We start from the raw sequence: 72,089 nt of genomic DNA on the forward strand, positions 1-72,089 counted from the left end.
TGTTTGTGTCTCCCTCACCATGGTTTTAGAGACAGAAGTCACGTTCTCCTGGAGATTGATGGCAGTTTGATGCAAACAGATACTGACACTCAATGCAACCCAGAAAGAATGTCAGAGTGCAAACTGCAGGAGTCAAATCTTAATATCCTCACGGGACAAACCAGTTTGTCATGGTGACAGCTGTTCAGAATGAAAATGTAAATAACTTTTAGACCGTATTCAATGCAGTTATGGAAACAGTATTCTACAAGTATACCTTACTCTAAGCATGTGACAAAGTGTAGTTGCAAGAGTAAAATATAACTTGTAACTAGTAGGTCTGCAACTAACGATAGTTTTGATTCAGGATTATTTAGCTGATTATCTTCTTTTTTGTTTGGTTAATACATTTTTTGATAAATGTCCACCCGTGTTTATCAGAGTCCAAAGTCACATCTTTTTGCACTTTGTCAAATACTTCGGTTTATGACCAAATACTTGCAAAAATATTGACATTCAATCAGCTTCTGTTGTGTTTTGTGTTTATGTTACGCCAAATGAGGTGGTTAACAGTTTAAACCTAATACCTGCTAAACATCAGCACGCTAGCATTAATTGTTGTAGTAAAATGTCATGAAATCACTTTTTTTAGTGCTCAAGATAACATCTTGTTTAGTTTTGTCCGGCTAACAGTCTAAAACACTAATATATTAAATGTGCAATAAAGCAGCAGCATATCCACATATAACTTCATGTAATTAACAAGTTCACTGCTTGTAATCAGTTTCTAATTGTGCAAAAATACCAATAAAGTCTTCAGCAACCGGACGCTGATTGTCTATTAAAATACAAAATGTTTTAATGCAGAATCTCCCTGAAGCTCAATTTGTAAGCAGGAAGTCCGTGTGAGGGTAATCGTATGAGTAACATCCACGGGAATGTTCCACCTCCCACGGTCACCCACATCTGAAGGCAGCAGTGTGGTTGTCACGGGAACCGCAGATTGTTTTGGTCGGTTTTAGGGTTGGTGAGGCCGGGCCGTTGCTCCTCTCCACTTAGTCATTGAAGATGTCTCTTTTTAGAAGAAATCCCTCTCTGACTTGATGTACACGTAAAGTCTTCAATCATATTTAACAGCCGTTTGGACCATTTGGACCATCAGCATCTTTTGAAATATGTCAGTTTTAAGGAAGGGTATTTATGTGTCGTGTGTCTTTTAGATTTCAGCAGTTGAAACTTTTGAATTTCATATTCAAAACCTTGTGTTCAGACAGTGCTATAAAGCACCTAATGCATTAATAAGACAGCAAACATAAGTGTACTTAGTATTTTGCATTTTTTATATATTGTAACACATTCTCACTTCTATAATGTAGTAAATTGGATCAAAATGAACAGTTGGTGGTAGAAAACAAAATTACAGACTTAAATTTATTTTAGCTCAGTTTTTCTGTTGATCAACTAACAGTTTTATCTTCAGTCTCATGTATAAACATAAATGAATAACTGACACAGAATAGTGACTGACCTTCTATGTTTGCTCTTTCAGTTCAGCCTAAAAGGATCAGTTCTTAACATTAAAAAAAATACATATTTCATCCTTATTTCTTATGAACTCTCTCTTCTGTAAAAGTAAACTGTTTATATGAGGTCAGAGGATCATCAGCATAAGTGTTATATATTCATTGCCTTTGAGTTTTTCTAAATCATTTTCAATGCTTTCAGCATAACAAAAGACAATACTTTTACCTCCACAATACTGGCTGGAGGCAGAAATCTCAGTGACAAATTGCTCAAAAGCTCCACACACACTACTGAACGTATTTGCATGGCTTTCGAAATATTTTTGTTTCATTTGGGTAAACTGGCCCATTAAATATACCCAAGAAACTGAATCCACAATGGAAAACAAACGACTGGGACATGGACTTTATTAAAAGCTGACTTGATCGAATTGATCAAAATGTTTGTTGGCTTCAGTTTTTTATGGTCGATTACCGTGACGAACGCTAGAGAACAAAAGCACACGTTTGGCTTCTGTGATTTTGTAAAACCACATCTCAGTTTTGAAGCCGATTAAGATTTCTTGATCTGAGGTGCAGATCTCCTCCACAAGGACTTTAAACCCAGTAAACTGCTGACTTCATATTTGGAAGAACATCACTCATGAGCAGCAGTAGGACACGGTGGTTTGGGGTTTGCCACAGTCTATGGCATGTTCACGGTTTGTGGTTGACTGCTTTTCCCTCCGTGCAACAAGGCTTGATGTGGCCCTGAGAAATGTTTACATTGGAACGTCGCGGATGTTGATACTTTTAAGGATATGTTCACATCGTTTTAAGTCTATCTTAATACAAAATCTCCTGCCCTCATGTACATTAAACGACTTATTGGATTCTGTAGTCATTCCTCCTGTCAGTACTTCTATGAAGAGATACTTCTCGAATGCATTTACTCCGTACAGCTGTCAGAGCTACATTACCATGGAGCCCACACTGTCACTAACTGCATTCCCTGAATAAATATCTATCTTTTGGAAAATTATAAAAATGGATTTTCGAGAGAATTAGAAAGAAGAGTCTACAATATGTGTTTGAAGGATATATCCAAGATGTCAAACTGATTCAGCAGTGAAAACAGGTGAAATGGATAAAGATGGAAGCTAAAGCCAACAGATCACAGTGTAAAAATTCAAATATGTCAACCTCATGTCGGCGCTGGTGGAAAAGTTGAAGTATCACCAAAGTTAATAGGAACTATCCTCTGGGCTCATCCAATGGTTGTTGATATATTCCAGTTTTCCTATTTCCAGCCTGCATGGCTAAAAATACACACTTTATTAGCATTGGTAATCTTTGGATTGTACTTTTTGTACTGTTTTGTGATATTGTCCCCCATCTCTTACTCTGGAATAGCTTTAGAAAAGGATCTCTTCATTGCCAGGAATGATCGCAGCCACAAATAACTCCAATGGTAAATAAAAAATGTTTACTTTATTATCGTTCTAAATGACAGCAGTTTGATATTAGCTGGGTTTTTTTAAGATTTTGATTACATTCCATTTGCTTTCCAGTAATTAATCCGATTAATGGACACCTGGAACAGTGCTGTTTAACTTAACGTAGACATGTTTATCCAGTAGTTTGATCTGAACTAACATTCCCAGTATCTTGATAAGAATGACATCACCACTCCTCTTCTGTTATTTGGATCACAAAGCAGCTGCTGGACCCCTAGATCTCTCTGTTTGAGATGACATGTCAACAAAAAATGATCATCTTAACTCAGATTTCTCGCTACAATGGTTGATGATAGTCTACTGGAAATTATTAGAAGTGCCTGTTGGGTATTTGTTATGAAGTACACAAAACCGCTCTTCAATGGAGAGATCGCTTCAGAAAATAGAAAAATGAACAAACTGACATCTTAAAGCTGTTTGAAACAAGAACACTGAAGTATATTGTCTAGTTTCCAGATTTAGAATTACTTAGAAGACTAAAGTTATTGTTTATGAATTCAGTGGTTTTGCTACTTTTTCTGGACCTCGCCAAATTCTTCCTACAAATAATGGTGACTAAGCAGTACTGAAGTTATAAACCTTTGGGGAAAAGTACTTGTTTTTGCATAAGGTTGTCATGGAAATACCCTCTGCGGATGTGATTGGCACCTTGTTTTCTTTTTCTCCCGTTTCTAAATTCGTCTGCGACACTGTTGTTAATTACATGACCTCATGTGGTAAATATTTGGTTGTGCCATGTGTTCATTTGTTAATGTCTCCTACCACTTTTTATACAACTAGAATCATGAACAAAAAATGTTTGTTCTGGTTTTCACGCATTTAGGGTGCTGAAGTTTCCTCCTAAAGTGGCTTTGGCTCATTCGGACTGCAGCCTTTACTTTAAAACCTTTTTATTCTGTTAAGATCCTGTAAGAAGCTAATATATTGATATCATTCAGTCATTTCAACTAGATGCTGTGTTTGTCTATTGTTTCAGAATAGATGAAGCTGAATGTCTTCTCTTCTGTTGTTTATTATTAGAAGTTGGGGAAAAATTAATTTAAATAAGAATCAATAAGTTCACCCAACGTGATTCTGGATGGCAAGAGCTCTGTGCAGCACCTGGAAGAGTTAAAGCTTGCAGACAATAGAGTTTTTATGTAGTTAATCTTTAAAAAGGCTGGAGTTTTGGAGCTTTTTCTTGAGGGGAAAAAAACAGTGGATAAACTCCTGGTCCCTGTCATATGATGTGCATGTCAACTTCGAATATGGCAAATTTCAATGGCTTCAACTAAATAAATTAAACTATAACAATATTATCATATTTTCATCACTTAGTTAATCTGGATTACTCATCCAAAATGTTATCAGAAACTGAGGGTAAAAGTGTGTTAATGTCCCAGCCAAACTGTATTTTGTAGAAACATACAAGTCACGTACATGTGAAGTACCATATTGGAATCAGGCTCTGAACGTTTCCACAACGTGATCCTGCAAATGTTTCACAATAATAGTTTTTTTTAGGAAATTAGGTATTCTAAAGGGGTTTTAATTAGAAACAAATTGATAATTGTTGAGTTTTTGATAAAGGCACAATTAGCACGATTTGACATAACCATCAGTTGGCCCTTCCTCCCTTGCTCCACAAGGTTCAAGGTTCTTACCAATGGGTGAAAGCAAGCATTTTAGTTTTGGAACGACCTTTGCTAGCTTGGCATTTCGCCTCGCTATAGTTGAGGTTTTTCTGGGCTGTGTTCGCCATCTTCATAGCCTCCTCTTGGAAGCATGCTAACGATCAGGTTGTGGTCGCTAAATTTTTCTTGAGAGTTTGTCGCCCAGAAACGTCCTGAACACAGAAAAACCCCCAATATCAAGGCAGAGGGTAGGATCAGATACCGACACAGCCACAAACTTCGAATGGGTCATAAGTGATGATTGAGAGGAATTATTCATGTATGAGCCTACACATTGCTTTTTAGTAAAATCCGACTCTTTGTATATTTAACAACGTAATGCAGTAACTTAAAGTTCCTGGTACTTGTTTCAGAGGTACTAAAGTAGATTTAAGTATGGAAGTCACAAATGCAAAGTGTGATATTTCATCTAAAAGATTTTATTATGTCCCATTTAAAATCTTTCCCCCCAAAAAACGTTTAAAGTAACCAGATCCTGTAAAAAGCATTAAATTCTGCGTCACTTGGAAGCCATGATTGATTTGGCTGAGACCAGAAGTACATATTGCAGTGAAAATCAAGGCCACGGAGAGGAAAATATGACAGGAGTGAAAAAAACGCCCCGAAACTGCTTGGGGTTCATCGGGTTAAATATGATGCTGAGTTTAACTTAAGCGGTGTATTTGTACAGTAAATTAGTAATTGTGTGCGTGGCAGGTGATGGTGGTGCAGACGATGTTTGAAGTTGATGCATTTCCTGCAAAATATCATCTCAATGAATAATATAATGTTTGCCACGTTGGACACATGCTCTGTTTCCATTGTTCATCACACACAGATGAACCAAATTTAATTCATTTCAGCTAACGGAACATCTCATTTATGTATCGCCAACCTTCTTTTATCCAACATAAACGGTTATGATCAGTTGCAGACACCCCTGTCCTTCCTGTCTTCTGCAGAGGAAACGTGGTGCACAGGGCTGCCTCAAAGCTGCCTGACGTCTAGTTTGAAATGTACTGTATTTAATCTACATGGTATATTTAATTCACGCTGGGTGTTAGCTTTATGCCCTCTATGCAGCAGAGCCCGTGTTGACCGTTATTGATGGCCAGCCGGCTCATCTGCAGAGGAAATAATTTACCTCTGGTCTGTTCCCAGTTGAATGTGGTGCAGTTGGTGTACGTTGGCGCTGCCATATTTCACTCCACTGAGCTATATTTACTCCTGAAATTAGCCTTATGTAAGGAAAAGGGTTTCACTTCAACTTTTTCTTTTTTTTAACAATCATTTAACATTTCCTAATAGACTGACCAGAGGTTTTTATTACTGTTTCTTGGTGAAAACCTACGTCACAGCAGTGAGAACGATCCCCTTCATGCTCCCACACATTTTCCATCTGTGCTCGTCCAAGTTGAGACCGCCGAGTTCCTGCAACTGTGTGCATGAAAGCGCTGAGTAGCTGCTAACTAAGGCCAGACTTAGTTGCCTCTGTGAAGACCAGCCATCTCCCACAGTGGGACGAAATGTCAGCTGGATGGAATGAGGCAGGCCTAGAAAAAACCCTGCAGCTCAGCAGACAGTACCAGTGATACTTGGACTTATCCGGGACAGTTTTCTAGCTGTAGTTTATAGCTTTTATAGCCACAAATTACATGTTTGGAGCCACAATATTAAGCTCTGTCATGGCAGAATCAACAGTGCATTAAGAAACTAGAGAGAAGGATTTCTCTTGACCACCAGAAAAGATGTCCACCCTGTAATTTACGTAATTCTTGTTTATAAGATACAAAAGATGGTGTATCTAAGATGCTGAATTGGGGCTGATATTGCTATCGATATTTGGATGTTCCAAAAATCTGATATACTATCAGCTGATAGTATTTTTTGATCTTGATACAGATTTTTTTAAATTTGTATTTATTTTTTAAATTGTGTCTAAAATACCTATCAACAAAGATAAGACACTATGTAATAGAGACTCTGTTTTTACATGAGTTTAAACCTTGTTTGGCATTTCTTCGCTGCAATTTGTGCTCCAAATATTTGGAAACCCAAACTCCAGAGCATGTTAAATTCACAATAGTCAAAATGTATTGGAAAAAAAGATACATGTAATAATTTTCCAAAATTCACAACATGTTTTAATCTAACAAATCTTTCTGCTTCAATCCTTAATTTTTAGAGTTTAGCCAGATACATCTGAGAGATACAGAGAAGATTAATCTTTCTAGAAAAAAGATTTAAAACAATTATGCTACACACCACTTTAATTCAATAATTTTTTATTGAAATTGAATATATATTAAACATCTGGCAGACAACTCAAAGATATATATAGAGCCTGCAACAGTGGTAGCCAATGCTTTGCTTTAAATGGTCGCAAGCCCAAAAAAACGAAACACTAGTTTAAATGCATTGGGGGATATTCTAAAATTGCCCAAGTTATTTAAAAGTTAGAAGCTGATTTGTTCCATGGCAATTTCCCCAAACAGTAACAGAGTACCAGCAGGATTGCAGTTGGCATGAATGTCATCAACACCCTGGAGAGGATTACAGTCTAATGCAGTGTTGTAAACACCAGAGACACGTTGGCATAAACGTTCAACATGATATCTGAGTCGACACATTCACAGCTCCGTTCTGCTTTTCCTGATGTATTATGGGAAAATGTGTATTGCTTGTTCTGAACGCTTAAGAAGATTTGTTTAGGGGGGAAATGCATGTTTCCATTGGTTTCTTGAGTTGGCAAGCTTCAGTGTTATGTGACGATAATATTGAGCTCACAGAATTGAGCTATGAAATTCTCTGCTTTATCATTGTTTGAAGTGAAAATTACAAAGTTATTTCTAGTCAAGTAATCATAGGAAGTGCAGCCAAAGGTAATGACTTTATTTTAAACTTCTGTCTGAGCCAGATTTGATCTACTATAGAATTTTCTCTCTTTATTTAAGGACTCTCTTTTTGTGGTTAATTACCCCCAAACATCTTCACTTTACAACACTGAGTTCAGTGGAGCATGCAGCACTGACAAAAGACTTCCTAATGCAGTTGATGCATGTCTTTTATATTCCTTTGTCTGTTTTAATTGACAATGATAATTTGTCCTCCAATTCAATAAAACCATTAACTCAACAAATTGGATTGTGTCGACGACAATGCCAGACATGCGTTCCTTTTGTAGTTTTGAAGCTGGGGCTGTGTTTTCAATCTGTTCAGGGTTATCTGAACAATTTAATGTTGAATAACGAATATAATATGAATTAAGATAATATATTTATTTATCTGGATGGCATTGTCGGTTGGTTGGTTGGTTGGTTGGTATCAAATATCAGAAAATAGTGAAAAATGTCGAGATAACTGTTTCACGTTTCTTCTTTTGTTTTAATTCCGTCCACCACCTAAAGCTGATCAATTTATTGTCAAAAAAAATAAAATAAGTGGGTTATACTCCCAATTAAGAAGCTTGAACAAGGGAATTATTTGTCAATCTGGCTCAAACCAGTTATTGATTTTTCAAATGGATCAAACAATGACCAAATCCCAGTCCAATGGTGATATTGATATTCTCATATCATATGACAATATACACATTTGAGACGATTGGGCCTGTGAAGTTTGGATATTTGGCTGTAGTCTCTTCAGCCTCTGATGAACAATGTCACTTTAAACTTTAATTTACAAATATATGTTCTCCGCAAAAGTGTGTTCATGTTAGTTTGGTCCAGTCGAGTCCAGCCCCACTAAATGATGCAAACTGCTGGATTTATGTAATACATTTATGATGTAAATTAAATGTGCCATGCTGCATGATAGACAGAAGCAGTCCTGTAATCCTTCTCATCACCGCGACATTAACTGCAGTGACAAACGACTGATCACCGATCTCATTAAGGATATCGCGCCCTGTGCTTGATTAAGCTCCACCTCAACCCATCCAAACACAGCTGGTAACAAATTGTCACATTCAGTACGGATCATTCACCAGTGTCAATATAATCCTTCAGCTAAAGCCTGGAAGTGCACATCCTCTAATCTGTAAAGCGCACAAGCTCATTAGAGCTACCGCACCGAGACAACAAAAGGATCTCCGTGCACAGTTTGCCGTCTGTGGGTTTTCTGGGTTGAAGCCGCTCTGCAGTCGTAGCTGCAATCAAGAGGCTCTCTCCAGGCATCCTCCAGAGCGGCCAGAGAGGGATTTGTGAGGCCTTCAAAGCCATATTAGTTCATGTTTGTGCTAGCTGTGACATCTCTGGTCTGCTCAGTGTCTGCACATGGCTCGTAGCCGACTCAGAGTTGGACTGATGAGGATGCATGGCTTTAAATCTCACTTTGTGTCTCTAGTGCAGCCGAGTCTCACTGTCACTATTTTGTCTTTTGGAAGTATTTAATTGGTTCTGTAGTTTAAAAAATGTCTTTTCAACAACAGCTTGCTGCCGTTATTCCACATTACATAACCCGAGCAGCTGAAATCCTGAAAAAAAACCCAGTTTGTAGGCAGATGACGTTTCATGCAAGTGTCTTGACTTTTACAGCAGGGTTAAAGTGTTATAGTAGGTCATTAAAACTAATGATGTCATCTAAGAAGTAGCTTCTTGCTGTGTTGCTGTGTTTATGGGTTACTGACAGTTTGTTGATAATAAATCTTGTGACCCGTGCTGGGAAAAAAAGCCTCACAATGTAAAAGTCTAGAGAAACAGATATGGTAGAACGTCATTCTGTTTATCTAAGATTTAGTCTTAGTAGTCTTTAAGTATTCACCGCCCTTGGAAGGTTTTGTGTTTTATCGTTTTACAACATTGAGTATAATTATTGTCATTATTTAAAAAAGACTCGAATGTCAAAAGTGTAAACAGATCTCTACAAACTTACAATAAAATGCAAAACTCACCCCCTGTAATAGGATATACAGTACCAGTCAAAAGTTTGGACGCACCTTCTCATTCAACTACTTTGAAGAATCTAAAATATAAAACATATTCTGGTTTGTTGAGCATTTGTTTGTTTACCACATAATTCCATATGTGTTCCTTCATAGTTTGGATGTCTTCAATATAAATCTACAATGTAGAAAAAAAATAACAATAAAGAAAAACCATTGAATGAGAAGGTGTGTCCAAACTTTTGACTGGTACTGTACCTAAATCATCTTTAGTGGAACCAATTGGTTTTAGAAGTCACATAGATTGTTCAGTGAAAATCAACACAATGCAGTTTTAAAATGATTGCAGTATATGGAAGATCCACATTTTGCTGACTTGGCATTGTGGCAAAACTTCCAACATGGAGACGAAGGAACTCCCCAAACAACTCTGAAAGAAGCTGATTGAAAAGCACAAGTCAGAAGATGATACAAGACATTCCCAGAAGTACAATTAAATAAATTATAAGGAAATGAAAGAGTAAATCTAAACCATGCAGGGAGACTGGAAGTTCTTGGTGGCCTCCTTTTACTAGGAGGGAACTGCATGTGCAATTCTATCGATTTATTTTCAAATACAACAAAAACCTTCACCACTTAACAAAATTATCACTATTTAAAAGTTATTTTCAGGTATTTTACAACACAAAACATCTAAACTTTATTTCACTATTCTTTCTTCCCCTTAGTTTTGTACTGTTTACCTAAAAAAAGGTCAAACGGTACATTTACCTCCTACATTAAAGCCTCTTGCAAAGAACACCCAGTAATTATAGAGCTTCATAATTAAACATTTAGTAAGTAACAATGTAAATATGTCACTGTAATCCATGTCTACATGAAAAAACGACCCTTTCATTGGCATTTTCCATGTTGTTACATATAAACGGCATTTTGTACATACAAACAACATATAAAGATTTATTTTTTTTGGCACATATTTTGTCCATAAATGGAAAAAAACCCACAAGTCAAGACATTTTTTTGTTTGAAAAAAATAAACCATTTGCCGACCTCATGATTCATTTTAGGTGAGCAGTTGAGCCCAAACTACCCATGACCCATTGCGGTCATGGGTATATATAACCCTGTCCAAAGGTCAGACTGGAGACTCTTTGCTTTTTCTTTATGCCAGTTTCAGCCTGTTGAGATTATAGAGGACTGGACCAAGTAGCACGTCAGCACAACTGTATGGATCAGCCATCATTTCTAGGAAAGAATGCCATTGTATAAACTACCAATAAATGTTTATGCTTTGGAGACAAAAATTATTATTGTGCACTAAAAAGAGGAAAAAAGTCATCTTTGAGTCTGTTGAGGAAGAAACTGAGTGTCTCAAAAACAGTTGAATTGAATAACGTGTGAATTGAGTGAAAGCCAATTCTTTGTATTCATTATCGAATTAATCTGCTGATTATTTTCTCCATTAATAAATTAATTGGTCAATAAAACCATTGGAAGATACTGAAAAATGGCAAAAATTACATCTTTATGATGAACCTAAAGATAATCAATTTATTGTTAAAAAATGAAAAATTGAGTTTTCCTTCCAATCAGGAAGTTTGGATGGGGGAATTATTAGATTTTTTGCTTGAAAAAACATTAGTTATATAAAAAAAAAGATCTTGAACTGTCAAAACCCCAGTTGGCATTTTTTCGTTTTAAAGATGAAACAAAGACTAATTGATTATCAAAATTGTAGACCAGGTAATTGATTTTGCTCTACTTTAACCACGAAATTACCAGTTTCCTATAATTTTACAGTCTTGGATGGCTTTCTGTTTATTTAAGGTATCTTTGAATCACTTCTCTCTGCAATGTTGAAGCTAAAAACTTCTTCTTACTGTAGACCACATTAATATTTCACCAGACTCATATTTCTCTTATGAATCATAGCTCAATAAAAGGAACTGGACCCTATTTAAGTTGAAGACAAACTGTGTCTGTTACGCCTACTTTGTTAAAGCAACACAGGTGCTCTTGTGTTTGAGGATGGTTTCGTTCTGAGTGTCCTCACAGAACCATCTGCTAGGCAGATTTACTCGAGAAGGTGTTTGACTTTTATACTTTCGTTTTCACCACCATTAGCTGATCCTCTGTTTATTCCTGGTATCAATGAGTTTAATTCAGAGGTGCTAATAGTCTTTGATGGATGCTAGATTTATACATTTTTGCTTTGCTAGTGGTGTGGCTCTAAAGATTCATATGTTGGCTTGTCGGGTTCAGCCATTTGGTCAAGACTGAAATACTATAACTGTTAGATTGGTAGAACTTTTATAGCAAAATGTTCCACAAAGGATGAATCCTAGGGACAACGTTTATATGCACACTAATATTCAATTATTGTTCTCATTAGGACAACTAATTCAATATTTCATGTGGTTATTTATGAAACCTAATTACGATTTCCCAATGCAGCATTTTGACGATTGAGACGTGGAGGATATGGTAAATGGTAAATGGACTGTACTTGTATAGCGCTTTTCTAGTCTTCCGACCACTCAAAGCGCTTTTACATTACTAATCATTCACCCATTCACACCCATTCATACACTGATGACAGGAGCTACCATGCAAGGTGCCACCTGCCCATCAGGCACCCTAACTAACATTCATACACATACATACAGGAGCGATTTGGGGTTAAGTGTCTTGCCCAAGGACACATCGACATGGACTGCCGGAGCCAGGGATCGAACCGCCGATCCTCTGATTGGAGGACGACCCTGCTCTCCACTGAGCCACAGCCGCCCCTCAATATGAGGATAATTACCGGGATATGTGCAAATATTGCATTGCTAACCTTTTCAAGAAGGTGTTTGGGGGATAAAAGAGGGAGGCTTTGTTAATGGAAGTATGCAGTATGCACTAGTGGAATATTCAGTTTCATTAGCAAACAGCTAAACCGCTAATGAAACTATAAAACCGCTTAGTAAGAATATTGTCTTTTCGGAATAAGGGCATAAACTGGAATATTTTGTGCACGTTGACGTAGTCATTGGTAATCCAAAGACTGGTCCTCTAGTTCCCCCAGGTAGGTTGATATATTTGCTTTTGTTTTTAATAAAAGATCAACAATGTTTGAATGTATTGCCAGGAAATTTGGTTCAGATATTCATTGTCCTCAGAGAATGAATTGTAACGACACCAGTGATCCCTTCACTTCACTTTTAGCGCCACCATGAGGTCGGTATTTGTGGTTTTGAGTAAAATATCTTGGCATGGACTGCCATGAAATTTGGTTTAGATATTCATGCTCCCCACAGGATGAATTGCAATTTAGCATTTTTTTTGATGACCCCCTATGTTTATGTTCATGACCCAATACCTGAGAGGCTAATGAAATTCTCATCAACCGCAGATTAACTTTGTGTTTAGAGCTATTTAGTCAATCTCAGCATGCTAAAATGCTAAGATAAGATTGTGACCATAGTAAACATTTTACCTGCTAAACATCAGCGTGTTAGCATTGTCATTGTGCAGTGTTTTTGTTCCAGCGGTGTCAGACATTCTTCAGATTGTGTTCATATAATCATAGCTTCTACATGAACAATGTTCCATGTGTTTCTGCCTGAGCCACATGGGTTATATTGCAGTGTAGTGCATATGAAACACATGTGAAGCCTTACATTTAAAAGGGGGCAACAGTGTGAACTATTCCCTTGGTTCCACACACAGTTCCTCATTATTTAGGGTCCTCCTTCAGACCAGATCCCTGGGGTCTTCTGAAGCTGAGGAGAGGATTTGATTTAACGAACGGTGACAGATTTTTACGAGTTTATCCTCCTTCTTCTGTGAGTGGACCCTCTTCATCACATACTTGAACTCAGACATGCATATACCTCCTGTGTCGCAGTAAAGAAAGCAGAGACCCTTGTTGTCTTTGTATCTCGTGGCTTCGTTTACCTGAAACGACCGTCCTGCAATGAAAAGTGACAAATCTACTTAGCTCTGTTGTGCCGTTAGATTAGTCAGGATTTATTGTTTTAGTTTGATGCTCATTCTTCTTGTTTATAAAAACAAGGTGTTCTTTCTTCAAGAATGCATAAGTGGGGGTCAAATATTTTGATACATATTTAAGATTTTGTTAAGAGCCATAATTACATTACATTCGTAAAATTAGGAAAAAGTCAATGGCAAAACAAATCAATAGTTATCTATTATCAAACAATTACTTTCAATAGTGCTAAAATTATTAGGCAATTAAGGCTATTTTGATCATTTAATTATTATCATTTCTTTCAAGGAAAAAATACCAAGCTTTGTGAGGATTTGCTACTTGTTTTTGTCTTATCTGATAGTAAAACGAATATATGTGGGATTTTGAGTCTTGGTTGCGGGGGGAAGACAATTTGAAGAAGTTATCTTGGCTTTTAATGTTTTTGGCGCTGGTGTTTTCTGGCATTTTAAAGATGAAATGATTTATCGAAATAATACAGCGAATCATCGTCAGCATACTCTCTAATGAAAACGATTGTTCATTTCAGCTCTGACTTTTGATATGATGGATATTGGTCATCATTGGCCCACTTTAAACTTATTGTATTTCTGTTTATTTAACATATTTTACAGGTTTATTTCCACGCCTGTTTTGTGCACCATGCTGAAGGCAGTCCCTCCAGTCTTGTAGTCGTATGACACAATGTAAATATAAGGTAACCTCATGGTTTGGTTGTACACAATGACATCATTTTGGATCCTTGAAATCTCAAAAAATGCATGAAAGTTGGATGGAAGATTCACAGCTAAGAACTGATGCTGCAAAAGTCATCGGGTAACAGTCGATTGATTAATCAATTAAGCAAAAACCTTTGACATTTTGAGGATTTCTTACTTATCTTCATTTTATGTGATAACAAACAAATTATGGTTGGGTTTGGGACTGTTGGTCAGTCAAAACAATCAACTTAAAAACAACACCTTGGGATTTTGGAATTTCATATATTCCTTTACAAGTTTCTAGCATTTTATAAACCAAATGAATTATCGATTACACATATAAGCACATAAATCAATGATGGAAATAGAGTTTGTTATCCAATCTGAATTGTTGACTCAATCTAAAGGATTTGTGAACGTCCAAACCAGTCTCACAGAAGATTTAATCCTCATGTAATCATATTAACTCTAAACTGTGTGTAAACTGCGTCCGTATGGTGCCTGTTTCCCAAACTGAGCTCCAGGTTTTCTTGCAGGTTTACGCTCCGGTTTGGGAATAACTGCTTTCATTTTAATCCAAGATGGCTGGATGAGAATGTGTCTGTTTCCTGCTCATCCCATCTGTTAAATGTCTGAGAATGTTACCGTGTCTGAGCAAGGAAACATTTCCTCCAGGAATCAAGAAAATTGGCTTCACTCTTAAACGTCCACTCCTACACTTTTTTCATCGCTTTTCATTAATGCATCACCAACTGGATAATCACTGGAACTCTTCAATCAGGGAATGGGCCGAAGATTTATTCAATTAAGAATGCTTTCATGTATAATAATGAAATGTGGTTTCAGCTGCTGTGGATATCCATCACTGTGACAGAGCTGGGGAAGGAGTAGTGTGAAGTATGGAAATAAGGAGTAGTTGCTTGCAGGGATTTCCCTCAAATATAATATATTTGAGTGAAGTTAACCGTGATTGTTCTTTATTCGTGCAGGAGACGAGCGTAAATCGTTATTGCAAAGTCATTGAAGGGAAACGTCTGTCTGCTGTCTACATTCAGACTTAACTTTCCTCTCATTCTCCCTGACTTCCCCCTCTAATTTTTTTCCTGCACAACCACAAGAAGTGCTCGCTCTGTCATGACTCCCAGTAACACTGGCATCTCATTTAAAAGGCAGCAGCAGCCTGGATTAGTTGCAGCAGAGGGAGGGAAGAGGAGAAGCTGCAAAGGGAGGGAAAATTATGGCTATTTAAGGGTTGGAGCTTAAGCAATAGGGGTCTGACCTAAACTACTCCTCACACTTTAAAAGAAATTTACTCTCTCACTCTCCCTCTTTCCTTGGATTTTGACTCTCTCACTCTCTCTCTCTCTGTCAGTAAAAAGGCTGAACTCCAGTCTGAGCTGTGGAGGGAAGATAAGGAAGCTGGCTGAGGGAGGACTGACTGACAGAGCTGCCACCTTGCTGGAGCAAAGCATCACTTTTTGGGGGGGCTTTCAATGAATGTGTGAAGACTCGGAGGAGTCTGCAAGTGCTCGTGACAGGTAGGAATATGTATTTATGTGTATATGTATAGAAATTGCCCTGGATTTCATGTGACAAAAAAAATCTATTTTCATGACTTTTCCTGTGCATTTTTCTTGAATTATTACTTTTTTAATAGAGGTGTATACAATAGTATTTCTCTAGCAGTCTAGTGCAGGTTACTACTACCATTACTACACCAGAAAGCATCGATTATAGTTTATTGGAAGTACATTCTTGGTGTATACTGCAACTTCTTCCTCAGTCAGACTCCCACACAGGCAGCCAATGCAGGATCAGAGACGATGACCGACTGCTGAGGGAGTAGAACATGTGGAAGCTTTGATCAGCGGCCAGGACTGCTTCGTGCCAAAAGAATCTCTCAAATTCTTGTCGGGTTATAGATCAATACTCTAAAAATAAGAAATAAAACCGTCCATCCGTGTATGGAGGCAAATATTGTGTGCAAGTATCTGCTGTCTCTGGATAAGTTTTGCAGCCTGATGATTCATCACCTTACCTTCTGCAATGCATTTCGGTTTTCATTGTGTCATTTTTCCATCATGGTGATTAAATTAAAGGGAAAAGTGCATGGCAGCGTCTGCCAGTGTGGGCAAGGAGAAGAAAAAAAAAAATACTTCATCCATTCAGTCCATTAGCTCTGCTTAATTGACTGGCTCACGGTGGTTTTAGCGTCTGAATGTTACAGCTGAGGAGGATTATAATCATTTAGTTCCTTGTTTGTTTTATCCCACAACTTGTATTTATGTGCGCATCATCTCCCGTCTGCAGCTTTACAGTAGGGGGTTGTTTTATAGCCTCTTTCTGCTATGTTCTGGGCGTCCTGGGATGTGTGTGCAGCAGAGCGAGAAAGGTGTCTCCGTGAAACAAACCTCTGCTGGAGGGACAGCTGGTTTAATAGCTAGATCCCCCCAGGGCTCATCCCCTCTGCGTGACCTCTGTTCACTCAAAGAGCCAGGGGGTTGGTCATAACTCAGCATCACTCGTAGGAAAATGTGTTGGAATTCAGGGTCAGTTGAGCGACCGAGGTGCAGCTTTTGTGGCCAGAGGGAGAGTTAATGAACGTGTTGTGATGGGTTTATAGGTCGAATAATCCATCTCGCTCTTTGTCTTCATTCAGACAATCTGAATTTAGATTAGATATAATTTTTACAGTGCAGAATACTTGAATAAGTATATTTGAGGATGAGGCAACTGTGCAGGTCCTGTGTCAGTGTCAGACCATATTGTCTTGAATCAAGTGTGTTGATTACGAGGTCGACTGTGCACAGAAGGCTGTTTTGTAAGTAGTTCAATTTCTGGCTAATTTAAATCTGCTTTTATTTTCTTGGTTGTTAACCAGTGCAGGAGTATTTTCTGGGGGAATGTTTTGGAAAGAAATGTCAGATTGGGATTATTTTGACTGCATATTGCAATTGCAATGTATATAATATTAAAGGGAATGTTCATTTAATATTGTTTTTCTCATTTTATACATGAAGATATTCTATATTTTATTGTCAACATAGGAATATTTGTGATTTGGACTCAAATGCTGAACAAGTTATATGGCATACGGTCGTCTTTTCGTTGTTCATTTTTGCGTGAATCTGTACAAGATGTTTTCTCAAGTGTGTAGAATATGATGTGTAGGCCATTACATCTCTGCAGCATGACTGCCAACAGAGGCAGGGACAAAGAAGACTGCACGCTAATAAACATGGATGTAAACAGAATCAAAAGTACTTTAGAAATATGTGATGAGGAAGAAAATTTAAAAACTCTACAGGGCACCTTAAATCGATCGGTTTGTCAATAAAATGTGAGAAAACTGTAAAATGCGCACCATAATTTCCCAGGGGCTAAGGTGACATATTAAAATAGTTTGATTTGTCCAACCCACTTTCCAAAATCCAAAGATATTCTGTTGACTAACATGTATGCCCAAGAAAAGAAGCAAATCATCCCATTTGTGAAGCTGAAACCAGCAGATGTTTGGGATTTTTTTGCTTGAAAAATGACTGCAACAAATAGCCCACTTTCAAAATAGTAAAATTTTCCATTTACCCATAATCATTTCTGATCCCAAAGAAAGACAAACAAGTCTCCTTTTACAAATCTTTAAGCCTTTTCTCCTTGATTGAGTAGAGACCCCATGATTGCAGATTGAAAGTGAAGTCTGCATCCTGTTAAGGCTCACATGGAAACACATAAAGCTCAGGTTTATTATTCTTTAAGGAACACTTCAGTTCAGCAGTGGGGGGAAATGTGCAATCTGCTAATGCATCTGCTAGTAACTAGTCAAATTAACTTTTTTAATTAGAAGATTTCCAGCTGTTCCAGATGCAATGAGAATCAGACAAATAAGAAACAAATGCTAAATATATAACGGATGAAAAAGCAAGCAGATGCCCAGGATTAATGTTCACTGTGCTGACCAGAGTCCTGACACGCCGCCGTCAGACACAAATGTTTTCCATTAGCGTGTCCAGACTCCAGACGTGCTGCACTTGTGTTGCTCTCCTGGATGTGAAAACGAAGATGTGGTCTTCTGTGTCTCGTCACCAGAAGCTGCTCCTCAGCTGGCTGATTGCACAGAGATGATCGGAGACAATGCATGAAGTCACACTTTCAGTTTTTTGTCTGCACTCTGAACAAAAACCTCAGTGCCTTTTTTGTTTTTTTGTTTCTTTGACTAAGCAAAACAGATGTCCTCATTCCAGGGCCAACATTCCCAGTTTTTCCTCTTTTCCACGCGGGAAAGTTCCCTTCTCGCTGCCAGCATGAGGGAAGAGCACTAAAGCTACAGCAATTCTGGATTATAGCTTAGTGAACAGGGTTTTTATTTATTTCAATTTTTCTCCCAAAACTGTCTTCCCATGTCCCGTAGTCGCATGAGATGTCCTCGCTCAACCCTTAGTCCACTTTAAAAGATGTTAACTTGGCTTTTTTTTTTTACTGTAAGCATGATGGCTACAGTATGACATTGTGTATAAAAATCCTATTTGAGGTGTTTTAAAAATATAGAATTGCTAAGTCGAGACACTTTTGTAGCTCTTAAGAGGATCTTCAGTTTAAACATGTGTTGAGGACTTTTTATAGGATTTATTTTTTTACCTCGAAAAGACTTGCAAATGATTGAGTCTCTGTGTCTTGTAAAGTGCTCCAGAGGGAGTTGAGAAACATATTGACAACTTTTCTGATTTACAACACAACCTACCTTTCATCCCACCTACCGCCAGATGTGCGCGGCCTTGTGAAGCTCAGGTTAACATCTGGTGTCTTAGGTGAAGTGTGAAAATACTGGTGAGCAGAGAGAAAGGTCAGGCAGAGAAAAGGAGAGGGAGGAGGCAAGGTAATGGAAAGTATTTGTCAATTGATTTAAGGAATTAATCATGTAGCCTGTCATCCAAATATGACCAAATTAAAAAAAACTCAGAAAAAGGAAGAAGGAATAGAAAGTCAAGGTCATCGGTGAACTCCCCTTTTCTGCCTAAAACCACAAAATGACCCGTCAGCTTGTCGACTGTTGGCCAACATCCTGCAACTTGTCACATTGAGGTCCTTTGATTCCTGCTTCTTAATCTGTTTTAGTGCTTTTCCCCAAATATAAATCTTTAGCAGGAAAAATTCATCACAGCCTTTGACGAGCTCCTTCATATTTTGGAACAAAAAATGAATACACACAGGAGCAATCCGCCTATAACCTTTCTGTCAATAAACTTCAAACAAGTGGCTGTAGTTTGTTTCTTTAAAAGTCTATATAGGTTCTGATATTCAAGAAGATATTCAGAGTTCTGGTTATAGTTTTGCTACGTTCAGCTGAAATGCATTAGAGATTCCTAGGGTTGTCTGTTTCAGCTTTAAGTCAGATTTAAGTGGACGTTATAACAAGCTCAGAAACCTGTTATTCAGATAACTCTATGTCATGAACGCAGCATTGACTCTGTGGTTTGGGGGTCAAAGGTAGACGAGCGATGGGTTTAGTATTGGAGAATGTTGTGGGAGGCAAAGCTGTGTTTATATTTTGAGGATTTTGGGCCTGTTTTCAATCATTTTTGCAAGATTTTCAGATGAAAAGATTTGTCTAAATGATGGATGATGGTTGGCTGAATGAGATTTTGTTCCAGGATAAAGAATTGTTTTCCCTACATGAGCAACTTAATGTATTTTTTTCCTCCCATGTTTCTAGTTTCTTGTCCTGCTCGGGAACTCATATTTTTAAGCTTCTTTGTGTGTCAAACTTTTGCTGCATTGTGCATTTTTGATAGGTGCGAATCGGTTTGGAGGTTTTGATTCATTTGCAGGTTGGCATGATCTGTTTTGATTTATTGAGATGCAAACAGAGATAAAAACTCATTGTTGAATTTCTACTTTTACGTCACCTGATAGCAGAGTATCAGCATTGTCTCGACAAATAGTTTCCAGAAGTCTTCATGAGAACCTAAATCCAAGGTTACCACATGTCTTTTCATAGCTATCACCTCATGAACAATTCCCTTCTGGAAGTCATTTGTCTGCATGTGTGAGCTCCTGTCAGATACCAGATGCTACCAAAATCATGCATCGCTGACAGAGATGCAACCTTTTTTATAGACGTAGAGTTTGCTGCCTCCCAGACATGCATGAGAACCTGAGGTTACACATCCTGCAGTGCACAGACATACAGTATGTCAGTTCGTCTGTGCGATCACTGTGGGCCTATTCTATCGATTTTCAGCATGCTTACTCAGATTCTTTGGAAACTCAACACAGAGTAATCCAGGGAGGCTTTCCCACGCTGAGAAAGAAGCTTGTCATTAGTTCTCCTTCGGCTCCCACAAATTATAGAGCTCTTGGTGTCCAGCTGATGAGGTCATCGTGGGCGACAAGGAGTCCTGTGTGTGGGATATACTCTGGTTTATGCGTACTATGAAGGATTTCATGCAAAACAGCTGAGACATTTCTTATATGTGTACTATGAAAGAGCTTTGACGTGCCAGCACAACTGTGGATTCCTTGGTTTTAATACATTTTTACATACATCTGCACCCACGGTGGCTTGTGGTATTCTGTTGTCAGTTAGAAATGTAGACCAAACTGTAAATAATAATCAGACTGACTCACAAAAGAAAAATACTTGGGAGGGCCACAGAAAAGCCTGGGGTTAGTTTGAATAGTGTGAAGGGCTCCTGGTACATCTGACTGACCTCTGCTGTTTGTTCCACTGAACACGTTTGAAAGCATTTGTTGCAGCAGTGCAGTGGGAATTGGGAAAAGGCAGTAAAAAAAACATTGCTCGTTGTTTAGCAACTGCAGGTAAATAATTCTCACATGTGGGTTTCTTCTCACACTAAAAGACTCAGTTTTAAACCCAATGGTTTGGTGGAGTGTGAATATCCCAAAATGGTATCAAATGATGACCATATTTACTTTAACTGTATATTGTAAAATAAAAATGTAATCTTCAGCTGAAGGTGAAACACTTTAGTTATCCGTAACAGTGTTTTTTGGCTTGTGACCCATAAAATCAAAGCAATATCTGTTCCAAACTATATAAAATGATTGCTTCCCCCAAAACCATGCAGGATGTAAACATCAGGTAGCAATTGACGTATTGTTCCTGTGTATAAAAATCCTCTGTATGTTTTCTGACGTTCCCTGTGTTATAATAGATATTTTAGTTTTGAACACGCTGGCATCAGTATTAGGAGGGAAAAAATGGTATTAGAATATTTCTGATTTCATCTTACACCTTTCTTCAAGGAGTTGGTTAGTTGTTGGATGTGACGATTGGTTTTGCCAATTATTTATTGAATAATTGACAAATCGTTGCAGCTTGTGTGATGAAATACTTTCTTTCTCTTTTTCCAGAACCCTCACCTTTTAAGGAGGATTGGCCTTCAGTGAAGGATATTTATTCCACTAAATCCACCTCCCACATCTACTATGGGTACACGAGGCGTTCTGAGCTGCCTCATCCTGACCGCTTTGCTCAGCTTATCAAACGCCGGGCTTGTGAAGAAAATCCTACGGCATCGACGACAGACTCTGGAACCCCCTAATGAACACAACATCACGCTGCCGAGCGCGGACCATCCCGTGGTGTTCAACCACGTCTACAACATCAATGTTCCCGCCAGTTCCCTGTGCTCGGTGGACCTGGACGCTCCAGGGAGCACGCAGATCCGTCCTGCAGACACAGCGGTCTCCTCGGGCGATCACATCGTCGAGCACACCGTCGATGGGGAGAACCAGATCGTCTTCACCCACCGCATCAACATCCCTCGACGGGCCTGCGGTTGCGACAAAGACCTACCTGGCCTGAAAGACCTCATGAGCCGACTGGAGATGCTTGAAGGAGAAGTTTCAGCACTGAGAGATCAGTGCAACGGTGACACGGCCTGCTGCAGCGCACAGGTCACAGGTAGGTGTCATGTGTCTGTCGGGCTTTGTCTGGTATGTAGCTTACAGAAAGAACGGTAAAATAATCCTTTGTTTCTCAAAGAGCGCTGTTGGAAAGTGCTAGGCTAAGAATACCACACAGCACATCTGTTCCATTCATCTGTTGAGGAGTTCAGGAATCCAGTGTGGGAGTTTTAATACTCTCAACAACTCTCTCTGTTTGAAAGGGGCTTTATTGGGCTCAAATGTCATGACCTACAGTTGCTGCATATCAATGAACGTTGCTAAATTGAGCTTTGGGCCGTTTATGAGTGATGCACTTGTTAGACATTAACATTTGGGAGATGAGATATTCACTTTCTTGCTGACAGTTAGAGAAGATTGATACAATAGATATATAAAGTTACAGCCAGCTGCTGATTAGATTAGCTTAGCTTAGCATAACACCTGGCAAAAAAACGACGAAGAAATAGTCCTGCAGGTAACCATTTACCATTACATTTTAATAAGGATGAAACAAACAAGAAATAACATGTTGATTACTAAGCTTTAGATTTGGACAAAGCCAGGACAGGCTAGCCGTTTCATTCTGTTTCTAGTCTTTATGCTACACTAAGTTAACCTAATCATTTGCTGGCTGTTGCTTTGTATAAAAAGAACAGTGTGAAGGATTGAGGTGAATTTTGTTGGCAAAAAATTTAATATGACGTCCATAAGTATGTTTTCTTAACTGTATAATAACCTGAAATTAAGAATTGTTGTGTTTTCATTACCTCAGAATGGGCCGTTTATATCACATATGGAGCAGGTCCACTTCACAGAGTCTGCAATTTTGCGCCGGCATGTGTTTAGCAAAACCCAGAACAGACAAACCAAACACTGGCTCTAGTGAGAGCATTTTACTATTTACGTTACTTGAATGCAAAGGTAGTTCTGCGAAACTCTTGAAAAGGAAAGAGTGAGCAGAAAGGGTTTTCAGTAGGATGCAATATCCATCCTTACCACTAGATGTCACTTCTTCCTTAACACTTGTCCTTTAAGCGTACAGACATAAGTGTGGTATTGATCTTATCTAACGCTCAAGAAAGCAAAAAAGCTATTGTTTCAATGCCAGAAACTCTCAAGCTGATTGCATTTGAAAAAACAAAAGACAGACATTGACAATTAATACAACAGAAGATATTGAAAAAAACTTTCTAATTGAATTGGTAAAAAAATGTCTTTACTTTCTTATCAAAGGTGAGGTGGGAACTAAACCTTACTGCCACGGTCATGGAAACTACAGCGCTGAAACCTGTGGCTGCATATGTGAGCCGGGCTGGACGGGACCCAACTGCACTAAACCCGAGTGTCCCGGTAACTGCCAGAACCAAGGCCGGTGTGTTGACGGAAAATGTGAGTGCTTCAAGGGCTTCAGCGGACCAGACTGCTCCTTTGAGGTCTGCCCTGCGGACTGTGGAGCAAACGGCCAGTGCGTTCGAGGTGTTTGCATCTGCTCGGATGGTTTCTTCGGCGAAGACTGCTCCTTCGAGGTCTGCCCTGTGGACTGTGGAGCAAACGGCCAGTGCGTTCGAGGTGTTTGCATCTGCTCGGATGGTTTCTTCGGCGAAGACTGCTCCTTCGAGGTCTGCCCTGTGGACTGTGGAGCAAACGGCCAGTGCGTTCGAGGTGTTTGCATCTGCTCGGATGGTTTCTTCGGCGAAGACTGCTCCTTCGAGGTCTGCCCTGTGGACTGTGGAGCAAACGGCCAGTGCGTTCGAGGTGTTTGCATCTGCTCGGATGGTTTCTTCGGCGAAGACTGCTCGCAAACCAAGTGCCTCAACAACTGCTTCGGTCGCGGCCACTGTGACGACGGATACTGCGTGTGTGCCGAACCCTGGACCGGCTCCGACTGCTCTGAACTCATCTGCCCCAAAGACTGCTACGACCGAGGACGCTGCAACAACGGCACCTGCTCCTGCGACGAGGGGTTCACCGGGGAGGACTGCGGAGAACGCACCTGCACCAACAACTGCCACGGCAACGGGTTCTGCGTGGACGGCCGCTGCGTCTGCGCCGCCGGCTTCAGCGGAGACGACTGCTCTCGGCTAACCTGCCTCAACGACTGTAACGACAGAGGCACGTGCTTCAACGGGATGTGTATCTGCGACATCGGCTATCAAGGCGCAGACTGCAGCCAGTTGGCGTGTCTGAACAACTGCAACAACAGAGGCCAGTGCATAAACGGACAGTGCGCCTGCGATGTCGGCTTCCAGGGAGACGATTGCGCCGAGCTTTCCTGCCCGAACGACTGCCGCCACAGGGGGCGCTGTGTCAACGGCCAGTGCGTGTGCGAGGAGGGCTTTGTCGGAGAGGACTGCAGCATCAAGACCTGCTATTCCAACTGCTACGGGCGTGGAGAGTGCATTGATGGACTTTGCGTGTGTCATGTAGGCTTCACCGGCGAGGGCTGCGGCGAGCTGAGCTGCCCAAACAACTGCAGAAACCGTGGCCGATGCGTCGACGGGCAGTGTGTCTGCGACGAGGGCTTCTCCGGAGAGGACTGTGGTCAGAAGGCGTGCCCCAATGACTGCTTGGCCCGAGGACGCTGCGTCGACGGCAAATGCGTCTGTCGGGAAGGCTTCTCCGGAGACGACTGCTCGGTGCACGCCTGTCCGGGTAACTGCAACAACAGGGGGCGCTGCGTCGACGGGAAGTGTGAGTGTGAGGGTGGATACGGAGGGGAAAGCTGCGCTGAGCTGAGCTGCCTCAACGACTGCCAGGACAAAGGCCGCTGCGTCGACGGTCGGTGCGTCTGCGAGGAAGGATACATCGGAGACGACTGCTCAGAAGGTAAGAAGCTCCGTTCAGTTCTCTGCACAAACACAAACACTTGAAGAATCTTGCAGCTCACAAATTCAGAAACTTTCCATGTGTTAACTAGATGAACCGTAAAATCAAATCCAGGGTGATGTAATTTCCTCCAATTCTCAATATTCACTCATCTTGAGAGAAACTATTTCAGTGCATATAAAATAGTTTTTTTGGGTTTGTTTATTGCTGTTTTCGCAATTCATTTTGGCAGTTCTTCACACCACATCTGGCTCTGGAGTTCGCATTAGCATCTGTGTGGTGATTGAGGGCACGAGGAACCGTTCCAGAAAAACACCCAATTGCTTATTTATTTATTTTTTCCAAAGTGTCTCCTCCAAAGGACCTGACTGTTGGCGACGTCACCTCTGACACGGTGGACCTGTCCTGGAACAACGAGATGCTGGTGACGGAGTACTTCGTGACGTACGTGCCCACCAGTCCTGGAGGACTTCAAATGGAGTTCACCGTGACTGGAGACAAGACGGCGGCTACCGTCAAAGAGCTCGAACCCGGCCTCGAGTACCTCATCAGTGTATACGCTGTTCTGAGCAACAAGAAGAGCGTCCCCATCAGCGCCAGGGTGGCCACGGGTACGTCACAGTCGTCCTCGTGCTAGTTTAATGTAAATAACTATAGAACAATAAGTACTGATTGTGATTATTTTTGTTTCCGACCCTCCAGAGTTTCCAAAGCCAGAGGGTTTAATATTCAAAGCAGTGAGAGAGACCTCGGTGGAGGTGATGTGGGACCAGCTGGACATCTCCTTTGATGGCTGGGAGATCTATTTCCGCAACATGGTCAGTCTGCCAGTCTCTCCCTTTTGAAGTCTCGCCCAGGAATGTTTTATTAAGCGACAGGGGAAAAAGGGAGAGGTGATAAAGCCATGCCAGCTTATTGGAAGTCTCGGCGTAACATGGTTTTATTTCAGTGCAAACCATTTAAAATTGCTTTGACATGTGGAAATAAAAACCTCAGTGAGGGCGAGGGTCTGGATGTCACCGCGGGTAAATCCGAAGCAGTAAGGCTTTGAAAATAAATTACTGTGCCGGCTGATAAGTCAGAGGTCTTTTTTTTAATTTATTTATTATGCTGCAGAGTTTTCATCCATTTTTTAAATATGCATGTCCTTTTCTTGACCTTTTGTGTTAACTTTGATAACGGGCTGTTTGACGTGGTTTACTTCACAATAGTTCTAGATTTGTCATCTCCCACATTTCTTGTGAACTGACAGCTGCTGCGTCATGCAGAAACAAATGTGTCATCGCATGCGGTGTTGCTCCATTTTCGGTAGTCTGAGTTATGAAGTTTCATGGAAATCTGAAACACTTTTAGATCTGAAACACATCAGCATCAAAAACTGGTTGCCGGCAGTTTAAGACAATAAAGGTAGATGTCTGCTGGAGAAACCTGGTTGTTTATACATTTCCTTGAAAAAGTACGCAATAATAATTATGATTTAATCCAAACTGCAATTTAACAAAAACTTTAATTTATCTGCGTGTTTGTAGCTGAAATGTTCAAAAACAAAAAGAAATAAATTTCACAGGTGAAGAGTGAAAAATGTAAATACATGTATATGCCTGTGGACAGCTAGCCTGGCTCTGTCTTAAGGAAGCCATAACCATAAGACAAGTTTTTGTGCGGATTGAACAAACTAGACAAGGAGAATTTTGGACAGAACTAGGCTAGCTGGTTCCACTTGTTTCCAGTCTTTATGCTAAGCTAAGCTAACAGTCTCGTTGCTCTAGCTTCGAATTTACGGATGGAGTGCTTTTGATCCTTTTACTAACTCTTGACAAGAAAAAAAGTAACCCTCTGTTTTCAATCAAACAATGCCAGAAATCTAGATTATTTAAGGCTGCCGGTGTCAATGTGTGTTGGCTTGATGTCTCTTGTGTGCACGTCCTCAGCAGGATATTTTAAATTATTTTATGTCTCCTTGCAGAAAGAAGAAAATGGAAAAGTCGTCAGCAGCCTTCCACCTTCTCAAAACCATTTTGTCCAGTCCGGCCTCGGACCTGGTCAGGAGTACGAAGTCTCCATTAACATCATCAAGAACAACACCAGAGGACCCCAAACATCCCAAAAAGTCACCACCAGTGAGTCTCACAGCTGTAAACTAACCTTTTATCAGCACTTCAGATTATTTAGACTGAACCGGTGAGATAATAGAATAAAATGATCCAGTTACTACCAAAAAAAAAAGCTCAGATGCTACGATTATGTCATTTTCCTTCTCTGTCTGGCAGCTATTAGCAGTTTGGGAGGATACACAAAAATCCTTTAGTTGAGCAGTAAGCAAAGAAATAATACATTAATGTCAAAGAGTGAAATTCCATAATGAAAAGAAGATTGATAACAGGAAATCCCAGCTGGCCCTCCATGGTTCCATCGAACAAATTTAAACTGAGGAGTAATAACTCAGACACACTGAATGTCACCCGAGCATGACCACATAATAGTTTTTTTTTCACTTTCACTAAATCTTGCTTTTAGCTCTTGTCCTCCGCTCGCTGAAGCTTTTATTGCAGCGCTACTCCATACGTTACGCTGTTGAAATGCCTCCAGTTGCTTATGCAATTGATATGGCAGGCCAGGCCAAACAAGTCTTTGGAAAAGACGTTAAGCCGTTTTCTTTTCTGATGTCATTTATGTGTAGGCTGAAAAACTAGACGTGGCTTCCAGAAATGAATGATAGAAGTAAAGTTAAAACTTTCGTACACTTTTCTTTATCCCCAGAGGTCTCTTTTAACACGGAGAAAAGATGTTCTCCTACACATGTAAACACAGGAGGTTTGTCAAGTAGTGACGTTGGAGTGAAAGGAAACCACAATATGTTTCATTATTGCCTTTTTCCCTTGTTGATCCAAGTTATTGCTTTGTGTTATGAGAAAGAAAAGTTGAGTCTTATGAGGGCTGTTATATGTATTAAGGGTCAAAAATAACATGGCAGGAGTGTTAATGTTTGGTCTCACACCAATGCAGACTCGCACGTTGTCTTGATTTGATTTGTGAACGTCACTTTTAGAAGTTAAATCATTCCTTCCCAGACAAACTATATATATATTTTTATAGTTAGGAAAAGCTTTTCAAACTTTTCTCTGCTGAAGAACCGTCAAGGAACAGTGCAACATTTTGGGAAATACATTTATTTGCTTTCTGAGAATTAGCACAATAGTACTCTTATGTCTGTTTGCTAAATATGAAGCTGGCAGCTGCTTAGCTTAGCTTAGCATTAAGACTGGAAGCAGGTGGAAACAGACAGCTTTTAAGTCCACTAGCACATCTAAAGCTTACAATCTAACATATTAAATGTCTTAATATCTTGTTTGTTTACTCCACACAAAAATTCAAATGTAAAAGCAGTATGCTGTGGCTTAATAGGAGGTTTTATGCCAGACTATTTCAGGAGCAGTAACTTTTTGCTAGCAGAGAAAGCGAATAAGGGTTTTTCCCAAAATGTCAAACTATTAATTTAATCATTAGTATACTTTTTAATTGTGGGCGCACTCAATGCAATTAACTGATTAACATTCAGTTTTTTTAATATATTGTTAATGTTGTTTATCACAGAACAAGACTGAAAGTCTGCAGTCATGCAAGCAACTCTGTGAGGCTGTACTTTAAAAAAAAAAAAGTGAAATGCTGACGTCAGCATGCGAATATGCTCACAATGATAATGCTAACATGACGATTTCTTACCTGGTATAATGCTTATCATGTGCAACATCTTGATTTAGCATGTTAGCATGCAGACTTTTGCTAAACATCAAAAAATAAAAAGCGACTGGGGCTGATGGGAAATGTCATTCATTTTGGAGGTATTTCAACTTAAACCAAAGTATTGGATGAAATAGAAACATTTTGACCTGAAGATGGCGTTATATAAATTGTCAGCAGATTTTCAGGGTTATCACATTCGTCCTCAGGGGCAATAAAGGTACCAAATCACATTGAAAATAGTAATTAGTTATGTCCCTAATGGCTCACATACTTTTATTTCTGTGGCAGTCAAACATATAAGAAACTCTAACCTTTTCTTCATCCACACATCATCACCTTCATGCTGGATATCATTTCCTCTGCACTTCAAAGATGGATGTTTAACATCTTGTAAAGTAAAGTCTCAGTGCTTACATCTCCATCTATTTGTAATATCTCATGCATCGTTTCTCTCCCAGAGATTGACGGCCCCCGGCAGGTGGAGGTGAAGGACATGACGGACTCCACCGCTCTGGTCGGCTGGTCTCAGCCGGTGGCTCCAACGGACAGACTCACCATGTTTTACTGGCCGAGCTCCGACCCCTCTGATGAAACCAGGGTGGAGATTTCCCCTCCGGACAAGCAGCACAACATCGACGGTCTGAGGCCGGACACCGAGTACACGGTGTCGCTCGTCTCCGTGCGTGGAGAGCTCGCCAGTGACCCGGCCACCACCACGTTCACTACAGGTAGGCTTCTGATGGCTTATTTATATTTTCATTTACTTTATAGCTGCAATTATATGGATGGTTTGCATGTCAATATGTTGTGGCAAATACTGAAGTTATGGTGATATTTTATGTTTTTCTCAATTTCAAAAAATAACAGAAAAAGACCAGAACTATATTTGTATACTATCAAGTATTTGTGTATCAAAGCCTGATATATCTTCTCCTTCATTAGCCCTGGACGCCCCCGTGGACCTGCTGGCCGTGTCCGCGACGGACGACAGCATCACTCTGGAGTGGACCAACGGTCAGGCTGATGTTGGTAGCTATCTGGTTAAATACACCCCCATCTCTGGAGCGACTCACGGAGAGGAGCTTATCCCACGAGGACCCGGAGACACCACAAAAACTACCATCACTGGTGAGCCTCAAATATATAATAAGTATGAGCACACATGACTTTTTATTAGTCATACCACAAGTTCATTTTCTTCTTTCCCTCTGTGTTGCAGGGCTAAACCCGGGGACAGAGTATGGGATCGGTGTGACTGCTGTGAAGAACGAGAGAGAGAGCATCCCTGCTACTACAAACGCTGCAACCGGTGAGAGACGATGACCGATCAGCTGTCCGTCACACCCATTTACAAACACACAGGCAGACATGTTTGTTGAGACAAATGGTGTAACAAAATGAAACAGAGGTGAGCCAATTTTACACTCTTAATCTTTTCCTTTTTTTTTTTTATCAGATATCGATCCTCCCAGAGATTTTAAAGAAACCGAGTCCACAGAGACTTCCCTCAGCTTGAGGTGGCAGAAACCTCGGGCCAAGGTCGGCGCCTACAGGCTGGTGTACGTCTCCAAGGACGGCCAGGCCGGGGAGGCGGAGATCCCGCCCGCTGCGACCAGCTACGTCTTGTCCAACCTGACTCCCGGAATGAGCTACAACATCACTTTGACTGCGGAGAGGGGCCTCAAGAGGAGCACACCTGTCATGTTATCTGCATCCACAGGTGGGCGGGGAGATATTTTACCACAATATGATCTAGGAAATAATAGCACATGCCTTCAAAAAGGAGGATGAATCATGCAAAAAATGCTGTTAGAATTTCTTCAAGGCATGAGACAGTTCCTTTTTCTGTTCAATTGTTTTGATTTTAGCGTTCAATAATTTATATTTTAAGTTCTGGATGAACACAAGATATTTGAAGACTTTGCTGCAAGAGAACGCCAAGAAAATGAGATGCACTTTCACCTAAATGATGCTTTCTTGATTTGTTCCTTTTGTTGTTTTTTCCTTGTAGCCTCTTTCACATTTTATTTAGCTGACTCAGACGACCGCGAGCTCACGACTCCCACGGGTTCGGAGGACAATGTCATTAGCTTTGCGTATTTAGACCCCTCCGAGTCCCAGTTCTCAGTCGGGACGGAGCCCGAGGACGAGCTCGGCGAGCTGACAGTCTCGGGCGTCGCGCCTGATGGATTTGACCTCACATGGAGACTAACGGCTCACAGCGTCTATGATAGTTTGACGGTAGAATATAAAGACGCTCAGCGATTATGGGATGTGAGAGAGGCCCAACTTCCCGGAAATGCCACTGGCTCTAGAATCCAGGGCCTGAACGCATCGACAGAATATCAAATAAAACTTTATGGAGTTACCAGTAGCCAGAGATCTGCGCTACTTGAAGCTGTTGCAGTCACAGGTATAAGCTTCTCTTTTAGTTTATTTAGGACACTTTGTCCTGTTTTTTTCTTACATAGAGGACAAATTGTTGTTTTTAGCGGTATGATTTGCATGCTGGTATTTTACTCATTGAGATCATACCGTTTGGCATGAACAGACAAACTCATTTGTCCTCATCCCACCTGTCATCGCTCGAGGCTTCAGTTCTGCAGCAGAATGTTGCTTCCAAAAATTCAAATACAAGAAGAAAATCTGGAGTGGGAATTCAGATACTGTCTGTCCTGATTTCTCCCTGCATTTGAGCTTTTGAATGCAAACATTTTTGCTCTCTGAAAGCCAAAGTCCATCTGCATCATTCATCTTCTCCATTTACACAATTAAATGATTCTCCAGCAGTCGGAGAGAATCACAACGTACGTCACTCGCATGACAAAAAAAAGTGACTCAACTTCTTTAGAACAGGAGCAACGGAAATGGCTGTGCATGGCTTCATTATATTTGAAGACGACTGTGTACTTCCACTCTGGTGGACTACTCAAAAGGCTTCAAAAAATTAATGGCGCTGCCTCAAGTGCCATTAATGCCCAAGCTGTTGCTTTATGATAATAGTCCGCGATTCTGGAAAAAAATGGGATAATAAGAGACGTGAAAATGAGGTTATCCTGACAGAATTATTTAAATATAACTGTACAATCTGTTGTTCTTATTTTAAACCAGTTTCTTCTTCACAGGTTTGTGTTTCAGTCATCAACAGATCTGGTGACAGTTTCATTCATTAACCTGCTTTTATCCACTGTAGCACCCACACCTACCTCTCCAGATGTTCTTATGCTGAGCATCAAAGATGCCCCGACAGCTGCTCTGGATATTGAAGCAGCTCAAAGCCCAGATCCTCTCCATCCTCTAAACATACCTGATACAGGTGTGACGGGTTCTGGTGCCGAGCCCGAAAGCTCGAGCCTGGATGTACTGGGGGACCTCATGGTCCACGTCACCTCCACCAGTGTACGCCTGGTTTGGTCAGCGCCTGATGAGGCGTTCGATAGCTTTTTGGTGGAGCTCAGTGCTCCGTCGTCAGGGGCGACACAAGCTCATGTGACCACAGTACCAGGAAGTGTGAGGTACAATGAAATAGAGGGTTTGACCCCCTCCACGCAATATGAAATCACGTTGCAAGGGCTGGTGGAAGGGAAGCGATCTTTACCTCTCAAAGTTTTTGCTACTACAGGTACATGGAGCAAATATTTTCTTTTTTTTTAGGCTTTCATCACAACCCATCATCATCACATCCATTTACTCTGTTTGGTCTAAATATTGCAGGATGGCTGTTAAGGTTTTATTGTAACAGACAATCCTCTTTCATCCCATTTCATCCTTTGCTTTACCTCTTATTAATGGCAGAGTATTGGGGCCAATAATTTTAGACAAAGTTGTAAAATTTGGAGATTAAAGTAATATTATTTTTTTTGTAACATTTCGTAATTTAAGTCATAATATTTTAGAAAAAATCTTATTTCTTCAAGATTAATGTCGTAGCATTTCAAGTCGGAATATTTCAAAATGAAAATGATAACCTTTTTAGAAAAACAAGTTGTCTTACTTCAAGTCATAATATTTCAAGATTAAAGTCATCATTTAAGAAAAAAACGTTTCACGATTTGAGTCATAATATTCAAAGAAAAAGAGTCCGAATATTTCAAGATTAATATTATTACATTTTGAGGAAAAAGTAGTATTACTTGAATATTAAGGTCTGAATATTTTAGGACTAAATAATATATTGAGAAAATATATAATTTAATGAATTTTATAAATTAAATTAAATCAGGATATTTTTATAAAAGCATTTAAAGTATTTTTTTCCCCTCAAAATATTATTACTTTTTCTCATATATTTCCAAATAAATTCTTGAAATATTACACCCTTTTTTCCTTCCATACTATGACAATTTTCTGCTACTTTTGTCAGAATAGTCATTTAGACTTGAATCCTGAATTTTTAGATTATTTTTCCTTCCTTCCTACCAACTTCTCAGTCATACTTATTGTGAGATAAACATATGGTGAAAAGTTATGTGAGGGTTATTTTTCAATCCATCCTACCATTGAGTTGACCCGCCCACTCTGATCTGTCTATTTAGCAGAGGAGCTGAAGCCCATGGTGGTGAACCTCACCACCTCTGACATTACATGGGACGGCTTCACTGCGTCCTGGAGCCCCATCGGTGGGGAGTTTGACAGCTTTGTCATTGAGGTAACAAACCTGGAGAATTTCGAGGAGAGCCAGAACCTCAGTCTGTCCGGAGACGCTCTCAGCCTGGGCCTCTCCGGGCTCAACCCCAACACCAGCTACATGGTTGGGCTGTTTGGGATGTATCAGGGCTCCTTCCTTGAACCCGTGTACATTGAAGCCACCACAGGTACCTGCAACTCACAGCGTTGCAGCGTTTTTTGTTTGGCCTCTTAACTCTTTAACTCTCTTTCCCTGTTTTGATTTTTAACTTTCCTTTTCAGTCGGTGTCTGTGCAGCACACACAGACACTAGAACCTCTGTTGTCCCACCCACTCACAGTGGAGCGTCCACACTTTGCTGCATGAAAGGAGAACGACATAATAACCCAATTTCTGTTTTTGTCATCACTGTCCAACTTAACCGACATGCCATGAACCATTCTCTTTACCCTCCAGCCACTGTTTCTGTCCAGCTGAGAGAGGGGCAGGGTGATGGGGACTCGTGCCGCATCACTGAACAAATCAAACGCCCCTCAAATGTTCATCCTCCCCCCCCCAGTTACCAAAGTGCATGAAGCCCCTCCCCCCTCCTCCTCCAATCCCCTGCATTGTGGTTGCGGTTTGACGCTGATGTGCTGCAATGATTGCAAAAGCAAAAACCAATAACTTTCACCCACTTTCACGCCCGTCACACCACGACGACAGCGTGACCATCTCATTTCATCCCATCAACACTCATTCAGTGAATAATTGATTAACCTTGAGGGATCATTTGCTCATGGATGTGCTCACACGTGTGAGTTTTGTGTGACATTTGAGCTCTGTTAGTTTGTGTTGGATCGGTTTGTGGATTCTGATTCAGAAAAAGTAAACATCCTCATTTCCTTTTGGACTACTAGGTGGCAAATGATTAAATCTTCTTGTCGTTATCAAGGTAAAAAAGCTAATAATATGATGTGAGGTTTAAAGTGACGCCATCTTGTTTTACATCTGAATGGTGACTAATTTATCTGCTGCATGTTTGCAAGCAACTGACTCTGTCATCGCATGGAGAAAATATGTTTTTATGAATAGCTGTCCTCTTCTGCTTTGAATCGCTCTGGTGCAACAGTTTGCAGAATTTATCTCAGATCAATTGCACGATCAGATTTCCCTCCAAATGCATGATTATATTTCCTTCTTTGCCACATTTTCACATTAAATTAAACACTTGCAGGCCAGTATTCTTCAGCTATTTTCACCTTTTGTTATCTTTATTTTTTAATAAAAGCAATAGGTATTATTTGTTTAAAAGTCAAGCTGCCAAGTTAAACTTTATGCCACAACATTTGCATGTATTTAATCTTTTAAGCTACTCAGACTATCAGGAATTCCAAGTGGGTGAGTGTACTGTAGCACATTTCAATGTGATCAATCAAACCAGTGAGCTACCAATAATTTATAACCTCTGTCAGTATATGTCCTGCAGATTGTTGTTTTTTTAATGAAAATCTAATAACGATTTCTCTCTTTAGTGAATCAACCAGTGATTGGCAATCTATATATCTCAAACTTAACGTCAGAGAGCTTTTCAATCTTCTGGAACGACACTCAAGGAGAATTTGATGGTTTTATCCTGGAGATAATTGATTCCGAATGGCTGATGGAGCCAAAGGAATATAACATATCCCACACTGTAAAGTCCCACGACGTAACAGGGCTCCGGCCCAGCACTGACTATGTAGCGTACGTCTATGGGACGTACAAGGGATCCAGAACAAGTGCTGTCAGTATTGTTGCATCAACAGGTATGATTGACAATAGGGTCATCTATTATTAGATTTATTATCCGTACTGTAGAGTTGGCTCCGGCCTGCACACATGGAGACAAATACATGCTTTCTATGCCAATAAATGAACATATCTTATATTTTTCTCTCCCCCTCCTTTTGTAGCCGAAGAGCCCGATTTGTCCGGGCTAGTTGTTTCAAACATTACCTCAGACCGATTCTCTCTGTCGTGGCGGACGGGCGAAGGCGTTTGATAACTTTATAGTAGAAGTCAGAGAGTCTGCTTTGCCCTCGCAGGCGATGGGCAGCGCTCTGCCGGGAGACGTGCGCTCCACGGTCATGGCCGGGCTCAAAGCGCGCACTAGCTACGACATAAAGCTGTACGCCAGCGCCGGCGGCCAGAACACGCAGCCCCTGTTTAAAGTAGCTATAACAGGTATCACATTACATGCATTTTGTTTCGTTTTTGCCCAATGCAACCATAATGTGCACGACATAACTGAAAAGCCGTGTTCTCTTTCCTGTTCAGAGGATGTCCCACTGTTGGGGCCCATATCTGCGTCATCTGTGAGCCCACATAACCTCAGCTTGTCCTGGAGCGCTCTGTCGGGCCACTTTGATGGCTTTGTTGTCCGGGTCAGTGACCCCGAGCAGCAGTTTGACACGCTGGAGTTCAGGCTTCCCGGTGAAGCCCGTAACTTAACCATCTCTAACCTGATGGATGCCACAGGCTATGATATTGAACTGTACGGTATCTCTCACGGGCGCCAAACTCCCTCTGTGTTAGCCCACGCCGTCACAGGTACTACGTATTTTATCTCTTGTAGCTGTCTCTAAAAAGGTTTTGCATCAAATTTTTTAATGAACTAAAGAAGCTTTTGGGGAAATCTCTTTGAACTGCAGAAAACAATATTCTTTAAGTTGCTATAAGAGCAAATTTGACATGCATCATGACCATATATTGTTTTAATCTGTAGCATTTGATATGTATATGATTTATAAACCCCGAAGAGGTCAGCCATGGATTTTTTTTTATAATTTTTTGTTCTGTTAGGGAGCAAGACATTTTTTGTTATAAGGTCTGACAGAAAATGTTAGTTTATGTACTGTAGATTCATTTTATTGCGTAAATATTTTAAAAAATGATATAGATGATAGTGGAAAAAGTACTAAAAGTAGCAATATAACGATCCTGAATACAAAAATGCACTAAAGTAATATGCTAATTTGTTAGCATTAAAATATACCAGTCATTTGGCAGTAATAATACAGTATATATTATTGCATTATGATTGTTGATTCATTTGCAGATAGTGAAGTAGGGGGTAAATATTAAGTACTTCATACACTGCCAGATGGCTTCATTTAAAATAAAATGATAATTTCTTTGCCTATATATTTTCTATTAATATTCTCAATCTGAAAAGTAAAATTTTTAATTTTTACAATTAAGATGCAGTTCCACTAATGGCCACTAGAGGACCGTGTTGACTTTAAAAGTGTCGTTTTCTATGTAGTTTTTGTAGAAGATGTTTCTGTCTTCTCATTTTGAGATGTACGTCTTCTTGTCTCTGGTAGTGTCTTTGCCTTTTTGTTAGAAATCCCAGTGGTGATAGTTTTGTCTGCATCCATTTACTACAGTCTTAAGTAACCAGAATGCTATGATGCATGCAAAATTTGCCCTTTATGCATTTTGGCCTTTAAATTTAAGGGGATATTCAGATCAGATGTTCTCATCTTAAACTTATATTTGCCTCCTGATGACCCTTAAACGAAGAACAGATTTTATGAAATGCTTTTGCAATCTTTGCACACATTATCCTCCTGACGGAGTCTTGTTCCCCCTCCCACACACATAAAAAAATCAACCCACTCCTCTCCAGCTCCTTTGCCTAAAGTGGAAAACTTGACCATTTCCAACATAACCCCCTATGGCTTCCGTGTGTCGTGGGAGGTGAAGCAGCAGCAGCAGCAGCAGCAGCAGCAGGAGGAGGAGGAATTAGCCCCCTCTAGTGGCGGCTTCAGCCACTTTCACATAGTGGTGACTGACTCTGGCTGGCTGCTGGAGCCGCAGGAGTTCACTGTGCCAGGAAACCAAAGTCACCTGGACATCTGGGGCCTCATCACCGGCATAGGCTATGAGGTCAGGCTGACCGGGGTGTCAGAGTCGGGGCTTCTCTCTCGGCCTCTGACGACAGTGGCTGTGACAGGTACTGCTCACAGAGCACCACAAGGCCCCCCCCCCTTCCTCTTACTAAACTGAGTGGCAACTACTGTACATGTGTGACCGATAAGCTGAAGCTGCACCATCACAATGTGGCTGGTATAAAAAAATGGCTTTGAAATTCATGCTTTTTATGTGATAATTACAATAAAAGAAAATGTCATCCAACAAATTTAGCTTGAGTATCGGTAAAGTTTGTTCAACGGCCATGTTTGGATGGTGAAGCTGCAGCTCGGCTCTGTAACACGACTCTTTTCCAGAACGATCTCACTCTTCTTTTCCTTTTAAGCATCTGCTTCGTCACCGGGAGGACGAGATGTGAAGCTCCCGTCTGTCTACCTCTGTACCTCTCAAAATATGAGCAAGCAATTTTTTGTTTGTTTTCATATTTTAAAATGTGTTTTCCTTCAGAGATCTGATTGGTCTTTTTTTATATATATATATATATTTTTTTTTTTATTACTTCACAATGCTGCTACCTTTTATTTTCTCCATGCTGGTTTATCAATCTGGCTTAAAGGAAAAAAAAATTAAATAATCAGACACAGGAAAACACTGGTAAATCAACGAGACATTCTGAGCATGAAATGTCAGTTGATTTAACTTCTAATCTCAAATCTTTCGTCGTCTTTGAATGCACCGAATGCCTCGAGGCCGAATGCCTCGAAGACGCATGGGGATCCCGCCTCGACCGACGTTCGACAAAATCCGTCCCAACAGATCCCTTTTTAAGGAATGTGATCTCATAAATAAACGTTTACAAAAAGCATCTTGACTTTTTAATCCACCCGTGTGCCGTGGTTTTTAAACTGACTTACACTAACGGACGCCAGAGCATGGCAGCTCGGAGGCGGCTGGAGAAATAACCCCGTCTGCCACCTGGAAACCTTCTTGCTGACTTCTTCCATACTTCTTCAGAATCTGATGAATAATGCTCTGGGGGGAAAAAAAGCACCAAATATCCAATGCATCGTTATGTTCTCCTTGTCCAACCAGAGGCTGAGTCGGAGGTGGAGCATCTCTTTGTGTCGGACATCACGGCCGACGGTTTCCGTCTGTCGTGGACGGCCGACGAAGACTTGTTTGACAGATTCGTCATCAAAATAAGAGACGGCAAAAGATTAGCCCACCCTCAGGAGTACAGCGTCCGCGGCGCTGATCGGACCAAGGTCTTAACGGGACTCATGAGCGGCACCGAGTATGAAATCGAGCTTTATGGCGTCTCGTTGGACCAACGCTCCCAACCTATTACTGGGGTCGCTCAGACAGGTATATATATAAATATATTAAAAAACACAGCAAAGTGTGCTGTTTTAAACTAACAACTAAACTTTTGGGTGTGAACTGAAGTCCTACTTATCATCTTCATCCCTCTGGTTTAGGCTTCACTCCATGTCTGATGGGAAATCTTCTCAGCTCCTTCAAGCGTTTTGTATTCTTCCGATGTTGTTGGAGATGTTTTCTGAACTTTAATTCACTTTTTTTCTTTGCATATCCATCTATACTTTACCAGGTCTGAGCACTCCAAGAGGACTTAGCTTCACCGAGGTGACGGAGTCCTCAGCTGTGGTTCACTGGTCCATGCCTCGCTCTCCAGTGGATAACTACCGCATCACCTACCTGCCCTTTGAAGGAGGTAGGAGGTCAATCTGTTATTGTGTTGCTATGGACGACTGATTGTTGGAGTTGGAGTTTGACTGCTGGTTGTATAAAACACTAGAATACAAATGGAAGTAAAAATAGAATCTATAGAAGACAAAACTACAAGGTGAAAGTTACAGTGGGATGATACGAGTACTAGCAGTAAGGTGTGTGTGTGTGTGTGTGTGTGTGTAAATATGTATATATTTGTATATATAAATATGTCTCCATAAGTAATGATACTTGGTGTTTTTCTGTATTTTTACAGAAATATAATGTATTAAATCACTACAAAATATAGACATGATATAATAGGTATAATATTTATAGTATAGGGTAAAATGTAGCAACATAAAATGAAATAATATATAGTATAGTAGCAATAAAACAGAATATGGAAGCTGATATTGTATAATCTTTCTCTAGTCACCAAAGGTAAAGTTCATCAATATCAACCACAATACCAATAGAAAGTACCAAAGAGCTACCATAGAGTTTAGTTATGGAGTGCACTTGCAGATAAATCATCAAATCAAATGATAAATATATAGTTTTTAATGTACAATACCTTTATATTTTACTGCGTTCCCTCCACAGGAAGCCCACTGATGGTGACGGTTGATGGCGACGTGTTTGAGGCTTTGCTGCCCGACATGATTCCTGGAAAAATGTACCAAGTGACTGTGAGCGCTGTGAAGGGTCTGGAGGAAAGCGACCCCAGCACTGACACCGTGATCACAGGTCGCTCTTCTTCTTCTTCCTCTTCTTCTTCCTCTTCCCAGCTTTATCTTCTTCCTCTTACTACTCCTCTTCCTCCGCCTCCTGCTCCTCCTCTTCTTCTTTTTCTTCTTCCTTTTCTTCCTCCTCTTCTTCCTCTTTGTCTTCTCCTTTTTCTTCCTCTTCTTCTCCTTCTTCCTCTTCTTCATCCTCTTCTTCTTCTCCTTTTTCTTCCTCTTCCTTTTCTTCCTCCTCTTCTTCTCCCTCTTCTTCTTCCTCCTCCTACTCCTTTTCTTCTTCCTCTTCTTCTTCTTCCTCCTCCTCCTACTCTTCTTCTTCTCTTTTTTCTTCCTTTTCCTTTTCTTCCTCCTCTTCTTCTCCCTCTTATTCCTCCTCCTCCTACTCTTCTTCTTCTCCTTTTTCTTCCTTTTCCTTTTCTTCCTCCTCTTCTTCTCCCTCTTCTTCCTCCTCCTCCTCTTCTTCTTCCTCTTCCTCCTCCTCCTCCTCTTCTTCTTCCACCTCTTCCTCCTCCTCCTCTTCTTCTTCCACCTCTTCCTCCTCCTGCTCCTCTTCCTCTTCTTCTTCCTCCTCCTCCTACTACAACACGTCTGCGTCAGTCCTGACGTTGGAGTCAGTTCCTAGTAAATTGAATGACTTCCTGTGTGTGTCCTCCAGCTCTGGACAGACCTCAGGCTCTGACTCCAGCTAATGTCACCCACACCTCCGCCCTGCTGGTGTGGCAGCCGTCTGTGGCCACTGTTGATGGCTACGTCATCACTTACAGCGCTGATTCAGGTGTGTTTCTGTTCTGTTCTCTTTTTTTCTATCTGTTTTGTGCATTAGCCCTTAAAGTGGCAATCCTTAAGAGTTCAGTCGTGGTTGATTTTCAGTTTCTTGTTGAGTGGAAACAATTTAATTGTGCAGAGTTTAACAGTCTTTGGCAAAATTTCATACTAACATGGAATTTTTCTGACTTGTTTTGATAGTTCAGTTTCTCGTTTGCATCCAAGAAAGATAAACTGTAAAACAGACTTTTGTTTCTGGTAATGTTGCCCAATAAACTCAGTTGATAATACTGCAAATATATTACTATTGCAATACTTCCATAAATAGGCCATAAACTCAAACGCCATTGTTTTACCTTCTTAAGTGATAGATAGGACTTGACAATGAAACAACTTTTAGTTTATCTGTAAGAGTTTAAAAGTAAACAAAAATGACAGTGAAGCAGTCTTTGCCACTGGAATTCTTAGATTAATAATCAGTGTCTTAAGTCGTTTCCAGGAATAAACCTTCCTACAACAAACTATCAAATTCTGTGTGATTGACACATTTTTGCATTTCTTTGATTATGTGACATTTGGTTGATTGATTACAGTGTCCCACATGGTGGAGCACGTTTCTGGGAACACGGTGGAGTTTGAGATGGGCTCCTTGGCTCCAGGAACCCACTACACTGTTGGAGTTCATGCTACGAAGGAAGCTCAGAGGAGTGACTCTGCTGTTACTGAATTCACCACCGGTAGGCTCACAGAGAGATATTTTATAATCCTGAAGCTAAATGTTGTACTGATTATTGTGTATTTTAATTCATGATAAATCTATGATGTGTTGTTGTTTTTTTTCAGATGTGGATCCTCCTCGTGATCTGACGGCTGTAAACATTCAGACTGACAGTGCGACTCTCACGTGGAAACCTCCGCAGGCTGCTGTGACCGGTTACACGCTCACCTTCTCCTCAGCTGATGGTTCAATCAGGGTACGTTCATCCTCTGCATGAGCGCAATAACTGGTGGTTTTTTATTGTTTAAACCCAAAAACCACAGACTGCGTAAACTCAACGTTACTGACGACAGTTTTCCCAAAGCACGCCATTTGGGTTTGGCTCTATTTCCTGACTTCTTGGCATCAATTGTTCTCGGTTTACACCATCAAGGAATGCCAATTAATGAAACACTTTCTTTGTTGGTGCATTCAAGGAAACTCAAAAATTAATGTAGTGGAGTAAAAAGTACAATATTTACCTCTGAGATGTAGTGAAGCTAAAAGTACAACATGTATCTCTGAGAATTATAAAGTGTCATAAATGGAAATACTCAAGTAAAGTACCTTAAATTTGTACTTAAGTACAGAACTTCAGTAAATGTACTTAGTTACATTCCACAACTGTTATTATTATTAACAAATACATAAAGAGAGCAGATAATACTTTTACTCTGATGTGTCAAACATGTTTCAAGTCTCTTTAAGTTGTTGTTTTTCATACCAAAGTGAAATTTACATGAACCAATAAGCACTTGTGCAAATGTGCACATTGTGACTGCCTTGTTGTTTTGTTATATATATGTGTGTGTGTGTGTGTGTGTGTGTGTGTGTGTGTGTGTGTGTGTGTGTGTGTGTGTGTGTGTGTGTGTGTGTGTGTGTGTGTGTGTGTGTGTGTGTGTGTATGGATGCAGGAGGTGGTGCTCAGCCCGACGGCGTCCTCTTACAGCATGGCTCAGCTGACCGGCTCCACAGAGTACAACGTCAAACTCCAGGCCATCGCTGGAGCACAGAGGAGTCGTCACGTGACCACCGTCTTCACCACCAGTAAGGATTAAAACACACATGCAAGAACACAAACCTTGTTTTTTTTTTTTTTTTATTATTTGTGTGCATCACCTCAAAAGCCGCGTTGACTTGCAGGTACATTTTTGGAGCAGAGAAATAGATATTTTACTTCTTCTAATGCAAGTTCCTTTCCTTTAATGTGATACTCCACCTGTGCTTATTTTTCATTCTGTCTGAGCGGCTCTTGATGGAAAATACTTTCTTTACTTTTCTTTCCAAAGGTCCTCAGTCTCACACAATACTGTGCACTGTGTCCTGAAGATAAAGCAGCTCATGTCTCTGAGATGATGTCTTTTTAATATGTGCTTCCAGTCGGACAGCTGTACAGACGCCCTAAAGACTGCGCTCAGACTCTACTGAACGGAGAGACGACCTCTGGACTCTACCCCGTCTACGTGGGAGGAGAGGAGAGCCAGCCCATCCAGGTTTACTGCGACATGACCACGGACGGCGGAGGATGGACGGTGAGTCAATCAACCTGCTGGAAACCGTAAAGGATACGTAACCACAGTGACCTTGGCCGTGCTTGTTACGATTACCGTGAAGTTGTTTTGACACTCTGTGCTCTTCAGGTTTTCCTCAGACGCCAGAATGGAAAGTTGAATTTCTATAGGAATTGGAAGAACTACACCGCTGGCTTCGGTAACTTGAATGATGAGTTCTGGCTGGGTAAGAGCTTCGCCTTCGCCTTCTCTTTCTCTTTTCTTAACCTCAGTCCCTCTCCCAAAACTCACACATATTCAATCATTACAGGTCTCTCCAACCTCCATAAAATCACGAATTCTGGCCATTATGAGATGCGAGTGGACCTGAGGGACGGCGGGGAATTGGTCTACGCTCAGTACGATAAGCTCACCATTGCAGAGCCAAGAACGCGCTATAAAATCTACTTAGGGGCGTATAGTGGAACCGCAGGTAGGTGATACTTTAAAGGACCAGTTTGACAGTTTTTTCCTGATAGTTTAATAAGAAAAATGGTACCACTCTCATGTCTGTACAGTAAATATTGGCAGCCGGTTAGCTTAGCTTAGCATAAAGACTGGAAACAAGGGGAAACAGCTAGCCTGGCTCTGTCTAAAAGTACCGAAATCAACCTTCCAGCACCTTTTAAAGCTCAATGATTATCACTTTATATCTTGTTAAGGAAAGAAAAACTTCAGTTTTTTCTTTATTTACTCTGGAATGCTAATAGAAATATGTTTACTTACAATGGATTCATATTTCTTAGCTTCATACTTTTCAAAGGAGACCAAAATTATGCATATAAGCCTTGTGGTCAAAAAGCTTTTCCTGATTGTTTTTGGGTATACTATTTTATTATTATTATATATTATTTTAGCTGTTTTTTCTGAGATGGAGTGGGACGGGATATGTGTAGTTAGTGAGCTTTAATAAGTGGATTTAGTTACTTTAAGACAGAGAGAGGATAGCTGTTTATGCTAAGCTAAGCTAATTGTCTCCTTGCTTTAGCTTTATAATAAAAGCACTTTAAGAAAAGCCGATATGACACTACTTATTCATCTAAAAGGACTGTCTTTAATTGAATAAACTCACCCGTTTACATGAGCTGTGTATTCAGAGTTTAACTGTAGATATTTCCTCCAGGCGACTCCATGACGTACCACCAGGGCCGACCCTTCTCCACCTTCGACAACGATAACGATATCGCCGTCACTAACTGCGCCTTGTCGTACAAAGGTGCCTTTTGGTATAAAAACTGTCATCGTGTCAACCTCATGGGAAAATATGGCGACAACAGTCACAGTAAGGTATGTACACTTAACGTCATAAAGCCTGAGATTATTCCTTTTTATCGGGATGATATTTTAATAACTGATTGACATCAAATGGGTCTAATCTTTGGTGTTAAATAGAAACAAAATCAGATTTTTCCAGGAGAATTTGCTCCACGTCTGGGAATTGTTGGGTCGACTCTGACAATGTACTCTGTATTTTTTTTTGCAGGGGATCAACTGGTTCCACTGGAAGGGCCACGAACACTCAATTGAATTTGCAGAGATGAAGCTAAGGCCGGCCAACTTCAGAAATTTCGAGGGCAGAAAAAAGCGATCGTAGACTCCACAAACCCCGCCTCCTCCTCGTCTACACCTCATCTCCACCCCACCCCCACTCTCTCGAGCCTCGACGGCAGTCATGAACTTTCCATATTCCCTCATCCTCAAATCATTCTGTAAAATACACACAAAAACAAAAGACAATCACACTGAATGTAATTGAAATTATGGAATGAACCTGGTAACATTTACACCAAAGAATCCAACTGTTTTTTTTGTGAAGCCATCCCAATTTGGCACAGGTGCGTATGTGTGATGATGAGCATAAATGGACATACAGTACATGTGTTATTGCAACCAAACATCTGTTATAATATGAGGAAATCATTGTAGAAGTGTGTAAATGGATCCACTGAATCGGTTACATGTCAAGGGCACATAGTCAGAAGGCGTCACATCCCCTAAAATATAGGAAAGGTAATTAAATGTTCATTTTCTCAGTCATGTAAAACAGAGTTATAGGTTAAAAGTTATCGGGCGGCTGTGGCACATGAGGTAGAGCGCTTGACCTGCAACCACAAGGTCCGTGGTTCGAACCCCTCCACAGGCAACATGCCGAGGTGTCCTTGAGCGAGACACCTAACCCCAAAATTGCTCCCCGGGCGCTTCATTGCAGCCCACTGCTCCTCCGGGATGGGTCAAATGCAGAGAACTGAATTTCCCCATTGTGGGACTAATAAAGGCTTAATTATTATTATTATTATAAATTAAGAAAATGATGCATCTTAATGAAAATAATGAACTCTATGAAATGTAATTTGGAGACCACTTATACCGCTGAAATCATATTTACATTTTTAAAGAAGATGCTCTGTAACCTTCAATATAAATAAAAATGTTAGTTTGATAAACGTGTGTGTGAGCTCTTTAAAAAAAAAAAAAAAAAAAAAAAGTAGGTAGACCTTTAAATGATTTCCACCTCTGTACCACTAGATGGCAGTGTTTACTTTCTATGCAAAACTGTGAGATGTCCTTCATGTGGTTGTTGTGCTACTTAGGATGATATTTTACAGAGCTTTTAAAAAATAGGAATTATTTATGATCTTAAAAATAATTTAATTTAGTACTCTTAAAAAAATATATTTTTAAAAGACTTCAACATCCAAAACAAAATATAAGTAATAATTATTTTATTGCTTAATGCACATTATTTTTTTGCTGCTTGTCCGGGTCATGTTATATAATCTAAAGCCTAGAGTTACAGACAAAAAATGTGCCATAAATCTCAATTAATTCATGTTGTTATTGGCCTAAATGTCCCTGTTTTATTTTGTCACTCTATGACTTTCTACAGTGAAAATGTGGCATGTGGCGTTAAAAAAAGTCTTCATTTTAGTTTTTTTGTTTGATATATCAGAAAACGTTCTCCAGTTGAATTAAGTATAAGAGGTCATATAATTATATAGCAGGAGTAGAGCTTTTACTCTCAAATATGAAACTTTAAAGCTCTTCATATTAACTTTGCTTCCTGGGGACTTTTATAAACATGCATAACACCAAGCCTTGGTTTGAGAGTTTTCTTAGATAAACCCTAGCCTCATATTCTCTGTATCGGATCTATTCTATGGTTCCAAAGTTTCGGTTAATATCAGTGTTATCTTTCTGTCTTTTCTTCTCTTTTGCAACTGTAGCCCTTTGGAGCCTTTTGTGCAAGCAGCACACGGTTCACAAAATCAATATGTTTGCTCTTCACTTGTCATCAAATCCATAGTTTGGCTTCCAGATCTGAAGTCATTCCCTATAACAAGGGGAGACTTTGCTTCTGAACTTCTTGAAAATAACACACGAGTGCTTTAAATGAGAGATAATTGAATTATATATGCCCAATCTGCATGTTCTACTTTTCCTGTTGCACGCAGTATTGGTTCATTCCAGTCTTTCAACATCCTGCAGGCGGCCTTCCCTCATTGATCGTTCATGTTGCTCTGCAGCCACATCAATGTACTATCTGCACCCACCTGGTACTGTTTGTCTGTTTTGCAGCCCTCTTTAATGGGTACATTTCTGTTCTCTACCTACATCCGATCCTCCTAGAGATCAGTCGGACCCAGACTGATCGTTCCGTCCAGTCATGATAACAGCACGAAGTTTCTGAGTATATTTCGTGCTGTTCAGAGAAGCCAGACACTCTCAGCTGTCGAGGGTCTAATGTTTAGGAACATTTCGTTAGAATGTGACCATGAGGAATGAGGAGATACTAGATGTCTGCTGGCACAGAGCAGGGAGTTTTCCACATGAAGTTCGGGATTTAGAAATAACTCTTGACCTGGATTTCTACGTATGCAAATTGCTGAGCTCGAATTTCATCCTGAGATGTTTCTAAATAAAGACTTTGAGGTCATGACTCAAGTGCCCTTGTAATAAAGACCCAGGGAGTAACTGTAAAATCTTACCCCTCAATGTTTAGCAGGAGATTAGATTATACAATTGTCTGGCACTTGTGTTTGTCAAAATCAGCACCATAACTCCCGTGACCCCGATTACTTCCTGTCACCATGAGGAGAGATAAGGGACGATAACAGCCTCATGTTCAGAGACGATATGTATTCTGGTGAAAAACCACAAAATCCAGCAGATTTTCTAGAAAGCTAACAAAGGAAATAACTTTTAGATTGCTATTGTTTTAGCCTTTCTAGTGGCGTGACTCTAGAGATGGCGATGTCTGCTTATTGGTCGTTTTGAGTGAAATAACCCGCCAACTGTTGGATGGATTATTGTGAAATTTTGTAAAATGTCGTGCTCCCCAGAGGGGGAGTCGTAATAACTTTGGTGAACCCTTAACATCAAGCGCCATCATCACGTTGAAACTTTTTTGTTTAATTTGGTTTATGACAAAATACCTTCTTAGATCAGCATGCTAACATGCTGATCTAAGAAGATAGACATTATACACACTAAATATTGGCATGCTAGCATTTAGCTGCTAGCGTACCTGCAGCCATTTATTGATACATAAATGGTACCAAAGCTAACCCTAACCCTACTGAAGTGAAATGAGGATTTGACACCCTCAAGCTCAATTTTAGAAGATTCTTGGAAAAACACTAACTAGTTGCAGTTTTCAAGTTGCCATTTTGTTGTTGATTCACTAAATTCACGGTTTTTTTTGTTTCATTTTACAACATTGGGTTGCACAATGAAATGTCAGTTGTAGCCCCTTCACACAACACACACATAGAGGAAATTTACAAATATTTTGATTGGAAAAGATTACTATAAAGCAATATATACTATATACCTATACACAGAAAGAATGTACAGTGTTTGCATGATATGAGTATTTTAAATCGTAATGCAAAAAGAAAGACGCCAATCTATGCTTGTGTTGGCATTTACAGTACCAGTCAAAAGTGTGGACACACACCTTCTCATTCAACTACTTTGAAGAATGTAAAATATAAAACATATTCTGGTTTGTTGAGCATTTGTTTGTTTACCACATAATTCCATATGTGTTCCTTCATAGTTTGGATGTCTTCAATATTAAACTACAATGTAGAAAAAAATGTAAATAAAGAAAAACCATTGAATGAGAAGGTGTGTCCTCACTTTTGACTGGTACTGTAGCTCAAAGCCTAAATGTGGCTAAATACAACTAACTGTGTGCTGCTAACAGTTAGCATCACTGTACACTCTCAGTCTTGTTATCATTTTATCCATCTACACTAGCAAGTATAACCTGCTGTACAGCTACGTCCTATAGGGTAATGTATACATCCAAGGAGAGGCTGCGGTTATACAAGGACCTGCCTCAATACATGTGAACCAAAATTAGCCAACAGTTCTCAGAACTGTCATGGTGTTGCTACACATTGTGATACTCTTGAGTGTTTGCACAGTGTTATATCATTGTTTGCTCAAAGAGCTGCCTCAAATTTACACAGCCAACTCTCTCCTGCTGATGCAACGACAAGTCTGACTTCACTCGGCCTGGTTTCTATTCAGTTAAATCACATTTTATTAGGAAATGTAATGTTTTTTATTTGTGTATTATTGGCTGCTGTTTGTGAGCATATAGAAAAGAGGGTCTGGATGTGAAATATATTGTGAAAGCAACACTGTACTTCGCCTCATGGAAGGTCAAATGGGAGCAAAACTAAAAATGTGATTGCAGAATGCGAGCAAAGGTTACTCTGACGCTTTAAAAAAAAAAAAACCTGTTTGCATAAGTCACGCCATGCGGCCTCGCAGAAACACGCCGGACTGCCATTAATCATGTTTTTCAAGGAAACTTTTTCCCAAGAGTCTGTGCTATATTTGACTTGGCTCTGCCCTCAGGTGCAGAGTTCCTGGCGCTGTGTGAACATGTATCTAAATCATCTGCTCACGGCCTTGTCGGTGCGCTCCACGCACCACTTTCCACTCCATCGTTAAACATATGTGATGGAAAAATGAGGGTCATTTTTACACTCAGTGTGATTATCTTATACGCTGAGTGAGTTCCTCGTGTGCTGTAGATTAAAGACGACTGTGGCGTAAAGAACACGCTTAAATATTGTATTTAAGCCAGCAGATATAATGTGAATAATTTAAATGATAAATCTAGGTTGTGGTATTTTTTTCATAGTCACCTCCTAAATAATATGGAAAAATATGGATAAAAATGTAAAAAAGATTTTATATGCTAAAGAAGAACACATAGACAAGAAGGTTTGCATGTCAACAAACATGCTCAATGCAGCACAAAACGTAGAAAAGAGTATATATATAGTGAGTTGATTAATACTATATATAATATAATGTGCTGCATTCAAGAGCTTTAATGTAATGTAAATAGTAAAACTGGATCAAATCAATACGGTATAATTTTGTTCCTGTTTTGTTATTGAAATCCCACGAAAAGTCAAATTTATCGTATTCATCACATTGTGTCAAATGGTTAGAGTGACTTTGCAGAATTAGATGATTAGCTTAAACAAAATATAAATCAACTAATTATCTAGGATATATTGTTATTGGTTTAGCTACCCAGCAGCCCAATACATAATTAAAATAAATTGAAATTTCATGTGAAATAATGCTTCACTAATTATAATCCAATAAAGTAATATTTAGTAGCTACTAAAACGGGTCATCCTGCTTGTTAAATATACTTTAATTTTTGTACTTTTAGGTATATTTTGAAACTGGTACCTTTACTTAAGTAGGACTTTAATTGCAGGACTTTTACTTGCAGCAGAGTATTTTTACACTGTGGAATTTTTGCTTTTATTCACGTTTTGAGTTACATTCAAAAGCATCAATAAACTATAATTTTCTTTTTATTATTTTGTACCAAAAAGTAAAAAAATAAACAGCAACAACATGTTTTTAAAGGGATTGATTAATGTAAAATATTGTGGAAATGTTACTTTGTTGCTCCGTTTGTGATATTAGTAACAGGTCTCTAAAGATTAGAGGCATATAGTTAATGTTAAAGGGTCATAAAGAGGTAAAAAGTAACGTATTATTATCTCCTGCTTCTTAAAAAGAAATTGTGCATGGTAGCTGAAGCTGTCAGATAAATGTAATCGAGTAAAAAGTACAATATTTACTTCCAAAAGGTAGTGGAGTAATAATATAAAGTAGCATAACAAAGTACAAATAGCTAAAATTGTACTTTAAGTACAGTACACAAGTAATGTACTTGAAATGTGAAATAGTGCTTTATGTTAAATTGTTTGATTATCTGGTTTTGCATTTGACCAAAGTAGTTTCTTTCACTGTCTGTCCTAAATGAAATAGCATCAAACCAACATTTTCACTCAAAACCATGAATGATGGCGTTAGAGGAAAAGTCAGGGAATCATCAAAGTAAGTAGGAGAAAACATCTGGGAATCAGGAATGTCTGCAGAAAATTTCATGGCAATCAAGCTAATACACGCTTCGGTCTTTGCTAGCAATGCAAAATAACCCTCTTAGAGTACATAACTGTGGTACTTTGTACTATTTTGATACCAGACGGGGTGTAATTGTGCTAACGATTTAAATCCATAAATCCAGAAGTTGATTATGACCTAATGCTTCTTTTCCCCATGAAATGATGCACAGCTCTTTTTGTGCATGATACTGCAGGGTCAAATACATTAACACAAGGGATCGTGGTAAATCAAATCCCATTTGACTCATTAATCGTTGTGATCATCTCTTGACATCTGTGGGCCTCAACAATGGACGCAGCCATCCGTCGTGTCATCAAAATGAATGAAAAGCGTGGAAAATGAGAGAGGGTCAGTGACCTTCCATGTACATGCATACAACATGTATGGTGGTGGTGGTGGGGGGTCATGACCTATCAAGATGGCGTGTGATCTCCTCTAATGGATCCCTCTTTCATAAAGAGCTCATTTAGTTAATAACTGAGGATTTGATAAGAATGTATGGATTTGATGCCATTGTCCATTTTAGAAAAAGCGGCGCAATTACATGAAAGCCCCGAGGCCAGATGTCTGACCTCTGAATGAAAGCCAAGAAAGCAGAGCTGGCAGCTACATTATAGTGAATTATTTAAGCTTTGAAGCTACTTTTGATCTCTTTTGTTCTGTGAACAGTAGCTTTCCTTTTCCTTTTCAGCCCAAATGAAGCCATCTTGTAATCCCTCACATGGGAGGGCATGTTCATTCCTCCTTACAGCTTTACATTGCGAGCATTAAGGCGAAAATACATTTCATTAGATCGCTGCAGATGTACGTCAAGTTGGACCTGAGCCTAAGAGGATTTTAGCTGTGTTTATAGCATGTTGGACCTCACATATGACCGGCTCAAGCTGCTTTATCGCAATCCCATATACTGCAGAGATCACAACCCCAATTTCTTTACCTCATCAAGTTGCCATCTGGGCTTTCTGGGCATTTTGGGTCCAAAGCTCCTTACATAAAAAATGCTGACAAATTCCATCAGCCTATGCATTTGGGAACATATAGGAAAAGTCTTCCATGTGCATAGATTTGCAACGGGGTAATCCTGATTAAAGAGCTTGTAACGAAAAACATGTTGTACGTCGCTTTATTGCATTTTTAAATCGAAAAATCCCCAAAAATCTCTCTACTACTGCATAAAAAAAAGTATAGTTTGACATTTTGGTAAAAAATGCTTACATGCTTTCTTGCAGAGAGTTGGATGAGAAGATCGAATGTCTTTACATTAAATATGAAGCTGCAGCCAGTTAGCTTAGCTTAGCATAGAGACTGGAAACGGAGGGAAACTGCTAGCCTTGCTCTTTCAAAAGTAAAACAATGTCTACAAGGGTTATGTTCTGGACTTTTTCTTGCCCGTACCAGTGATCGAAATCACAAATTGGCGTTTTTACACTTTGTTTTTGCACGGATTAAACAAACAAAGCATAACGTGTTAATATGTGGGATTTAAACTCGCTACTAGCTGGATTTTATTTGACATTTGGACAACCCAGGCATGCTGTTTGACCCCTAGTCCCCAGTGTTTATGCTAAGCTACAGACTTTACAGTTGAATTGTATAATTCTCTGTAATAAAGTGGATAAATGTTACTCTATTTCTTTCAATTTAAAACCTTTAAATTGCACTCACATCTTAGGAGGATGAATCCATCAGTCTGTGTTTGACTGTTTGTGTGTTCATTCCAGCTCCTGTGTGTTTGTGTGCATACAATTGTGTTGTTTATATGTAGAGGGGGGAAAAAACCCATTTCAAATCAGCTCTAGGAAATCCTTTTATGATATCTGTTGTACCTGCTCATATATCTCCCCCCCCCCCCCCGACCCCTCTCTCATCTCATTATGGTTTTAAGCTCTGCAGCACCGACTGTGACATACCATCCCGGCTCAGAACAGGAGCACCCGGGCCTCGGTGATGGGGATTACAGCTCATTCTTCGGAGCGCTTGGTTTATTTTAGGGTCCGACTGGATAAAACAGGATTAGCATCACAATGAATCCCCTGGCATTCGAACCCAGAGGTCAGCTCCTACATGGCCTTTAACATTTGAAATGTTTATAAATCCCCATCTGTGTTGTGATAGCTGAACAGAGATTTGATCAGCTGTCATTCCAGTGAGGTGTCCGTTTTTTGATAAGTGCCATGCTGTGTTTTAGGGGGTCCAGTGCGTTTTAAATGCATTCTCTTGCTTTTTTTTTTTTAAGTCTCCTGGTACTCGATTGGTTAATCATTTCTTAAGGTTTTTTTTATTCTTTGCAATGCAATGGATGATGTAGAGAATAGAGAAAAAGATGCTATTGCAGTTTGTTACCACCGATCTCTGTCTCTGTTTGACCAGGACATCAATATCAAATAAATGACAAAAATGTATAATACTAATATAACTTTATTTATTGACTAGAATAACAAAGTGTACAAAGAGTAAATGATTCAAACAAATGCATAAATGATAAGTCTACTAGATCATAATTTAAGTAAAACATGGAAGTAACATGGTTTGAATTTTGAAAAAACTTCAATAATTTGTTTGTTTGTGTTATTATTAACAAACCGGAATATTTCCCGTTTCAAACACAAACAGAAAAAGAACTAGAGTTTGTTGGATTGACTTGTGGTTTATGCTGTAGTAAATAGAGTTACAGTAATCCACTTGAGAGGAAACACAAGCGTATACATATCTGTCAAAATGATTTTAATTTTAGTTATCATCCTCGGCTGATGGAAACGTAAATACAATTTCAAGCAGACTCCTTTTATATTGGATGAAAGACTTGCTAGGGATTACAACTGTGGAGAAGTCAGAGTTTTCATTTAGTTACAGGAAATTCATATTTCATATATGCAACTCAGATCAAGTTGGACATTAATATAGAATGCAGAATGGAGTCGGCAGAACACAGTGAATCAATGGTCACGAACTTGCTCCTTTAGAGTCATTTATTCGAGTTATTTCAACTTCAAGCACTTTCCTTTCTGCACAAACCTGAACTAACCTGTCTACTCAAGTTCAAGGTCCTGCAGACACCTCTATCACTTGTTAAATTGATTTAATCAATAATGGTTATATACCTTTATATCTGCAAAGCCACAAATTGCTCGTCCTAAAATCTTGACTGAGGCCTAAACATGTTAAAACTCAAAGGTTTCAAGGGTCAGCAGAAGATGACGATGACAATACAAAGAACATATGGCAAGATGATGTGAAAACCTGCTTTGAAGTGGATACAGAATCGAGAGAGCATGATCAGGATTTCATAAAGTGCAAAGAACAAATGATAAAAGAATAATTGTGCAGTGAATCCTCGTGTGATTTTATTGCAAGCAACCCAAAACAATAAATATCAGTTCAGACAATAAGCAAAGAAGGAAGAGGAGAAAACTGGAGGCTAATAGACAAACCCCATCCTACATGTTCACATATTTCCTCTTTGAAACTGCACAAACCACAGTTTCTTAACTGTGACAGTTAAATGAGGTTACAACGCAATGAGATGTTTCCATCACGTTGACTGAACCGGCCACAAGCTCAAACCCTCAGATGTGCTCACAGGCATCATGATGGAAATTTATCTTTCTGCAGGTTTTACAGAAAGAGTGAAGCTCAAAGATGTGAGAAAAAGTGAGAGGAGCATGCAGAATATTTGTGATAATATCAATTATATATAATATAGTTCAATGATGTAATATACATTCGTCTGAAATGGGCCTTTCTGCATAATGTGTTATTTGAATTTTACTTATATTTTGATGCTATGACGAATACTTTTCCATTTTTGCCTGAGTAAAATTTTGAATGCATGACTTTTGCTTGTAATAGAGTATTTTTGTGATTTTTTTATAATGCTACTTTAATTAAGTAAAAGATCTGACTGCTTTTCCCACCACCGACTACATTTCAAATATGGCTTATGTCTTTTGTTCATATATCTCACGTCATACCTAAAATAACGGACTTCTGGCTCATATACTCATATAGATCAGTGAAAGTAAGGATTGAAAGAGGGGTCAAGCTCAGTAAGGAGGATAAAACTACAATAAAAATATCATCGTCTTTAGAATATCTTACTGTGAAGTGAAATCTAGTCTTTTGAGGCAGCAGAGATTCTGTTGTTCTTGCTGTTTTGTGTTGTGACCTGACGGGCTCGTTAATAAATTAAGCTGAACAGTAATGGAATCACGATTTATGGTCTGGCCTTTCTCTCAGCACTTTGACTTCCATTGAGACACTTCTGCTAATCAGAGCTGACGTCATCGTGGGCCGGGAGGACACTGCCTCTTCAATTATTAAGAGGCCCATATAACATTAGCAATTAGATCATCGCTCCAACCATGATCTTTGAACATAGTCCGGAGGGGGCATCACATATTTACCTTCCTCTTGGTCTGAAACATTTTTGGGTTCAAAGCCCAAGAAAATGTATATTTAAAACTATGTATTTGCATATAAAATCAAATATTATGACTTAATAAGCAACAAAGATAATATAAATATCTTCAAGTATGATACGAGAGCTTAACACACATCAAAAACTCTTTATTATTATTATGATAATATGATCAGATTTTATTTAAATTGACCAAACAACCCACCAACTGTCATCAAATTGTGATTTAAATGTGGTGACAAGAAAAAAGTGAATGATTCATTTGTCACTCCCATAGTCATTTTCAGTCTTTTTTGGGGGTTGGATAATCATGCTTTAAATTTTGGAACTACAATTCCCACAATTATTAGGCCATTGGGGATGTGACCCGGAAATAACATGGCGCCATGGCTGCACGTGTTCCATTTTTTGGCACCATTCAAATATGTCGAATTAGCGGTGCCGTAGACCATAATTTCTAAACGCCAATAATTCCTGAAAATGTCAAATTATGGTTACAAGGAGTGTGTTTTTATATGATTTCTAATTGGATTTATGGACGTTTATTCGCGATTAAACATCCGAAATCGGACCCGTATTTCACTATATTTGTATCATGTCTGTGAGTTCAGATTTGACTGAGTTATGACAACAAGAAGTGTGAATTTTGATGCAAATTGCTGCAATAGGGCAACTTAATTGCCTTACCTTAATGAGATACAACTACATTAGAGTAACTACTAGAGGGGGGGTCATTTATTTAAATTATTTCAGTTTAAAAAAAATGGTATACGCTTTTTCTTAACCCAAAGTTTTTGACCTGTCTGTGCAAGTTCAAGGACCTACAGTCACCTCTACCACCAGTCTAAATGACTGGCAGATATGAAGACATGTAGTCTATCTTGATTGGAAAACACCACATAGTTGCTCAGTCATCTTAATGGCCTGGATTATTGATTAACAGTCCGAGTATTTACAGTGTGCACACTTGTGCGGGGCGACTACATGGTGCGACGCACTCAGCAGCATGTGACTGAAGCTGCTAAAGCCGTCTTATTTCATTTGAAGCATCCTGAAAGTGGAGGTTGAGGTTGTTTATGGTTTTTCTTTGGGGTCAGGTTTTCATACAGATGCACACCTGGAGGTTTCAGTGTGATCACATGTTGGACATTGGTCCATTGGACAGGAAGCAGTCCGTCTGAGTCCGCCCAACCAATGTATTTTTAGACTGATGTCTAACTGAGGGCAAAACTGGCATTCTCCGTTTGTTTTCACTGTGATCGCCTTCAGTCTAAGAAAAAGACTCACTTTAAGGTTACTTGGTCTTATTCTAGGAAGCGGGTTTCCAGAACGTGTCTCTTCTTCGTACATCAGCCCATGCTCTAGATTTTAAATATGTGCTGTTTTGTTACTCATCAAGGCTATCTGAATCACTCGGTAAACCTGTTACCAGGAACAAGTCAATTTCCACAAAAAGAAAACCCATAGTTGATTGCATCTAATCTAAAATGATCGACAATGGAACCTTTTTTTGGTTTCATGTCTGAATGTCCTGGTATGTGAATCAAACTTCCACATCAAAGCAACGTGTTCTAGAATAAAAGACAGATTGCTCTTATGAAATGTCAACGTGACAGAAAAAAATGCATGATGGCGTTTTATTTCTATAACTGTAGGTTATTGCTGAAATATTTATCTTACAAAATGACTAACTGATCGTGTCAATACTTTGTAGGGTGACGATGGATGGACTTTGTTCCCCAATTACATCCCTGAGATCTCTTTCTGAGAGGTGCTCATCAATGCTTCAGATATATCTGTTAAACATTAACAGGGTGTGGTACATTGCCAGAGCCTGTGCGGCCTCTATCAGGGTTTTTTTAAAAGATAAGCTGTCTGAACCCATTGCCTTATCTTCAAACCTCTTCCTTTACAGCTCTATAACTGGTCTGACTACATTACAGTCTGTGGATCTGACCTAAAAAAAAAAGAATTCCTCTTCTTAAAGGACCAGAGGACAAAAAAAGGAAAGTCAGAAGTACATTTACCATAATGGGAATTCTAACTGTGATGAATTGCTTTGGCTGACAGACGGTGGACAAGAAAAATAGCGATATTTCACTGTAATTGCTTCAACCGAGCTGGCTCATATAAGCAAAGCACCGTATCAGTTTCATGTATGATTTGCCTTAAAAAGTATCTCGACCTTCTGGATCTGTCCTTATTTAAACTCTAAACCAATACAAACCCGTCATTAAATGTTCCCTGCAAAATAAGAACACTAATCACAGTTATAGGAGCTGTAAAAAATCACCACCCATACTCATACACCAAAGAAACCTGTAATGATAGCACATAAATGGAAAAAACGTCACTTGCACTAGCACGATAATGCACGACTTTTTAAAATATTTATGGCGGTGGTATTGCTACATGTTATTTATTGATCCACACTGTGAGTCCCTTTTCACCAGAAACGAGTTTAGAGCAGATGTTGTTTACTCGTGAAGTTGTTCACCCCTGCACAACTTGTATTGCGTCATTAACCCAGTGGAAAGTAGTGCAGAGACGTGTGCACTGCTGCTAGTATTTTTACCTTCGCATGTGGTCAAAGTGGAGCTAATGTACGTGTACTTTACAGCATTTTATAATAGCATAACATTTGTACGTTTAAACACAAGTGATGTCCTTTTATATTCCAATGTTTCCCTCACGTTAAATCACATACTCAGAATACAGGGGCCTCAGATTAGCTAGTCTCAGTGCTTAAGACTCAGTGCTTAAGACTCAGTGCTTAAGGGTTCACAGCAGTACTTTTGAGCATTGAACCATACAGTAATTGCTAATTTCCACTGCTACATATTTCAAATCTATGACATTTGTGGAAAGGGGAAAAAAGGAAGAAGCAATGAATGAATTTTCTTTTAAATTACTCTCAAATTGTTGCTGTTTATTGAGTGTTACAGGCAGTGGAAGAATGTAATACATTCACTCAAGTACTCTACTTAAGAACCATTTTGACACACTTGTATTATTGTAGTATTTCCATTTATGCTACTTTATTCTACTACTACATATTGTACTTTGTATTGCACTGAATTAACACTTCCAGTTACTAGTCACTTAGTAAATACGCTATGATAATGCTTATATATTATGTTGCAGCACTATACTACAAATACAAACGGTAACAATATAATAATCTATATTAATATATAACATTGTGAAAGGAGCCATTCAGTACTTTTATTTTGATACTTTAAGTAAATTTAACTGATTGCCGTGTAAGTAACATTTTGAAGGCAGTACTTTTATTAGTAATATATTATTTTTACTTTTATTTATGTAAAGGATTACTTCTTCCAGCACTGGTTACAGTAATGTAAGTTGTGGTTTCATATTATATGCTTTCTAGAATTACCATAGTGTTTGCTTGCTGTATTTTAGATAATCAAGAAATATATTAAATTCGTTGTATTGAATAGAAACTTTTTATTTACAAAATCCAGAACAGAAAAAGTAGACTGAAGCAGTGCAGTACTGATACAATCATTATGTTGCCTTGTATGAATGAAGGATTAAATGCAGTGAAAAGCCAAACTCTAGACTTCATTGTCAATAATAAATAAATAAAAATCTAATATAGTTTTTCATTAAACCTTTAAACTGACGTCTGTGTAAGAGGCACGTTTTCTTCTCATTAGCATTTTTTGCAACAGAGAAGAAATGACTGCAGACTTTTGTTTTAATGAGAATTAGTTACTTGCAATATTTCACAATGACCATTTTATTGACATTTTGAAATACAACAGTGATTGCCATTCAGTGATAAACGTGGTGTTCTGAAATGTATTGTTTGATGTTTAACCTTATTTGATACATATCTTTTCTTTATTTGCCCCAACCACGTGGCCGCAAAACACTCAGAGCAGTTGTGTAAGTATACAGTTCCTTTTACTTAAGTAAAAGTAGCAATACCACAGTGTACAAATACAAAATGACATGTCATAGCCCTGCATTTGAGAGTTAACTTACTTATAGACTATTCATAATACTAGTATTTTATAATACTTGGTATTGTCAGATGTAAAATAATCAGTATGCAGAGTATTGCAGCACTTGTTATTGATGCATAAGTGTGTTAGCAGCATTTTAAAGATAAAAACTTTCCTCCACTTTCCCATGAAAGAAAGAACAATTTATCAAATCTGGCGAGAGAGAACAAGATAGTAACAGAATGTTCTAGTTTTGCTGCATGTCTGGTATGACAGTCACATTCACTGAGTTTCGTATCTTTAAAAACATCAAAGGTGTTTTGCTATACGAGGTGAAGGCTTCCAGCTGTCATTCCAAAAACTGGTTTTGTAAGTCCATTAAAATCTGTTATAGTCCCCAGTATGCAGGTGGATCAAGGTAAACTTCATGATGTTTGATGAAATCTAAAAGGTTGGAAGAGTTTGTTTCTGCATTGTTGGAAATGCAAAAAGAATAATAACCCCTCTACACCTTGCATTAAAATAAGTCCTGTTTCCAGATTGTATCTAGATATGATTTAACCTGAATACATTGACAACTTTATTACGTGTCTCCAGGGTCCACATTGAAACCCCATTTGGGATCCGATCAGTGCTGAGTGGACAGGCATGCAGCCGGACACTGCCGGGGAGTCGGTGCGTGGAAACACCAGCCTCAAAACGCTGCTGATGAAGGGGGAAGGGCCCACAAACTTGACTCTGAGGTATGTCTAAACAGGCAGTCCAGTGACTGGAGGAGTGTGGAGAGAATACTGCATGTAAAGCTCTGCCCAACCTTCCCTCTGTACTTGCATGTGGGCAAGCAAAATGTAATTGCAATTCCATAACCCAAAACACGTTTTAATGCTTAGTGTAAAGGGGTCTAGCAACCACGCTAGCAGCTCTGTGAGGCCTGTAGACCCAATGGTCGGGGACTGTATTTTACTTTAAAAACATCATGTTGTATTGAAGAAAACTTGAAACTAGCGATTGAGACCATAAACTTATGTTCACAATGTTTACCTATGTATAAGTAGAGTCTTTTTCTCATAGACTTCCATACAATCGGAAACGTTTTGCAACCAGAGTCGTATAGTATGAGTCGTATATACCTATGTGGTATGTAGAAAAAAGTCATAAAAACTTGAAGTATAGTATGATGAATAAAAGTCATAGTATAGTATGTCGAAAAGTCATAAAAAGTTGTAGTATAGTATGTCGAAAAAAATGTCGAAAAAAGTCATATATAGCATGTCGAAAAAAGTTATAAAAAGTCATACTATAGCATGTTGAAAAAAGTCGTAGTATAGCATGTCTAGAACAATAAACTCCCGCACACTGTCTTCTTCACTTGCATATAAATATATTTTAGTAACGATGTTTTGGTACGTAGACCTTCTTCAGGTTATCTTATAAGGAAATGAGGATGCATCGTCCTACTGGAGTGCAAAACTTTTGCTCTTTTTATAGTATAGCATGTCGAAAAAAGTCATAGTATAGTATTTCAAAACAGGATTCAAGGATAGTTTATTGTCAATATGCAACACAGGGATGCACATCTACATTTGGTGGTAGAGCATTTGTAACCTAACAAACACATGACAAACAAAACAATAATAGAAGTATATTCCTGTAGTGCATTTATTAGATTTGCATCATAAGGAATTCAACAGCAGGACAAAAACAATTCAGATCATTTGACAAACATCTTCACATAAAAATTTCAACATGAGGAAACATTGTCCATCAACTTTGACTGTGTTTGAGCAACAAAGCATCATGAATCAAAGTCCCCCCCCTCCATCCTACTGGATTCCTGCCCTGTCCTGCTGTCCGCCCATAAAGTGCAGCTCTGTCCAGGATTAAACGTTGGAGCCGGGTCTCTGTGAAGATGTGGGCTCAACAGTCAACGACCTCCCACTGCTTTCATCCGTTTCATTTTTCTGCGACTGGTCATCAGACAGCCAGCTGTAGGCTGGTAGTGGAGTGGCCTCAGGTCCTAGCTGAGTATGCTTAGCTTCCATCTCGGCTCTCCTCCCTGCTGCAGTTCAGAGGCGCTTGGTCCAGCGGGTCTTGATGGTTAAAAAATCAAAGTACAGTATGTCGTTAATCAGTCATAAAAAGTCAAATTATAGTATAGCAAGAAATCACATTCAAGTCCTCGTATAGCATGTCGAAAAAAGTCATAGTGTAGTATGTTGCAAAAAATCATAAAACAGTCATAGTATAGCATGTCGAAAAACGTTTAAAAAAGTAAAAGTCAATTATGTGTAGCATGCAAATAAGTCATAGTATAGTATGTCGTTAATAAGTCATATTATAGTATGTCATAAAATCATAAAAATCATACTATAGCATGTCAAAAAAGTCATACTATAGTATGTTGAATAAATTCATAAAAAAGTCAGAATATTTTGTAGTAAAAAAAGTCATAAAAAATGTCATAGTATAGCATGTCGGAAAAAGTCATACAATAGCATGCACAAAAAATTGTCAAAAGTAGTTTTTGTAGTTAGGCGTAAAAAGTCATACAAGTTATAGTAAAGCATGTAGAAAAAAAGTCATAGTATGGTATGTAGAAAAAGTCATAAATGTCAATACTGTAACTTGAGAAAAACGTCACGCTAAAGACTGTCCAAATATTTCGAGAAAAAAAAAAAGAATAGTATCGTAGGCCAAAACATCTCTAGTAAAGCAGATCATAAAAGTCAAGGTTCAGGACGTTAAAAACAGAATTGTATAGTACCTTGGGTTATCGACAATTTCATTTTCTAAGACAATAATCTGCTGATTGATCAAAATGAAATAATGAAAAGTCACAAATGTCCATTGTGTGTCATAGTAAAAGTCAGGGGAGCGGCAAAGTCCATAGGGTTCATCATCTGGGGAACATGAATGTCAAAATCTAAATTGTATGGCATTGCATTAACTTCAATAATAAGTCTTAGACGAGATCGGTTTCTTAAAAAGAAGTGTTTTATTTCCTTTTCAACAAAGCCCAATACAGATTTGAAGCATAACTTGGGGGAACACTGGTAAATCTCAATCTAATCATCATGTCTGGGACTCCCACAAAAAGATGAGCTTCAAATAAAAGAAAAAGACACCTAGAATAACCGTACAACCCAGACGTGGGGCAAAGAAAATAATGGTGCATGTTTTCAAAGACCTAGAATAAAAAATAAAAGAAAATATTTCTGACAATAAGGAACAAAAAGTTGTTGGGGAGGTAAATAAAGTCTTCTAGTAAAATAAATGTCATATATGACAGATGTAGCATCCATGACAACGGCTTTGGAAGAACCAATCTTGGATGAGTAATCTGTTCAAATACATCTAAAAAAAAAACATTTTAGTAGCTTGTTCAAGCTGTACATTTCTGCCATGAGTGGGGAATAATATGCACAAAACTAAAAATTATCAAATGTATCCATGCTGACAAATTTCTTCATGTCTAGAAATGCATCATTTATTGTCTACATTTCTTTTGAGAGGAAGTTACACAACATTTTGCTGTTTGGTTTCCTTTCACCACGAATAGAAGTTTTGCCAAAAATGAAGAGAATTAAGAGTCAAATTTGAAAAGAAATAATGAATATTACATTATTAGGTTAATGTTTGAGGTTTTTTTTTGTTTTGTTTTTACAACTAATTTGTTACACAAAGATATATTTAACAGTTTAACTGGACAGCTGTGCTGAGCATGATTACATTTTAGGGTGGGGATAAAAATAAATCTAAATAATAGGTTGGCAGGCTGATCTATGATCGCAAAATATATATTATTATTATTAATGGCAGACACTTTGTCATTTGAGTGATTTTAAGTTTTCACATCGGTTAGACTCAATAAGAATGAAACATTGGTAGTTCTGGTGGCTTCATTTAAAATATTTTTCAATTATTATCACCAATGGGTTTAAACACGTACCGGTCACTTGGACTTTTAAAAGCTTGGAGAAAGTTGTGGGAAACAAAAGAAAAAGAAAGTTGAGCTGCTGCTAAATTCTTTCTGTCAAGGATTCCACTGGCGCATGTTGTCCTCGTTTTGAAATATGAAATTAAAGACTATCTGAAATGAGCCGATCCACCCATGTAAACACAGTGATTTTCTGATACAGAAAAATACTAAGTGGACGATGTATAAGCGATCTTTTTAATTACAGTATCCATCAGTTGAAAACACCGGTCTGCTTTGATATATTCTCGTGTGGGAACATATATATTTTATAACAAAATAAATCTATACCTGTCGTTTTCGCTGTGGTGGTTAGATATGGGTTGTACACTCCCATTATCTCGACCTCTGAGTGCTTTCTTTGTCCGTCTCAACAAAGAACTGCATTTAGCTCTGTAAGAAATAGTACTTGTGACTGAAGCAGCTCAAATACTCAAAAAGGCTCTGCCTGAGAAGAACATTAGTTTGAAGCAAAAAAACAAAAAGACTAATAAAATACTCATCTTTTCCATCTTTATACCAGTCGTTAAAGTAATCTATAATAAAGTGTATGTTGTTATTATTATCTTTTGAAAATCATAAGCAGTTTTTTTTATTACTGTATCTTGGCATTTTGACTCAAAATATCCTTTTGGATATTTACACAGGAAAAGATACTTTTCAAGCAGTAAAACAAGCTTATATTGTTGGTTTGCGACAGAATGAAACACAATTCTGAAGAAATAATGAAGAAAGAATTGCATAGCAGATCAGAATACAACTAAACAGGAACCGATCCTTTTTGGTATGGTGCACTTTGATTCATGACTTTGCACATTTTCACATATGTACATGTAATAGTAAGTCCATTCATAGTTTCACCTGCCCACAGTAAAGATCAAGTTTGCGTCTGCACTATAATGCTCAACAGTTTGAAGGCAGGATGCGGAAGTCTCGTCCTCTCTGCTCTTCTCATAAAAGTCCATAGGAGTCTCTTTTTTCTTCTCAAAAAAATTAAAACTTTGTTTAAAAAGTGCCATTTTGCTACATTTATCAGCTGATCCATGGTCTGCTACTGAACGGTTAACACAAGCAAATGTGTTACACAGCCTGCCCCGACATCACACATTTTCCTGATTCTATGAGTTTTGGTCACATGGACAATCACACACACACTCACACACACACTCGCTCACACACAAACACAAACACTCACAGCCACACACACAGAAACACTTGTGCAGAAACACAGACACACAAACACAAAGATGGGAAATAAACGAAAAGTGAAAAAAAACAAAAAACAACGTTGTGGCCGGTGAGTACAGTTCCATTTGAAGAGTTTATCTGTCGCGATTAGACATTCCCGGCTGGTAAAGCTTTGAAAAAGAACAAGCACCGTTAGGGAAAAGGCCTCAAATGTCCTCCACTGCGGCAAGAGTTCAGCAGTTTCCGCTTGTTTCTGTGCTCCAAGAAAAAGCAAGAGAGAAATAAATCTACATTCAGACTCGCCTCGGGCTCGTGGTCGGGGCAAAGTCACTGAAATGTTTCAGGCTTTATTGCGTCTTTTCCTCCGATTTTCAAGTCTGAGTTAGGCAAACAGCCCCCTTTTGTCATTAATCATGGAGTCCAAGGACATGTGTCTCCAACTCATCATGAGGCCTTTTTTTCCTTGTGTCCATTTAGAAACATCCGGGGTCCTCACCGTCTCTGCTGGGTGTACACCGGGTACGCTAGCGTCACATTCAGAGAGTCATTGTGCTGGACCAAAGACGTGTGCTGGTAGTGAAGTACGAGTTCTTTCAGTGAGCTGTACAGGTTGTACGGCTCGGCGAAGCCAAAACCTGAGGGGGTCTTATTGATGACGCAGTGCTTCACCTCACCGTCCACACTGCAAAGAGAGGAGGAGAAGAATGGTCACCATCTATTCTGTGTCTGCAGCAAATAACATGTTCTTTCCGACCGCTTGCCTCTTTATAGCAAACCACACACTGTTTTTAAGAGACATCAACAATGAGGCTGAAAACGACTGTCAGGTGCCCACATGTACATTAAAACAGATTCTGCTTGTGGTAATCATGCCTAAAAATGTATCTGAAGTTTGTATGAGGCTACAGAAGTATTAGTTACACAAGTTGATATCTTCAAAAGTCTTTTTAGTATAAAATTTCCTTTCCCCCCCCCCAAGAATGAATTTTGAACTGTAACTTTGGAGGACACCCACTTGATCTGTCTAATTCCCGACTGTTGCATATTCATATATTACTTGAAGATAAACTTTAGATTGTATTTTACATTGTAGGTGCATTAGTAAGAGATCTTTTTAAGGCAAATATGAAAAAGAGGAACGGATCCGGTTTCGATTCTCTACGTTAACAACTGTTTGACAGATACATACACAACGCTGCAGGCGTAGCATCCGGCTTTGCTGCTGTCTCGAACCAGGAATGTTCCGTCTCTCTTGCCCTGGAGGAGAGCCTCCGCCTGAAGTCGATTGATGTTGCCCAGTTTCCAGGACCGCTCGTCGTGATGAGGAAGGTCTTCATCATCGTCCACCATAGAATATTGACTAGAAAAAAACATAAAAAGATGTAAGTTGCGAGGGAAAGGCATTTTACTGTGAGCGTATTTTGTTAAAAATTAAAATGAAAACTCACTCTTCTGTGTTCTCGTTCTTGATTCCGAGCCACTCGTTGAGCTTCTTCTGTCTGACTCCCTTCTGGGTCAACCACCTACAAAGAGAGAAAAAACATTAGAAAACCAGGGCAGATCCAATTTGGTTTTTCTCCAGAGGGGATTTTAAAGTTTCAGGAGCAGCCAAGGCGCTGATGGAGTGCTGTACTTACATGAGATACTGGTCTCTGGTCTTGCGGAGCTGGATGAGGTCGGGCTTGATGCTGTTCATCCTCTTGTCGATCTCTCTGTAGTCGGCGGCCTGTTTCTTCAGATCTTCCTCCAGTCTGCGTTTGCTGTCTACGATTTCACTAATCCGGGACTTCAACTTCTCGTAGTTGCCCATAATCCTAAAAGCAACAATGAAGTTTAATTTCAACATAATTAAGCTAATGTTGCTTTTTTTTTTCAAGTGATATGGTAGAGTGTGGTGTGGTGTGATATGGTAGAGTGTGGTGTGATATGGTAGAGTGTGGTGTGGTGTGATATGGTAGAGTGTGGTGTGGTGTGATATGGTAGAGTGTGGTGTGATATGGTAGAGATATGGTAGAGTGTGGTGTGGTGTGATATGGTAGAGTGTGGTGTGATGTGATGGGTAGAGTGTGGTGAGTGTGTGTGATATGGTAGAGTGTGGTGTGGTGTGATATGGTAGAGTGTGGTGTGGTGTGATATGGTAGAGTGTGGTGTGATGTGATATGGTAGAGTGTGGTGTGATATGGTAGAGTGTGGTAGAGTGTATGGTGAGTGTGGTGTGATATGGTAGAGTGTGGTGGGATGTGATATGGTAGAGTGTGGTGTGATATGGTAGAGTGTGGTGTGATATGGTAGAGTGTGGTGTGGTGTGATATGGTAGAGTGTGGTGTGGTGTGATATGGTAGAGTGTGGTGTGATATGGTAGAGTGTGGTGTGGTGTGATATGGTAGAGTGTGGTGTGATATGGTAGAGTGTGGTGTGGTGTGATATGGTATATGAGTGTGGTGTGGTGTGATATGGTATATGAGTGTGGTGTGGTGTGATATGGTAGAGTGTGGTGTGATATGGTAGAGTGTGGTGTGGTGTGATATGGTAGAGTGTGGTGTATTCTTACCTCTGGATCTCCTTGTCGTTGCCTTCTCTCCTGAACTTCTCGATATACTCCTTGCTGTACCGCTCTTGTGTTTGGCATTGCTCCTCAAATATCTTTATGGTTTCGTTAAAAGCCTCGATGGCCGTCCTTTTCATTTGGATTTCCTGAAAGCAGAGGCACGGTATGAGCGCATGTCGACACAAATATGGCAGTAAAGCTCTTGATCGTGGTTTGACTCTGGACGGTACTTACTTGTGATGTTCTGGTGTACTCCTCATACAGACGGTCGTACTCTTTGTTCTTCTCCTGGAACTGCTGGTGGTACTCGCAGAGCTTCCTCCCCACAGCTTCTATGTTGTCTTCTTTCACCACCTGATCCTAAGAACAAGATGAATAACAAAAGACAAAAAGTTGCCGTTAAATTGCTCAAATGTAGGCATTAAAAGTCTTTCTAGTTTAGAGTATAAGCTGAGGTCTTACCTGCTGGTGTTTGGAGACTGGATACAGCAGCTTGACGTCTAGCTTGGGGTTGTACTGAGCCAGTGACTCATTGCGATAGTGGTTGATGAGCTCAACAACTGAGCTGAAGGTCAGTGGGTCTGAGAAGCCGTATTTCCCATCCCGATGGAATATCTTAATGAGCTTGTTGTTTCCTCCTTTCCTGTAGTCATAACAAACAAAAAGAAGAAGCAAAACCGGTTAGAATACCATCCATGACTGAATAAGAGATGCTTGATAAGAGGAAGTGATTCCAAACTTACCTCAGAGTCAGAGTGTAGTCTCCGTGCATCTTTGTAGAGGCGTCGCGCACCAAAAAAGTACCGTCCGCGGTGTCCCTCAGCTTCTCGTTGACCTCCTCCCTTGAGATGTCTCCCCAGTACCATTCGGCGTCTTGTAGCGCCATGTTGTTGTTCATACCGTTGTTAGTCACAGGTGTGGTGGGCTTGGGTGGCTTTGGAGGTAGAGCTGTTAGAAAAAGAGTGAATAAAGAATGTAAGTAAAGGTACTGAAACAGTCTGTTTTTGCTCCATGTTTGCATTAAACGGCTTCTCGAGTTGAATTGAATGATTGATTTATTGGTGCTGTTAATGGGGCTCTTGATCTGCATTGAACAAATGTATTTACTCATCTTTAAAGCAGCGGGAAAAAAACTACAACTGGACACCAAATATGAGATCCACTACATTGAATTTAGTCCAGCCTCTCGCAGTTGCTGGGGAATCACGCACAAGCTCTGTGACTCTCTTTTTTTTTCTCCCTCCATTGATTAAATAGGGATGAAAAAATGCTGCCCCTTTCCAGCAGAGAGGCGGCAACAGCGAGCCGGTGGGAGGAGAAACGAAGCATGAGTCAGGGAGAATGAATTTCATTCAGGAAAAGGAGATTTCTGTGTGGCCGAATATATAGATTTTTCATGCAGAAATAAATAATGCCTATTATGAATACTGATTGTGATAAAAGGGTTAAAAATGGATGTAGCAATACAACTCTGAAACCTAATGCAAATACCCAGCTTTAATGTTAAATAACCAGATTTGAGATTAGATATTTATGATTGACTCTCTACTAACTATCAGATCTTTATGTCTCCTTTTCCTAACGCACCTTCAAAGGCAGCACAAAGTCAGATTTGCATTGTGTTTGTTGATTTCCACGTGATAATCAAGTGATGGAACATTTTAACCACCGCTGTGGCTCTAAAATAGACATCTTAAACCTGCAGTGGTTCCACGGTGACGCTAGCTGTAGCAGAGCAAAGGTAGCGGGCTATTTTTAACCCACAAATCTGCACTGCCTTTGTTCACTGCCTCTGCATTACCACCCCTTCTGCTACAACGGACCTTGCAGGACTCTGCTCACTGAGACAGTGACAGTACACTCGCCAGACAGCTACAATTGCTACATGGCAGAAAAATGCAAAAGCTTTACAATCTGTGCAAAATGCAGCCTGCCATCTCAACCACAGCTCATGGTTTCCGCTGCACTTCTCAGCACCTTTGCCTTTTTAATCTGATCGCATTTCCTCTAAAGATGACAAGAAATGTATCACTCTGTACCCCCACATATGTAGACAATCCAGTCCTAACGGTAGCTTGGCAACAGTTCCACAAACACACGTCTACAGATATACAGCTCGCATATTTGATTGACTGCAAAATATCTCCACAGAGGCACAAAAAAAACCTATTTCTTAATACAACCACCTAAACATCCATTTGAAAATCCATTAACGGCAGCCTGCTCAGTAACGTGTTACATCACTTACCACAGCCAATCACACGGGGGGTCTGTCACCAACCACTCCTGCATCTTTCATTTCCTGAGTGATGAGGTCATTCTGAAAGCCCATTGCCGTTTACCTCCCTGCTTCAATTCTCTACAACACTGCAGCTTAACAGGAAATAATTCTCTCTGCAGCATCCAACGTGACGTCCTAGTATGCATCCATCTTAACGGCAACTGCGCAGCATATCTCCACTAGCAGAGGATAAGAAGAAAAGGACCTGCAGCCTGTCTCCATGCTTTTCCTCTGTCATCCTCTCCCTCTCTGTCGAGCTTGGCTGCTCTCTCTCTTTCTTTCTCTCTCTCTCTCTCTCTCTCTCTTGCAGGTTGCTCGGCCCCGCCTCTCTGCGTGTGTCGTGCGGAGGTTTAGTCCGGCCCACTGCTGGCACTCAGACAAAGCCAGCTCTGCTGCAGCAGCACGTACGCAGCTAAATTATAATGCCTGGCCCGGTCAGCGGCACCAGGAGCTCCAAAATACGCCTGTAATCCCACAGCGTGACACTCAGCATGGCAGAGATAACTCTCTTGATTTCCTGAGTGAAATTAAAATAGACCTAGTTCTTGGTAAAGGTATAATGATTCAAGTGGAAGGCAGTGCTGCTAGGTTCATCTGAGGAACAGTCAACGGGCCTCTACGGGCTTACATTTACGAAGTAACAAAACTGAGCAGATTAACAAATCAGTGTATTTAAAAAAAAGGGAAAAAAAGTTTAAATGTCAAAGTCTGTGACCTAAATGCCTCTTTTTTTATTATAAGGAAAATCCAGCATTAAAATCCAGCATTAAAATGATATCTGTGGGGGTTATAATACTTAATTGAGTTCAAATAAACTAGCCACTCTCCATTGTTGCCGTAAACATTCCTGTTGGAATATTAAGTCCCAACGGAAAATCTATACTGAACTCTTAAAAAAAAAATCATAAAACTGGCCTCAGAGCAAAGCAGAGTTTCATATTCAGTCTGTGAGAGGAGAATATACAGCATGAGCAGCAGCCCAAGGCAAAACCGTTCGCTGTCAGCTATGACTGGAGGCTTTAAGGGAACAAGAAAACCTATTATTCTTGTTTTAGTCTCTGTAAGCTGTGGTAATTCTGTCTTGTTCAACATGAAGCAGTGGAATCACACTTCTCCACTTTTGTATGACAATTCAAAAAGAAAGAAAAATAGGACGCAGAACATCAAACTTACGTTGCAAGTTGTGCATGTTTTGTGGAATCAACAGTCGCTCCTTTGTAGCTTCTCTTTTACTCCAAAACGGCAAATTAAATCCAACAAAGTGACTTTCAAGTCCTCCAGTAAAGCTCCATTTCATAGTTGATTTTGCGACTTCTTTTTTTTTTATGATTCTTAAAAAAAGGTAACAGCTTTATGTGCTACTTAAAGAAATCCAGGTAATCCGCTCGACGTGAGGCAGGTGCAACATGCGACTTTGTCTATCTGACTGAGTGAGTTCCTGCTGTGAGAGTGGTGAAAGGTCTGAGTCTCTCTCTCTCTCTCTCTCTCTCTCTCTCTCTATCGTTCTCCTTTCTGAGCTCTGCGAGGTTGAGGCCTGCTTGCATGAAGGCAGATAGTTAATGATTAGTGGTAGCTGTATGGTGTCACTGCTGCCTGTTCTGAAAGCAGCAACTCGTTCCAGCTGTGTGTGTGTGTGTGTGTGTGTGTGTGTGTGTGTGTGTGTGTGTGTGTGTGTGTGTGTGTGTGTGTGTGTGTGTGCATGTGTGCGTGTCTCTCGCTCTCTCAGTCTCTTTGGTTGGTCCGTCCCTCCCTCCCTCCCTCTCTCTCTCTCTCTCTCTCTCTCTCTCGCTCTGTTTGTAAAGGAGGAGGCAGGGGGAGTTCAGTCTTATGATTAACTTGCAAAGTTTCAAATATTTGCTGAGCTGGGCACTTTGAGGCTGGGAGGACATGTGGAGATCGAGGCGCAGGGAGGACGGAGAGGGTGGGTGGGGGGGAGGCTGGGGGGGGGGGGTATTGGGAGAGGGGGAGAGAGTGCCCCTAGAAACTAGAAGCAGGCCTCACTTAACAAGCAGCGCTCTGTGGAGCAGGCCGACTTTCCAGCCAACCAAATCTAAGTGGGCCTTTTGTCGCTGACTTAAAATAGGCACGCAGTAACTGGGAGGAGGCACGCACACGCACACACACACACACACACACACACACACACACACACACACACACACACACACACAAGAAACACATGTACAGAATGTACTTGTGTATTTAAAAAGTACTATTGTGAACCTGTTGCTATCTGTACGGGACAAAGGACTGAAACCAGCTAGGCACACTTGAACTTTGTCGTATGTTTGACTGGAACCTGTGTTTATCTGTGTGTGTGTGTGTGTGTGTGTGTGTGTGTGTGTGTGTGTGTGTGTGTGTGTGTGTGTGTAAAGAGAACTAAAAAAGCGTTTCAGTGTTTGTGTCCTGGCCGCCCTTCAATCCATCCATCCATCCATCCATCCATCCATCCATTCCAGTGCCAAAGTGCTCCCGCAGGTGCAAATTACTGACAGCTGAGAGTGGCCCATGCACAGGAACATTATAAATAGACCTAACAGGTAATAAAATGTTTAAACAGCCACAGCCAGTCCAGGGCCAGCCAACGACCGGGCTTTTAACTAGCGCTGTAAAAACATAACAGTGCCACGCAATGCTCTGCACTCACACAAACCACAGGACCGGCTTCATCTGTGCAGACCACCACTGCACCAGCCATGAGACCGGACTCTGTGCAGCTCTCCCTTTGACTTATTACCGACTAATCACACGGGAAAGAGAGAAAAAAAAGTCCGGATGAAGAAAACCAGAATGTCTAACAAGATTTTTTTAGCAATCTTCTGTTCTCACGCCTACACAGTCATTTGTTTGATGGAAATACAGCAGCAACCACCTTCATCACGCTCAGTTTAAAAAAGAAAAGTGTGCGACAAATACAAAAGTCATACAGAGACAAAACACCATCACACTAACTTGTAATCCCTATGGAAACATTGTGCCTGTTCATAAACTTTAAAAACTGAAAGCAATATTTTTTTCTAACACGGTAATTTGCAAGCTCAAAAAAGTAAAGCTTCAGGAACATTGTTGCAGAAAAGTGAAACTGTTTGAATCAGTGCTACAAAGATCATCAGGAAATGAGTTTCTGTTAAACCACTTGTATCCATTGACCTTTACATAATATAGTCATATTAACTTGCCCTATAATGTCATCTATTTTTTTTTAACCGCAAATGGGTAGCCATGGCCGTCTACAACTGCAGCCGTTCCAGGTCTCAACCTCTTTCACCAACCTATTAATAGTTCAGGTCTGAAGATGTTCAGCTGACGTTCTGCAGCGCTTTAGCCTCTGCAGAACATACAACCACGCTCTGCGCCCGATAATAAATGCTGCATGCAAAACAGCAGCAATGTAATGCTCAAGATAATCTCACATTTCACTATTAAATAAACAATATTCTACCATGAGCAACAGACCAACAGCATTTAAAACT

At 39.7% G+C, this 72,089-nt stretch overlaps 2 protein-coding genes across 4 annotated transcripts in view; one reads left to right on the forward strand and one right to left on the reverse strand.

Moving 5' to 3' along the window:
• Positions 1-15,650: 15,650 nt before the first annotated feature.
• Positions 15,651-45,170, forward strand: LOC129102109 (tenascin-like). Its single transcript, XM_054612088.1, has 23 exons — positions 15,651-15,768; positions 21,602-22,154; positions 23,372-24,964; positions 25,312-25,575; positions 25,667-25,782; positions 26,931-27,084; positions 29,167-29,436; positions 29,651-29,836; positions 29,928-30,017; positions 30,165-30,428; positions 33,247-33,522; positions 38,324-38,596; positions 38,841-38,963; positions 39,566-39,709; positions 40,361-40,480; positions 41,064-41,207; positions 41,314-41,444; positions 42,142-42,274; positions 42,608-42,759; positions 42,868-42,964; positions 43,049-43,210; positions 43,901-44,064; positions 44,261-45,170. The coding sequence occupies exons 2-23, from the start codon at positions 21,677-21,679 to the stop codon at positions 44,369-44,371; spliced, it is 5,445 nt and encodes a 1,814-aa protein (XP_054468063.1). The 5' UTR covers positions 15,651-15,768; positions 21,602-21,676; the 3' UTR covers positions 44,372-45,170.
• A 16,429-nt stretch (positions 45,171-61,599) lies between these two features.
• The window catches only part of pik3r1 (phosphoinositide-3-kinase, regulatory subunit 1 (alpha)), a 24,548-nt gene continuing 14,058 nt past the window's right edge, over positions 61,600-72,089 (reverse strand). The window contains exons 1-9 of one of the 3 annotated variants that reach the window (XM_054611943.1): positions 69,790-70,134; positions 67,079-67,283; positions 66,798-66,978; positions 66,570-66,695; positions 66,339-66,481; positions 65,425-65,601; positions 65,236-65,310; positions 64,977-65,147; positions 61,600-64,469 (exon numbers count right to left, since the gene is read on the reverse strand). In XM_054611943.1, coding sequence (XP_054467918.1) covers positions 64,280-64,469; positions 64,977-65,147; positions 65,236-65,310; positions 65,425-65,601; positions 66,339-66,481; positions 66,570-66,695; positions 66,798-66,978; positions 67,079-67,283; positions 69,790-69,913 — 1,392 coding nt within the window. In that variant the 5' untranslated portion in view covers positions 69,914-70,134 and the 3' untranslated portion in view covers positions 61,600-64,279. Of the gene's footprint in view, positions 64,470-64,976; positions 65,148-65,235; positions 65,311-65,424; positions 65,602-66,338; positions 66,482-66,569; positions 66,696-66,797; positions 66,979-67,078; positions 67,284-68,583; positions 68,864-69,789; positions 70,135-72,089 lie in introns of those variants that run through there. The other 2 variants (XM_054611944.1, XM_054611942.1) reach the window with 2 other exon arrangements.

This window comes from Anoplopoma fimbria, chromosome 14 (assembly GCF_027596085.1).
Source record: "Anoplopoma fimbria isolate UVic2021 breed Golden Eagle Sablefish chromosome 14, Afim_UVic_2022, whole genome shotgun sequence".
Lineage (NCBI taxonomy): Eukaryota > Metazoa > Chordata > Actinopteri > Perciformes > Anoplopomatidae > Anoplopoma > Anoplopoma fimbria.

What these genes read in the sequence shown, in the direction of transcription:
- LOC129102109 (XM_054612088.1), top strand. Translation starts at nt 21,677, where the DNA reads ATGGGTACACGAGGCGTTCTGAGCTGCCTCATCCTGACCGCTTTGCTC. An exon ending in AGATCTATTTCCGCAACATG is followed by an intron (nt 25,783 to 26,930) that starts GTCAGTCTGCCA and finishes GTCTCCTTGCAG; the next exon opens with AAAGAAGAAAATGGAAAAGT. An exon ending in GAATGATGAGTTCTGGCTGG is followed by an intron (nt 42,965 to 43,048) that starts GTAAGAGCTTCG and finishes CAATCATTACAG; the next exon opens with GTCTCTCCAACCTCCATAAA.